The 72,089-nt window shown below is 42.2% G+C and overlaps 2 protein-coding genes across 6 annotated transcripts in view; one reads left to right on the top strand and one right to left on the bottom strand.

Annotated features, from left to right (window-relative positions):
- LOC108435368 (oxysterol-binding protein 2-like) overlaps window positions 1-27,273 on the bottom strand; it is a 128,313-nt gene extending 101,040 nt beyond the window's left edge. For 4 of the 5 annotated variants that reach the window (XM_017711178.2, XM_017711179.2, XM_017711181.2 and 1 more), the window contains exon 1: window positions 26,900-27,273. In XM_017711178.2, coding sequence (XP_017566667.1) covers window positions 26,900-27,072 — 173 coding nt within the window. In that variant the 5' untranslated portion in view covers window positions 27,073-27,273. The remainder of the gene's footprint in view (window positions 1-26,899) is intronic. The other variant, XM_017711183.2, reaches the window with a different exon arrangement.
- Window positions 27,274-59,702: 32,429 nt separating this feature from the next.
- xbp1 (X-box binding protein 1) lies at window positions 59,703-63,594 on the top strand. The gene is given in 6 exon segments (XM_017711184.2): window positions 59,703-60,047; window positions 61,117-61,213; window positions 61,315-61,431; window positions 61,816-61,893; window positions 61,896-61,979; window positions 62,556-63,594. Coding segments are annotated over 6 exon segments (1,182 nt in total). The 5' UTR covers window positions 59,703-59,835; the 3' UTR covers window positions 63,150-63,594.
- The last annotated feature ends 8,495 nt before the right edge of the window (window positions 63,595-72,089 follow it).

The following is a 72,089-nucleotide window of genomic DNA, read 5'->3' as shown; positions in this document are numbered from 1 at the left end:
TAAAAGAGCTTATCACACATGCTGCAGTGAAAGAGACTTGGCTTTTGCTGGGTCGAGTGAGAGATGTGTAACGTTAGCCACCTTCTTCCACCGCCGTGCTTGCTGCTAAACAGAAACTGCTACAGATCCCACCGCATAAACTCATCAAGGATGCCATCACACCACAGAACAGCTTGCTATCTTGAGCAGCAAGCAGCCGTGACGGCAGCTCTTGAGCGTACAGAGATGCGTCAAAATGCCTGTGAAATCAATGCTGTGAACGGCTCCAACACCAGTGACGCCGAGGATATCGTGAAACTTCTGAAATCTCTGAAAACAGCCACCACCGTACTGTCCGAACCCCACGCTGTCACTCAGTGTCACCGTTTACACTTTTTCTTCTAATTTCTTTTAATTGCAGGAAAAGTGCTCATTAATTTAATTGCTATTTTTCAGAAATAAAAAGGAATGTTTTCACTTGGATATTAAATACAGGGTGAAGCTAAAACAGGAGATTTGGTTTACAGTTTTAAAGCTCTGTTCCCAGTAATTTCCTTTAACTGCAGGGGACTAAAGTTTTGGTTAAAAACATAAAAGCAAATGCATTGTTTTGCATTGTTTACACTTCAGAAATAAGAAAGGATGTCATTCATAAATTTTGTTTTTTCTAATTTGGTTTAAAATATTGTTAGAAAATAATTTTTTTTAATTAAAAAAAAAGTTTTACATTTAACAATTCAGGAAAAAAGTAAAGCTTGCCCAGGCCTCATTTCATGTTTTATATGTTTTCTATATGGAAGAGAGAGAGAGAGAGAGAGAGAGAGAGAGAGAGAGAGAGGCAGTGAGTGAGAAAGAGAGGGGGGGCAGCAAGAGAGAAAGAGAAAGAGAGAGAGAGAGAGAGAGAGAGAGAGAGAGAGAGGGGGACAGCGAGAGAGAGACAGAGAGAGAGAGAAAGACAGTGAGAGAGTATAGAGAAAATATAGAGAAGAGAGACAGAGAGAGAGAGAGAGAGAGGGAGAAAGGCAGTGAGTGAGAAAGAGAGGGGGGGGCAGCAAGAGAGAAAGAGAGAGAGAGAGAGAGAGAGAGGGAGACAGCGAGAGAGAGAGAGACAGAGAGAGAGAGAAAGACAGTGAGAGAGAGAGAGACAGAGAGACAGCGAGAGACAGAGAGAAAGAAAGACAGTGAGAGAGTATAGAGAAAATATAGAGAAGAGAGAAAGGGAAAAGAGAAAGAGGGATTACAAGAGGAGAGAGAAGTCAGGATGACAGAGAGATGACAGGAAAGAGGGGAGAGGACATAACATTTAGGGAAAGAGAGAGAAGGAATAGAAAACAGAGGGAATAAAAAAGAAGGAATAGAAAAGAGAGGATATAGAAAAGAGAAAGGGGAGAGGACAGAAAAGAGAGGGGAAGAGAGAGAAGGAATAGAAAACAGAGGAAATAGAAAAAAGCAAAGGAATACAAAAGAGAGAGGGAATAGAAAGGAGAGGGAGGAGAGAGAGAGAGAGGGGACAGAAACAATGAGAGAAAACAGAGAGAATCAAAAGAAAGAGAGACTGAAGTGGCCCTCTGTGCCTAAATGAGCGTCCACAGACACAACCAAGAGAAAATATGACTGATAATAATAAAATATTAAAATGACTGTAAACAGAATTCGGGGGGTTTCTGTGCTAATAGAACTACAGATAAAGGAGGAGGAGTTTCAGTCATTTCAGAGCAGATCTGAGCTCAGCAGCGAACACGAGAAAACCAGGCCGACACAATAACAGCAAGACCTGGTTAATGTAAAATACAGCAGCACAGAGGAGACCAAAGAAAACGACGGAGCAAAACGACTCGGTTTCACTCTACTTTTCTCTCTCTGAGTCAACGGATATCTCCACAGGCCAAAAGGAAGGTGACCATCAAGACGAGGGGCAGCGAGAGCTCGACAGACGGGAAAGTGACCACTCATCAAAAATGTAAATATCTGAGAGGGAGGATCAGGACGGCTGAGATGATGATGGAGAAACAGAAAACAAGGCGAGAGCCAGCAGGATGGAAAACAACAAACAGGGATGGAAGTAAATGGTTTCAATACTGAAATCGCAATTTGAGCTGCAGTTTTAATTACAGCCTACACTTTCAACAACATCGCAGCACGTTTTGCATTTACTCAGATAACGCAAAGCTGGAACACACCCAGATCTGCTTGCAGTAGAGGGAAGCGTTTGATGGCTGTGTTCTGTGAGACGTGGTCAGCGTGTCTGTGTGAGACTGCAGGTCCTGCTGGTGCTGTTGACGTGACTTAAGTGTCAGACAGGCAGCTGCTTCAGACATGAATGGGTTCACACTCAGATAACCTAAGAGCAAAGGAGCATTCAGGGTCAAGAGAGACGACAGACTCAGTAGGACTGAGAGAGAGAGAGGGAGAGAGAGAGACAGAGGGAGAGAGGGAGGGAGGGAGAGAGAGAGAGAGAGAGAAAATAGAGAGAAGATAGAGTCAGAAAAGAGGAGGAAAGAGAGAGAGCCTCTCTCCGTAGAGTTGTGAAAAAAAGAAACAGAGAGAGAGAGAGAGAGAGAGAGAGAGGGAGGGAGAGAGAGAGAGAGAGAAAATAGAGAGAAGATAGAGTCAGAAAAGAGGAGGAAAGAGAGAGAGCCTCTCTCCTTAGAGTTGTGAAAAAAAGAAACAGAGAGAGAGAGAGAGAGAGAGAGAGAGAGAGAGAGAAAAAAAATAGAGAGAAGATAGAGTCAGAAAAGAGGGGGAAAGAGAGAGAGCCTCTCTCCATAGAGAGAGAAAAAAAGAAACACAGAGAGAGAGAGAGAGAGAGAGAGAGAGAGATATAAGATGGAGTCAGAAAAGGGGTGAGAGAAAGAGAAAGAAAATGGAGGGAAAATAGAGTCAGAAAAGAGGGGGAAAGAGAGAGCCTCTCCCTGTAGAGAGAGAGAAAAAAAGAGAAGATGGAGTTAAAAAAGGAGTGAGAGAGAGAGAGATAACAAGAGAGAGATATATGGGGAGAGATGAAGGGAGAGATAAAGTAGGAGAAAGCTAGAGAGAGATCGAGCAATGAGATTTCCAGGCTGGAGAATAGCCTGATGTTCAGATCACCGGGATTGGGCAGTTTCAGATTCGGGTGATCGGTGGCTGCCAGTGAGCGAACGAGGGAAACAGAAAGAGGGAATAAAAAAACACTAACAGATCTATGGCAAAAGAGCCAAACTCTTCTAAAGGACATGGCCTGAAAGTGACGCTCCGTCACACTCTCTCTCTGGGAAGAGTCTGGCAGCGTCCACACACACACACACACACACACACACACACACACACACACACACACACACACACACACAGCCTTAACACAGATCACTCTTACACGCTCTGCCTTGCCAAACCTACGCACAGAGCAGTGAGAGAGAGACAGACAGACAGACACAGAGGGATGGAGGGGGTTTGAGAAAGAGAGATATAAAGAGAAAGGAGGTAAAAATAAGTGAGGTAAAATATGTAAAAAGAACAGCAGGTGAACGAGGGAAGAAGGAGAGAAGTAGGGGGTCAAACTCTTAAATTAGCCACATCCGTCCCGCAACATGCATGCACACTCACACACACACACACACATACACACACACACACACACACACACACACACTAAGCTCTTCAGTAAGTGGGTCAGAACTGAGAAAATGAAGAGCAAGGACAAAGAGGCAGAGAGAGAGGGTAGAGGAGTAAATGATTGAGGGATGAGCTTTACCTGTTGTTTCCCTGAGAACACATCCGCACAAAACACACATCCACCGATCTGAGGCATGCAGGAGACAAAACACAGCAACACACACTGAGGATGAGCGCTGAACACACAGACGCAAATGTTATCATGCAAACACACACACACACACACACACACACACACACACACACACACACACACACACACATACATTATATATCGCTGTTGTTGGATTAAAACCTCATATCTCCAAAAACTGAAACTTTTCAGGAAAAGGGAAAAACCTACCTTACTTTCAATGTAAGTCTATGGAACCAGAATTTGTTATAAGTCATTTTGGGCTGTTTCTTTTGGTCCATTCATCCTGAAACTTGCACACAATATAAAGAGCAATAGGCATTTTCAAATTTTGTCAAAAACTGAAAATCGACAAAAATGGAGATACAAGGTTTTGTTCCAACAACAGTGATATATATATGAGTCAGAAAAGATTCATATATATATATATATATATATATATATATATATATATATATATATATATATGAATGAATTATGAATGAGGTTTGGAGAGTAACAGAACATTAAGTAACATTAATGTTAGCAAAACTTTTATATAACATTTACATACACTGTAACATCATCAAACATACAATGAGGAAATAAAGACAGTCGTGCTCTTTTTTATGGACATACTTATAAAATCATGAAAAATGTGTTTGCTGCTAATTAGATAATTATATTTTTCCCTTGAGGTCTGCTTAGAATTAAACGGGCTGTGTTTGGTACTGTGCCTTTAAGACTGATATATGTAAATGAGCTTGTGTTCTGATTGATTGTGCTGTATTGTGCCTCATTCACAAAGCACCGAAACACTCCTTATAACTTGGGCATGAATGGGTGGGGCTAAGCAGCTGTAGGCTGAATACATGTATATATGAAGGTCAGTTGGTTCTTGTGACATTGCACAATTCAGAAAAGGCTGTTTTTGCTGCTTACTTTTCATATATGGACTGTATAGACTGGGGAGTGAGTGGTTCACTTCGTAACTTTAATAATGTTCACGTATTACTTCATCACTCAGTCATTTTAAACTTTTAATATCAAACCACCTACAGACAGCCTGTACCTGTTTTACTTAATTATATTTATTCGTAACTTTTATTTTTGTATTAGTTCTCCTTAGTTTTTTTTTTTAATCTCTTTTTATTTATTTCCTCTCATTTTATTTTAAGTTTTTTATGATTACTTTTTAAATTTGTGATATTGTACTATTACTTTACTAATTTCTTATCTATTTTTGATCTTAATTTCTTACCATTTAAAATCTCAAGTTCTATTTTTTATCTACTTTTATCTCTTATTCACTGTTATTTTAAATTTTCTTTTAATTTAAAATGATTAAATGTAGTTATTATTTTCCTTGTCATGTCAATCCCTGTTTTTGTAAATGCTCGGCTACATTGAAAATGAGGGTTGCCCTCAATGTACTTCCGAGTCAAAATAAAGGTTGATTGATTGATTGATTGATTGATTGATTGATTGATTGATTGATTGATTGATTGATTTAAAAAAGCGAGGGTAATTCAGTTTAACTGAAGTCAATTTAAACAGAAAAAAAGTTTTTGGCACCCCTGAAAATCATCATGAACAAAATTGAATGAAGTACCTCGCTACTGTAATGACACTTTCACTGCACACTTTAGACTGTAAATACTGCTGCTAGTCCGAGTTACGCTTACACTGATCAGGCATAACATCATGACCACCTCCTCATTTCTACACTCACTGTCCACTTTATCAGCTCCACTTACTGTATAGCTGCACTCTGTAGTTCTACAGTTACAGACTGTAGTCCATCTGTTTCTCTGATACTCTGTCACCCTGTTCTTCAGTGGTCAGGACCCCCATGGACCCTCACAGAGCAGATACTATTTGGGTGGTGGATCATTCTCAGCACTGCAGTAACACTCACGTGGTGGTGGTGCATTAGTGTGTGTTGTGCTGGTCTGAGTGGATCAGACACAACAATGCTGCTGCAGTTTTTAAACACCATGTCCACTCACTGTCCACTCTATTAGACACTCCTACCTTGTCAGTCCACCTTGTAGATGTAAAGTCAGAGACGACACCTCATCTGCTGCTGCACAGTTTGTGTTGGTCATCCTCTAGTCCTTCATCAGTGGTCACAGGACGCTGTTGGATGGACATTTTTGGTTGGTGGACTATTCTCAGTCCAGCGGTGACACTGAGGCGTTTAAAAACTCCAGCAGCACTGCTGTCTCTGATCCACTCAGACCAGCACAACACACACTAACGCACCACCACCACATCAGTGTTACTGCAGTGCTGAGAATGATCCACCCACATAGTACCTGCTCTGTGAGGGTCCATGGGGGTCCTGACCACTGAAGAACAGGGTAACAGAGTATCAGAGAAACAGATGGACTACAGTCTGTAACTGTAGAACTACAGAGTGCAGCTATACAGTAAGTGGAGCTGATAAGATGGACAATGAGCGTAGAAACGAGGAGGTGGTCAGAAAGTTATGCCTGATGTTTTGCTGCTGTAACACTGCAATTTCCCTTTGGGATCAATGAAGTTGTTTCTATCTGTGAGGACAAACTTCCATCAATCATTAATATGAGGAGTATAGAGAATACACACCTGAAAAAGACATGAGTATTATTCCAATTTCAGGGGGTAGCTTAAAACCGGAGTTGCAGTGAACCTGCCAGGAATACCTGTTTATTATACTCCCTCGTACAGTGAGCAGCATGGTTTAAAGATTTGGTCCATGTTTGGGTCAAGTTTGGATCCTCTAGCAGGACAATGATCCCAAACATACATCCAAATCCGCACAAAATTGGTTCAAAACTACACAATCTCCCAAAATAAATAATTATGTAATGATAATAATAATTATATCATAATTATATAATAATAACGAAACATTGTTTTATTTTTAAAAATATTTTTGGGGTGTTTTTGGACTAAAGGTTAGATTTTTTCAGTATGACACTAAAGTAATTAACCACAAACAACCCTCTTAATGACCTTTTAAATCCCTGTTTACAAGTAATTAAAGAGCTGACTGTACATACATGTCCACATATACATTTACACACATGCACAAAGTAAGGACAAAGACAGCACACATTAGAAAGACACGTTACACACACATTCACACGTGTGCTGGCAGAGCGCAGCGACAGATATCCGAGCTTAAAGCAACACAGCAAAATGTAACAGTGGGTAATCTAAGGCCCAAAGCCTTTTTAAGCTCATCTGCCAAAACGCTCTTCACACCACCAGCTCACATGCCATTATGCTCATATTGGAGCTTTCTGACCACTTCGTGTCTATTTTCTGACCACTTTCTGTCCACTTCCTGTCCTAATGCTATCTAATCTGTACCGGACAGATAAGGAGGATCAGCACGGAGAGGCACAGCGAGCAGCGCGGAGCCGTTTAAAACAAGGAGGAAAAGTCAATTAGGAATTGAAAGACACGGGGAGAGAGAAGGGAAAGGGGGCAATGAAGGAATAAGAAAAATGGAAGAAGGCGTCTTAGTGTTGGGAGAGATAGTGTTCACTCTGATGCTCGCTCTCTCAGTGGCTGTGAAACATAGCAAATAGTCTATAATACTGCCACAAGCACAAATAACAGCTGTGAATCGATTAGCCATAGACTGGACAAGTTTCTGGATGTAGGCGACGCCAATGTTCTGCCACTCTGCGCAGTTTGACCTCCTGCAGCTTGAACCACACCCTGCACCAAGTCCTCATTGAAGGATTCCTGAGGTCTATGATGTGTCACATACATTATTCACATACAGGACATACTATACGTTCATGGTATGCAGTGCTCTGCGGCTGTTCTTTCAGAAACTGGTTGTGAAGGACCTGCATTGGTTCTAGACGCAATTCTTGCCTGGAAGCGAAGCAATTTTTATTCACAAGCCGTGAAACGCGCCAGCGGTCCCTGTCAGTTCTGACCAGAATTTCCTGTAGACTGAGATTTTTGCCATTGCCGGTGCTGTGATACACCACCAGATGCAATCACTCCTTTTTATTATTCCACACATCGAACAAGACATTCACTGCGCTGTACCACCTCTTCTCAATCTATGAATCCCGTCACACACCCCACAGGTGTTTATAGCCCAATCATTCTCATGCAACGCCCTCTGCAGGAGCCTGAAATTACTACCACCTTAAACACACACAGTGACAGATTTTTTTCCAGGGACTTTATATTGTCATATCGCCCAGCCCTATACCTTATAAACTTTGCTGGTTTTTTTTGTAAATATCTGCCCATTTCATATTTCATACCAGCAAGTTTACCTCTGTGTTATGTCACCTTTTCTTTTAACAACACCTACTATTCATCTGGGAACTGAAAGTACTAACTGATCCAGATTTGAAAGCTGAATGTTTCCCCATTCTTCTCTATGGAACTGAGCAGCTGTACTACAATTGAAGATGCCACTGTGCATTTCAGATCAGCTTGACCCCAGAGAAAGAAGAAAGGAAAGAAGGAAGGCAGGAAAGAAGGAGGGAAGGGAGGAAACGGTTTGAGAAGATGAGGAGAATGAAAGGATAAAGCAGTCAGCTTGCAGAGTCAGGATGGAGGGGCAGAGTCAGTGCTATGAAAGAACAAGTGCAAGGAAAGCATTTACACGAGCCGTCATCCACCCACCCACACACACCCCCACACACACCCCCCCCCCCCCCGCACATACACACACAGACTCTAGTGCTGTAGTACTCAAGATCATAACCGAGCAGTCTTGTCTTGGTCTCAACCTTATTTGGATCAGGAATTGCTGTGGAGACTATCTGAGTCCGTCTGAGGTAACTTAATATCAACAAAACCAGAATAAACAGAAATAAACAGTGCTTGTTCTGCAACAGGGGTTCCCAAACTTTTGCACACATGATCCACTACTAAAAGCCCACACAAACGACCACAAAAGCTTCTGTGGTCCCAATTAAACCGACCAGATTGTTTTCTGATTCACCAAATGTGATGGCCGATGACTGGCAGGTGCTTAGTGCTGGATGTCAGGCTGAAGAGAGGAAAGCTGAGGAGCTCTGTCTTAAGGGGGCAGTCATGGGCTGCAGGTTAGGGAACCAGCCTTGTGACCAGAAGGTCGCCGGTTCGATCCCCAGAGCTGACGGCACATGACTGAGGTGTCCTTGAGCAAGACACCTAACCCCCAACTGCTCCCCGGGCGCTGCGGATTGGGCTGCTCACTGCCGCCTAGTGTGTGTGTGCTCACTAGAGTGCATGGTGCTTTACTTCACGGGTGGGTTAAATGCAGAGGTGAAATTTCCCAGCTGTGGGACTAATAAGGGTCTCTTAATCTTAATTTGATGAGTTTAAATACATAATTACTATGTTCAGTCTCCAAATGACTGTTTAAATTGTTGGACTTTAAAGCTTCATGTGAAAAGACTTCTCACTTCCACATACATGAAGCCCAGAGCTACGTATTCACTGCGGCATTACCTTCGTTTCGGTAAAATATAACCATTACAGCATTTTGCCAGAACAGTCAATGAGATCGTTAATCATCCGCATACGTTTTTTGCCAATAATAAACAAAAATTTGTCATATTTAAATTTACGTTTGATTAACTGCCTATATTTCAACGAATTGGCCAACAGCCCCTTAGCAGTCCCACAAAGGCCCACTTGGGGGGGCACGGCCCACAGACCACTGCTGTATATCGCTGCTGTCGGAAGAAAACCTTTGTTCTTTATGCTGTGTGTAAATTTCATGATGAACGGACCAAAAGAATTGGCTCAAAATGACTTGGAAAGATGTCTGGTTCCATTGACTTACATTAAAAGTAAAGTAGGTTTTTTTCCTTCTCCGGCAAAGTTACCATTTTGGAGGTACAAGGTTTTGTTCTGACAGCAGCATATATATATATATATATATATATATATATATATATATATATATATATATATATATATATATATATATATGTACATGTATATATATTGCAGCCCCTGCAATCTAGGAGGATAAGTGGCTTAGAAGATGTGTGTGATTCTGAAAAATCTTAATCTGGTTTCAATTTTGTCTCGGACTTGACTATTTAAAGAGTAACTGCACCGTAAGACTTTTTATTCATTAACAGCTGAAGTGCACTGCTCTGTAATGATAAAATCTAATAACCTTGCAGAAATTGTGAACACGTCTTTCCAAACTGTAAAAATATCATTTTTATTGCGGTCAGTTGCGCCTCTCCAGCTCCCCTCTGGTTCAACACTGCTATAGGAACGGATGACATACTTAGGTACGAAGACACATCACAATATGCAAATCAGTCAAACAACGTTACCAGACCTGAGGATGCCCTACTTGTGATGCCAGGGGTGGAGTCCTGTCTTTTGGTAAAGCTCAAGAGGTATTCAGCACCCATATTTTACACATCACATCAAAACTGTTTGTACTGATCAACATCCTTTAACACATAAATAAAGCAGCAAGATACATATTCACAAAAAAGAGGGAAATGGACAAATGAATAGAGGTCAGCAATGGAGAGCTGTGCATCAGCGAATTTCAAACTGAGCCATCCAAAGGGCCAAATACACAGACCAACAGGAAACAGTTCATTCTTCAGTTCATTTTCATAATATTAAATCAACAGACAGACAGATAGATAGATAGATAGATAGATAGATAGATAGATAGATAGAGTTAAACCGACAAGATAGCTTACCAGACAGACAGATGGACAGACACATAGATAGACAGACAGACAGATAGATAGACAGATAGATAGATAGACACATAGATAGACAGACAGACAGACAGACAGACAGATAGATAGATAGATAGATAGATAGATAGATAGATAGATAGATAGATAAATAGATAGAGTTAAACCGACAAGATAGCTTACCAGACAGACAGATGGACAGACACATAGATAGACAGACAGATAGATAGACAGATAGATAGATAGACACATAGATAGACAGACAGACAGACAGACAGACAGATAGATAGATAGATAGATAGATAGATAGATAGATAGACAGATAAATAGATAGATAGACGTTCAACATTACTGTTCTTCCAAGTCTGTAGTGTAAACACACAGATCCAAACAGATGCTCAGAAATAAACAATGAGTAATCAGATAGAGTGGGAGAGAGAGAGAGAGAGAGAGAGAAAGAGAGAGCGAGAGAGAAAGAAAGAGAGAAAGAGAGAGAGAGAGAGAGAGAGAGAGAGAGAGAGAGAGAGAGAAATCAGCCAGGCAGCCAGGTTCAACTTATAAAACCTAAAGTCTCATCATCAATCCATTCAGAGACACTTTGTCCCCTTTAATTGATTAAATCTTAGTTGGCAGTTGGTGTTCCAGTTAAATTAGAGCCGTCTGTGAGCTGTGAAGCTCCATGCTGCCTTTATTACTGAATGCATTAGGACAGTGTCTGAGCAAGTCAACAAAGGATATCCCAAGGTACACTGCATGCCGGCAAGGCTGAGGAGACACTTTTAAATAGGAGTACTGGGTTTAAACTGGGTTGAATAGCTAATAATACAAATGTTAAAAAAAGCCAATGTGGTCTGAAGCAAAAACATTTTGTTTTGTTTTATGGAGCAGACAGACAGATTTACAAGCCTGCGGGGGAACAAATGAAACAAATGAAAAACAAATGAAAAACAAAGTTCACCAAAGACTCCACCTTTAAAAAACTTTCAAAGAACTTGACAAAAGTGGCCTTTTATGACGCAACGTTAAGGGACGCAACGAAAAGCGGTGCTGTGACGCAACTAGGATATTCGCCATAGAGCAGACTCTCTCACTTCGGTGGGTCTATGCAGCCTTCGAAGGATGCAGCCCCCGAATTGGGACACACCTATAGTGCAGAAGATCCAGTGCACTCAAACAATCCCACAGCTGATGTACCCTAGAGGACGGGGGATACCCAAGATGCACTGCGTTGTTTGTAAGTAATGAGCAAGGCCGTATAATGTTAAGGTCCGAAATCGTTCACTACCATCACGAATTCTTTCACTCACAGCTGGGATCTCGGCTGAGTTTGAGCTGGTTTTGGAGATGCAGTTCTACACTAAATGAAGCACAACACAAATGTGCAGAATGTCTTCACTGTAAACAATGAGAGGTCAGCTCAACTCAAAATGATACAGTAACTGATTACATGGCTTTTCTTGAGATAGACAGATAGATGTTTGAGCTGCTTTCGGAGATTCTGATCCGAGCATTTGTGGAAAAGTGTTTAAAAGGCAGAAACAGCTACTTTTTGTGCAGAACACAGAATCAGAGTGAAGCAGCAATGGGAACAGACAGGAATGAGGCAGAGGACAGAAACTGCTGACATGACAGAAGACACTTGTGTGTGTAGTGAAGCTCACTGCTGTTCCGCCTGAGCATCAGAAAGAATAGACGTAGGTAGAAACACACTCCGAACGAATCTCCAGCACAGCCCTGAGGGACAAAATGTCCATTAGACAGCACTACGGACCATCCTAATCCTTACCATTCGCAGTTATTGCTGACGATAATAAAAGCATGATATCATTTTATATAAATCATTTCTCACCCGTCACTTATTGAAACAAGCAGAGATATTAATTTTAGAAAATTAAGATTTTCACATATCACGTTTGTGTTTGTAAGCAGAAGAGATGTTTTAATATGATTCAAATTTGAGAAGTTACCGTGTGCCCAGTTTTGTTTTGTGGAGCAAAAAAAACATTTATATATATATATATATGCACTATATTTCCAAAAGCATTCGCTCATCCGCCTTCACATGCATATGAAATTGAGTGATATCCCATTCTTAATCCATAGAGTTTAATATGATGTAAGCTACAACAGCTTCAACTCTTCTGGGAAGGCTTTCCACAAGGTTTAGTGTGTGTTTATAGGAATTTCTGACCGTTCTTCCAGAAGCGCATTTGTGAAGTCATGTTGGATGTTGGATGTTGATGTTGGATGAGAAGGCCTGGCTCACAGTCTCCACTCTAATTCATCCCAAACGTGTTCTATCGGGTTGAGGTCAGGACTCTGTGCAGGCCAGTCAAGTTCCTCTATACCAAACTCTTCTATACCACAAAGTTGGGAGCAGGAAATTGTCCAAAGTCTCTTGGTTCTGAAGCATTAAGAGTTCCTTTCACTGGAACTAAGGGGCCGAGCCCAACTCCTGAAAAACAACCCCACACCATAATCCCCCCTCCACCAAACTTTACACTCGGCACAATGCAGTCAGACAAGTACCGTCTCCTGGCAACCGCCAAACCCAGACTCGTCCATCGGATTGCCAGACGGAGAAGAGTGATTCATCACTCCAGAGAACACGTCTCCACTGCTCTCGAGTCCAGTGGCGGCGCTTTACACCACTGCATTCGAAGCTTTGCATTGCGCTTGGTGATGTAAGGCTTGGATGCAGCTGCTCGGCCATGAAAACCCATTCCATGAAGTTCTCTACGCTGTTCTTGAGCTGATCTGAAGGCCACATGAAGTTAGTTTGGAGGTCTGTAGTGATTGACTCTGCAGAAAGTTGGTGACCTCTGCGCTCTATGCCCCTCAGCATCCGCTGACCCCGCTCTGTCATTTTACGTGGCCGACCACTTCGTGGCTGAGTTGTTGTCGTTCCCAATCGCTTCCACTTTGTTATAATCCCACTGACAGCTGACTGTGGAATATTTAGTAGTGAGGAAATTTTACGACTGGACTTGCTGCACAGGTGGCGTCCGATCACGGTACCACGCTGGAATTCACTGAGCTCCTGAGAGCGACCCATTCTTTCACTAATGTCTGTAGAAGCAGTCTGCAGGCCTAGGGGCTCGGCTTTATACACCTGCGGTCATGGAAATGATTGGAACAGCAATTCAATTATTTGGACGGGTGAATGAATACTTTTGGAAATATAGTGTATATAACATGTACATATATAAATTATTATTATTATAATATTATATTATAATATTATATTATATAATAATATCAGAATCTTTTTTTGCTTGGTAATCAGCCTATTTATGATTTCGATTTTGGCTGGTTTGTGATTTCTCATTTCAATTGTCACATTTATTTTGATTTGTACATGGCATAATAAAGCCGAAAATTCCTATCATCGCTGTCCAAAAAAAATTTCTCTTCATTTTTTCCAGTTGTTATTTTTCTAAATCATTTGAGCATGGGAGCTGTCCTTTACATTGTGTGAAAATTCCATGATGAATGGACCAATAGAAATGCTCCAGAAACACTTGGAATACAACCTTTTCACCTTAACTTCAATTGTATGTAAAGAACGATTTTGCCCCCTCCTGTAAACCTAATACTTGTTTTTCTTTGGGCAGTGATGATATATGTTTCATTAACTAGAGTTTTGAGAAGCGAAACACATGAATAGGATTATATTTCAGACTTTAGAGGCCTTTTACTGTTACTCTGATGTAATAAACCAATAAAAAGCAACCACACTTGCTCTGAAACTATCACAGTGTATCCAACAACAAAGGCAGCATGGAGCTTCTTTTATACAGTGCTAGAAAACACAACACACACAATTTTAATGACCAATGTAGATATGCACGCTCAACAACGACTCTGGGGGCAGATTTTAATCAGTTAAAGAGGACAAACACAAACACTCTTAATGTCTCACTGACAATACATTATGTAGGACAGGGTTAACATGGCACTGAAAGTGGTGTGTATTTACACACAGTGTGCTTAGGTCTGCAGCACTGAACTGGTTTTACACACATACGGAGCACACAGCACATCCGGTGGAGCAATTCTGACACAGAGAGAGAGAGGAAGACAGACATGGAGAGAGAGAGAGGAGGAGAGAGAGTGACATGAAGAGAGAGAGGAAAAGAGAGATATAGAGAGAGAGAGGAAAAGAGAGAGACATAGAGAGAGAGAGAAAGAGAGAGAGAGAGAGAGAGAGAGAGAGAGAGGAAGAGAGAGACATGGAGAGAGAGGGAGAAAGAAAGACACAGAGAGAGGGAGCGACATGGAGAGAGATGGAGAGAGACAGGGAGAAAGAGAGACATGGAGAGAGGGAGAGCCATGGAGAGAGAGAGGGAGAGAGAGAGATATGGAGAGAGGGAGTGACATTCAGAGAGAGAGGGAGAAACATGGAGACAGAGAGGGGAAGAGAGACATGGAGAGAGAGAGAGGGAGAGAGAGAGATATGGAGAGAGGGAGAGACATGGAGAGAGAGAGGGAGAGAGAGAGATATGGAGAGAGGGAGAGACATGGAGAGAGAGAGAGGGAGAGAGACATGGAGAGAGAGAGACATGGAGAGAGAAAGAGGAAGAAAGAGAGACGTGGAGAGAGAGAGGGAGAGAGAGACATGGAGAGAGAGAGACATGGAGAGAGAAAGAGGAAGAAAGAGAGACGTGGAGAGAGAGAGGGAGAGAGAGACATGGAGAGAGAGAGGCAGAGAGAGAGACATAAAGAGAGGGAGTGACATGGAGGGAGAGAGGGAGAGAGGGCAACATGGAAAGAGGGAGAAAGAGAGACATGGAGAGCGAGAGGGATAGAGAGCGACATGGAGAGAAAGAGAGAGAGAGCGACATGGAGAGAGAGAGCGACATGGAGAGAGAGCGACATGGAGAGAGAGAGGGACAGAGTGACATGTAGAGAGAGAGGGAGAAAGACAGACATGGAGAGAGATAGAGATGTGGAGAGAGAGAATGAGAAAGAGAGACATGGAGAGAGAGCAACGTGGATAGAGGGAGTAACATGGAGATAGAGCGACATGGAGAGAGAAAGAGGGAGAAAGAGAGATGTGGAGAGATGGAAAGAGAAAGAGAGAGAGAGAGAGAGAGAGAGAGGGAGAGAGAGAGAGAGACATGGAGAGAGGGAGTGACATGGAGAGAGAGAGGGCGAGAGGGCAACATGGAAAGAGGGAGAGAGAGAGACATGGAGAGATGGAGTAACATGAAGAGATAGAGAGAGAGAGAGAGAGAGAGAGAGAGAGAGAGAGAGGGAGAGAGAGAGAGAGACATGGAGAGAGGGAGTGACATGGAGAGAGAGAGGGCGAGAGGGCAACATGGAAAGAGGGAGAGAGAGAGACATGGAGAGATGGAGTAACATGAAGAGATAGAGAGAGAGAGAGAGAGAGAGAGAGAGAGAGAGAGAGAGAGGGAGAGAGAGAGAGAGACATGGAGAGAGGGAGTGACATGGAGAGAGAGAGGGCGAGAGGGCAACATGGAAAGAGGGAGAGAGAGAGACATGGAGAGATGGAGTAACATGAAGAGATAGAGAGAGAGAGAGAGAGAGAGAGAGAGAGAGAGAGAGACAGAGAGAGAGAGAGAGAGACAACAACAATTACATTATTATTATTATTATTATTATTATTATTATTATGTTCACATATAATATTCATGATTGCATCTATGTTCTCTAAAGGTATATATATATATATATATATAAAATAGGTTCTGCTATTGTTACAATTTTGCTTTTATCAATATTTATTGCATCAGCATGATTATTCATTTGGGTGTTATGTAATGAAGTCAGATCATAACTGTTTGTTGTGTACAGTACAGTCTACGTGATGCTCCTGCCTAGATGACTTCACCCCATTTGCTCTTAACATTCTCCCTGCAGTATCCATTTACCCCCGGCTCAGAGTATCCGCTTACACTGTCCAGTAGACCAGAACATCATCTCCGCTCACTGAATCTAAAAGAGTAGGTTATCCCAGATCTGGAGATCCCTCCACCCCTCACATCTCATACTGTGTGTTTTAATGCTTTCCCTGCTCTTACAACCCAGTTCAGTTCATCAGGTCAATCTACCGGCCCTGAAGGTCACTATATAGGTGAATGTATAGGGTCACACACGGTTACAGCTTTTATAGTGCACAGTTCATCCAAAATTTCTCTCTTGATGATCAATAAAATATATAAATCTGTATTATTACAGCCCCAATTTCTTCTATTTTTGCATATTTGTCACATTTCAATATTTTAGATCACTAATCTACTTATAATATTACACACAGAGCCCAAATAAATACAAAATGCAGTTTTTAAATGATGATTTTATTTACTGAAGAAATAAAATGCTGTTCAGCCCTATCTGGCCCTGTGTGAAAAAGTAATCGCCCCCTTTGCTAAATCAACCAGTCAACCCAATTCAATTGAGTACTGGGTTCAATTTCACTGGCCACACCCAGGCATGAGTGTTGAATCTGAACATCACTTAAATAGAACCCGTCTGGCAAATACAAATTCAAATACAGATGTGAAACAAAGTCACTGTAAATCTACCAGTTTGGAAAGGATTACAAGGCCATTAGTAAGGCTCTGGGACTCAAACCACAATGACAGCCATTATCCACAAATGGAGAAAACTTGGAACAGTGGAAAACCATGGCAGGTGTGGACGACCTACCAAAATTTCACCAAGAGTGCACTGACGACTCATCCAGGAGGTCACAAAAAAACCCGGATGAACATCTAAAGAGCTGCAGGCCTCGCTTGCCTCAGTTAAGGTCAGTGTAAGGATTCCACAATAAGAAAGGTACTGGCAAAAATGGCATCTATGTGAGAGTTGCAAGGCACTAGTGCTGGCCAACAAGATCACAAAGGCTTGTCTCACATCTGCCCAAAAACATCTAGATAACCTACAAGACTTTTGGGATAATATTCTATGGACTGATGAGTCAAAAGTGGGACTTTCTGGAAGCCATGGGCTCCGTTACATCTAGCGTAAAGCTCACTGCATTCTACCACAAGAACATAATACCAACAGTCAAACATGGTGGTGGTAATGTGATGTCTGGGGCTGCTTTGATGACATGGTGCATTATCATGCTGGAAGTAGCCATTAGAAGATGGTAAATTGTGGTCATGAAGAGATGGACAGTGATTGATTGGTATTAACAGGCTCAAAATGTGCAAAGAAAACAACACCACCATTACACCACCTCCACCAGCCTGGACTGTTGACACAACGCAAGCTGAGTCCATAGATTCATGCTGGTACCAAATTCTGAATCTACCATCTGTGTCCCTCAGCAGAAATCAAGAATCATCAGACCAGGCTATGTTTTTCCAGTCTGTTTGTGTCCACTGCTGCCTCAGCTTTCTGTTCTTGGCTGGCAGAAGTGGAACCTGATATAGTATTCTGTTGCTGTAGCCCATCCACCTTAAGGTTTTGATGTGTTGTGTATTCTCAGATGCTTTTCTGCTCACCACAGTTATACCGAGTGGTTATCTGAGGTATTGTAGCATTTCGGTCAGCACAAACCAGTCTGGCCATTCTCTGCTGACCTCTCTCATCAACAAGGCATCTGCAGAACTTCAACTTCAGACACTGTTGCATGTGAAAATCCTAGAAGATCAGGAATCATAGCAATAATCAAACCAGCCCATCTGGCACCAATAATCATGCCATGGTCAATATCACTGATATCATGTTTTTCCCCATTTTAATGGTTGGGTGAATATCACCTGATGTTGCTGACCAATATATGCCTAATTTTACTCACTGCACTGCTGACACATATTTGTCTGAATTAGATAACTGCATTAATGAGTAGAGACAGGTGTACAGGTGTTCCTAATAAAGTGCTGATTGACTGATGCTGAAAACAAAATAACTTGTACTTAACGCCTGTTTTGCCTGCTAAATAAATTGAAGGGTGGTCTCTGATTTTTGCACAGTGTTTGGAGATGGAATTAGACATATGAGGAGACATCATATTTTATACCTATTGTTAATTTTGCCTGTTATTAATATTAACTAATATAACTACACACTTAGCAAAAAAGGCGTTTGTTGAAGTATTAGAAAGGGTTCTATGACTTAGGCCCCATGACCCCACATTTTTTAGCCCCATGTAGAACAACTTTTACAGGAACCACATACAAGTTCTCCATGATGAAGAAGTTGTATGACATCGTTACAACACTATAATAATAATAATAATAATAATAATAATAATAATAATAATAATAATAGCATATTAGAATGGCACACATGAAGTAACCTTATTCTGAACTACAAAGAACCATTTAAGCCTTCAGATGTTGTCGTCATGGTTCTATTCAGAGCTGAAGTGCATAGAGTGCCCAGGACTGGCACTGACATTGACTGCTGGCTGTGTTTGTAACAGCATTGGGCGAAATGGTGGACTGAATGCTCAAACATGAGCCCTTGCCCTTTTTCTTAGCCTTTTGGTCATGGATCTCCCATAGTGCCAGTATCACGATGAACCTGCTGACCATCTGATAAGACAGGGTATGTCTTAACTAGACCTGGTCACTGTTGTCTGTTGACAAGGATCACGCTTCATTTACACCAAATCAGTACAGGCAGAGTTGCACCACAGACTGAATCATAAGAGAACTTGTTTACCAGTTAAAGTAAGCACAAAGTGGTTTTTTCAGAGCTGTATTTCAGACCAAGACCAAGATGAATTACTGTACTGGAAGGTCAGAGGAGTCAATCAACAAATACAACCTCACAATAAATCACAAAGAAGATGCAGACAGGAAATATACGCTCACCAGCCCCTTTATTAGGTACCTGTTCAATCGCTTGTTAACACAAATAGCTAATCAGCCAATCACACGGCCGCAACTCAGTGCATTTAGGCGTGTAGAGGTGGTCAAGACAACTTGCTGAAGTGCAGACCGAGCATCAGAACGGGGAAGAAAGGCGATTTAAGGGACTTTGAACGTGGCGTGGTTGTTGGTGCCAGACGGGCTGGTCTGAGTATTTCAGAAACTGCTGATCTGCTGGGATTTTCACGCACAACCATCTCTAGGGTTTACAGAGAACGGTCCGAAAAAGAGGAAATATCCAGTAAGCGGTCAGTTGTGTGGACAAAAATGCCTTGTTGATGTGAGAGGTCAGAGGAGAATGGGCAGACTGGCTCCAGATGATAGAAAGACAACAGGAACTCAAATAACCAACCAGAATCTCTGAGGAACGTTTCCAACACCTTGTTGAAAGTGTGCCACGAAGAATTAAGGCAGTTCTGAAGGCAAAAGGGGGTCCAACCTTCTACTAGCAATAACCTAATAAAGTGGCCGCCGAGTGTAAACTACAAATAGGACAATAAATGCTACCGAAAACTCGGCCATTTGTTTCGACTAAGATTTGGATAATATTCAACCTAGCATTCAATTTCTCCCCGCATGAATTTAAGCCATGATACGAGGTCTATCCAGCAGAATGCCATGTCTGTTATTACTGATAAGCTTGCATTATCTCTGTGGAAAGAACCAGGCATGGCTGAACGGCTATATTTCAAAGCACATGGTCACTAAACGTATGGAAATAACACGTTTTACATTATTTTCACCCTTGATTTTATTCCTTCAACCTTTCTAAACCCCAGAAAACATTTTCACAGCAGGTGTTCAAATGTGCTAGCACTTGCGTCTTCTCTGCCACGGCTACAGAATTTGTGCTATTTACTTCAAACTCCTTTTGCTTTGACTCTGAATGACCCAGGAGGTGAAGGACAGAACTGCTTCATTCACCAACAAAAATGAACACTTTAAAGGCTGTCCAGGAGCCACTCCAACAGACAGGTCAGTTCATGCTTCACAGTAATGGAGGCTTTGGAATAAAAGAGGCAAAAATACTGCACAAACAAGAACGAATGGGTCTAAAATGTATGTTTAGCCCCTCACCAACCCATGAGCTCGATGGTGGGATCCAAAGTTTTATTGCACACTTCTAAAGCCTAAGAAAAACTCAATTATTTTGGATTAAAGTCGCTGTAGTTAATGAATAATAAGGCTTAGTATTTAATAAGCCTGGAATGTTAAGGGGTGAGCATGTCCCTCCTGCTGTCAACATGGGACGTTTTTAAGAGTTTCACTAAAACAGACATAGAAGCTTTCAAATCCATTCACTTGATGTCTGCAGTCTTGAAAGACATGCCGTACGTTACAGTGATGTGAAGCTTCCAACACATTAAACATTCGGGTTTGTAATGTCCTAAGGCAGTGGTCGGCTGCTCGTTTACTGCTGTGCTACGGCTCCATGGTAGAATTAGCTGTTTAGGTGAAAACAAAATAATCCTTCTTTGCAGTAAAACAAAGCTCTGCTGATCGTTCAAGACAGTTTTAGGAATAAATGGTCTTAAATGGTCCCTGGAGTTAATGTAGAACATTTAACCCTGAAGATCAGCATGCAGACTACTGGTCACCTTAGCAGCGACAAGAATCTCGCCTCTCTAGTAGCTAACGAAAAGGGAGAGAGAGATTTAAGACGGACATCGATAATTTTGAGACGAATGGACTTATTTGCATTCATAAACACTCCAGCTGGTTTCCTGATACGTTTAATCCGCAACGAAAAACTGTCGAACACTAAAGAGTCGCAAAGCTGAAGTCACCTTCTCGTTTGCCAGCTTCTTGTTTGAACTTTCGCATTCCACCTTAAGTAGTGCAGCTGTTCTGGCACCTCAGGCACCATTTAAGCTGGAACGGGAAAATTCAAACAAGAAGCTGGTGAATGTGAAGTGACTTCAGCCTGTCACGGTTTCCCCCTGACCTGTGTCCGCTTCCTGCCCTGTGCTGTAGCCATGTGTTTGTGTTTTTATTTTGGTTCTTGTGCTCCACCCTTTCCCCGCCTTCCCCATTAGTATCTTCACCTGTCTGTAGTCTCTGTCTCCTCCCTCTCCCAGGTGTTCCCATTTGTGGTAACCCAGCCCTTTGTTTTAGTCAGTGTTGGTCTGGTCAACTGGTCACTTTGTCTGATGTAGTTGTGTTTCTTTATTTAAGCCCTGTGTTTAGTTACTTTGTATTTCGCTAGCCATGTTTTGGTTATTAAAGTCTGCTCACACTAGCCACGTTTACACGCAGCCTGATAATCCGTTAATAATCCGACTAATAGCTCAATCGGAATAGAATACGTCCATGTAAACACCTCAATCGGAATAGACTAGTCCAATTTAGGCCATTCGGAATACAATTTCTATCCGAATAAACGAGGTTGGCTAAACCTCTAAATAATCTGTTAAATAGAAGAATAATAGCCGTGTAAACGCCTGAATCTGATTACACTCCAATCGGAACGTGCAAGTATGTTCTATGGTCTGCAGAGGAGACGAGGTTCATACTCTGAGCTTTACGTCCAGCTGCTGTGTCTCAGAGCACGACGTCTTCCTTTATAAGTACATGTGAAGGACGTTTTTCTGAGTCTGACGTCAGTTTAAAGCCATTAAAACCACAAGCGCATCAACTGGAAACTCATCTCATGCTGACTGGACCTCATGTGATGTTCACTGTCATGGTAACGTTCACTCTAAGCGCTACTCTACACATGCGCATCACTTTGCATCGGATTACTTATAGTGAGCATGTAAATGAAGATTTTCATCAGACTGTTGAGCAGAGTGAGCATAAAAACCTCAGTCTGAATCTGTAATCCGATTGTATGTAAACACAGCCACTTTTATCCAGCCTCCCTGCACATTCCATACATGACCATCCACTTTTGCAAAAGTTTCCTGCCAGAGATGCGAGAAAAGCAGCTTTACCTGAGCGAAAGCTTAAAGCAGAGCAATCTGCATTTTCAATTATATTGTATTTGCAGCCTATACTAGTACTACTGAGAGATATTTACAGCCAAGATGGCAAAATGTTGTAGCTCCTAAGGTGGTTTAATTTTTGTTGAAAGGACAAAATGGTTCTTCTTAACATGTGGGTTGCCGACCCCTGTCCTAAGGCCTAATCACCCATAATTACATGGAAAATGGTGCAAACAGGCATTTTTTTATTACAGAACTGAGAGATTAAAGCCTGGTAAACAACTTCACAGCACATAACTGCCATTTTACAAAAAGCCCATTTAGTTGTACTTGCCGTCCACAAATTCAGCCTTAAACGTCCCTCCGTTTGCGCATCCGAATGCAAACGCTACTCCACATCCGAAGTTGTCTGAGGAATCTCAAAGGGACAGACCTACATGCAGTAATGAACCAATTACAAGAGTACACTGTAATTGGGTTTGGTGACAGGCGCCATATGTGACCCAGTAGCCCTCCCTCACAGAGCAAGGCGAAACATGATTACTGCTGCTGGTTCAGGCGCGTCCCCGACAACAGGTGCAGCTGCTGCCCAGGGCCCACAGGTGACACCTGTAGAACACCCTTGCAATTTTAAAGAGGCACATAATCCTGCACACAGATCCCTCCACATCATCAGATATCTTGGCCCTCTACTGACCTGTGTAAAGATCCCAGAGTCAGTGACTCTAAGCAGGCCAGGGATACACTATATGTCCAAAAGGATCCAGACACGCCTTCTAATTAGTGCATTCGGCTACACAGCATTGCCAGTAGAGTAGCCACACATGAGCCTAAGGTGACCGTGCCTTGTGGTACACTGGAACTGCGCTCTCTGGAGTAATGGAGCTCCATCTAATACCTCTGGGATGAGTTGGAGTGATCCAGAACTAATCATCCAACATTAGTACCTGACCTCACTAATGCTCTTGTGGCTGAATGCAATCAAATCCTCAAATTGATTTGCAAACATCTAGCGTAAAGCTTTCCCAGAAGAGCAAAATCTGTTGTTGCAGCAAAGGGGAGGGCAAGTGTCTGATGAGCAGGTGTCTACAGACCTGTGAGCGGTATAACCTGTTTGAAGGACAGACATCTTCTGTTGGTCAGTTTGATGCCACACTTTGGTTCACTTTCCCCATTGGGTTGTTTACGCTGTCCGGTAGGGCTTCCAACAGTTATGAAAACAAGGTAATTGAGACAAAACGATTATTGTGCCTCATTCCATTGTGCAATGATGCTCTTATTTATCGGTGCACCTTCGCGCCTCCCTAAAACCCCAAACTCATCTCATTTATTTTGGTCTAATTTGTCTTTATTTATTATTTTTTTAAATGTTTAGCGGCTTTCTGTAGGTTGTGGAAGGGCACTGCTACACAGTCGATCTTGTTTATTTTTATTTATCATTTTTCATATTATTTATGTAAATGTATACAGATTTATACACTCTCAGAAATAAAGCTACAGAACTGTCACTGGGCCAGTACCCCTCTCGTCCCTGGGGTGGTATCATCAGGTGTACATCTCAGAACCTTTAGTCAGGGAACATAACTGAACCCTAATCCATTGAAATGATATTTTCTAAGCTGTACTGACTCTGAGAGTGTGTGTGTGTGATTGTGTGTGTCTGTTAGTCTGTTCTGCGACGGACTGATGACCTGACGAACTTTTCACCTGGGCAAAACGTATTTAAGATACACAATTGAACCTGAAAACCACTGTAGTACCTTTGAGGGTACATCTACATTGTTTGCACTTCGAGGAATGAACAATGTACCTGCACAGAACCTTTATTTCTAACGGTGTATATTAGATATTATTTATTTATTTATCTTTTTGTACATTTTTATTTGTTTTTTCAGTTTAATTTTATTTAAAGTCTGCTGTTTAAAAGCACTTTAATACAACCCCAATTCCAATGAAGTTGGGACGTTGTGTAAAACATAAATAAAATCAGAATACGATGATTTGCAAATCCTTTTCAACCTATATTCAATTGAATACACTACAAAGACAAGATATTTAATGTTCAAATGGATCAATTTTATTGTTTTTTGCAAATATTCACTCATTTTGAATTTGATGCCTGCAACACGTTCCAAAGAAGTTGGGACAGGGGCACCGAAAGACCGGGAAAGTTGAGGAATGCTCAAAAACCACCTGTTTGGAACATTCCACAGGTGAACAGGTTAATTGGAAACAGGTGAGTGTCATGATTGGGTATAAAGGGAGCGTCCCTGAAAGGATCAGTCGTTCACAAGCAAGGACGGGGTGAGGTTCACCACCTTGTGAACAACTGCGTGAGCAAATAGTCCAACAGTTTAAGAACAACGTTTCTCAACGTGCAACTGCAAGGAATTTAGGGATTTCATCATCTACAGTCCATAATATCATCAAAAGATTCAGAGAATCTGGAGAAATCTCTGCAAGTAAGCAGCAAGGCAGAAAACCAACACTGAATGCCTGTGACTTTCGATCCCTCAGGCAGCACTGCATTAAAAACCGACATCATTCTGTAACGGATATTCCCACATGGGCTCAGGAACACTTCAGAAAACCACTGTCAGTGAACTCAGTTCGTCGCTCCATCTACAAGTGCAAGTTAAAAATCTGCCATGAAAAGCGAAGCCACATATCAACACCACCCAGAAACGCCGCCGGCTTCTCTGGGCCAGAGCTCATCTGAGATGGACTGATGCAAAGTGGAAAAGTGTCCTGTCGTCTGACGAGTCCACATTTCAAATTGGTTTTGGAAATCATGGACGTTGTGTCCTCCAGACACAAAGTTCAAAAGCCAGCATCTCTGATGGTGTGTTAGTGCCCATGGCAGGGGTAACTTGCACATCTGTGAAGGCACCATTAATGCTGAAAGGTACATACAGGTTTTGGAGCAACATCTGCTGCCATCCAAGAAACGTCTTTTTCAGGGACGTCCTGCTTATTTCAGCAAGACGATGCCAAGCCACATTCTGCACGTGTTACAACAGCGTGGCTTCATAGTAAAGAGTGCGGGTACTAGACTGGCCTGCCTGCAGTCCAGACCGTCTCCCATTGAAAATGTGTGGCGCATTATGAAGCGCAAAATACGACAGCGGAGACCCCGGACTGTTGAGCAACTGAAGTTGTACATCAAGCAAGAATGGGAAAGAATTCCACCTACAAAGCTTCAACAATTAGTGTCCTCCGTTCCCAAACACTTATTGAGTGTTGTTAAAAGGAAAGGTGATGTAACACAGTGGTAAACACGCCCCTGTCCCAACTTCTTTGGAACCTGTTACAGGCATCAAACTCAAAATGAGTGAATATTTGCAAAAAACAATAAAGTTTATCCGTTTGAACATTAAATATCTTGTCTTTGTAGTGAATTCAATTGAATGTAGGTTGAAAAGGATTTGCAAATCATCATATTCTGTTTTTATTTATGCTTCACACACCGTCCCAACTTCACTGGAATTGGGGTTGTAAATACATGATGCGTCCGAAGTCAAATCGAGTAATCGTGTTGAATAATCGTGACCTCAGCGTCGACCAAAATAATCGTGATTATGACTTCTGACGTAATCGAGCAGCCCTGCTGCCTGGCTCGGCTGATGTTAGCCAGCTAGCTGGCACATCTGTAAATGGTGGGCTGTCAGAAAGCCCATAAACTGTGGCAGCTGAACGCTAACAGCTTTTAAATTGGCAAGGTGATGGCCACACGTTTCCTTTTCAGTCCTGGAAAAAGAACATAAACGCCTGAACTTAGTAAACCAGGCTGCAGCATTAACACTAGCCGGTCAGGCTAAGCTAACTGCAAACACAGCAGCAAAAAACAGACATCTTTGCGATATCTTAAAAAAACTCTGTGAACCTGGTGCTCACTGGCAAGTCAGAATTTAATGTAGTTACTTGTCAAAACTGGGACATATTTATTTTGGACACAGTGAACGTTAGCAGACCTAGAAAGCCAGCCAGCCAGCCTGGTACGCAGCGTAGCAAATTAGCAGGATTCAAGCCTATTTATGTCCTCCTTGTACGCAAATGTATGAAATTACATATTTTTTCTTCTGCAATGTACATAAAAACATATACTAGCTGGCCAGGGACATCTGTAACCTAAGTTCGCCAGCTAGCTAGCGTCCAAAAAGTGGGAGGTGTGTTTGACAGTTCACGTTTCTCCCAGCGAACTAGCTACACAACACAACAAACCCCCGTTATAAGTGTGAATTTAAACCCACTGTGTTTAACTGGGACCTACAGGTCTGGAAGTAAAGCCTACAGTGGTGAATAAACACCATAAATCCAGCTGGACACGGTGCCTTGCTATACCGCCAGCTTCTCGTTCGATTTGTGCCGGTCCACCTTAAATGGTGCAGCGGTTCCATTCAGGCGCCAGAATGTAACCCAACCGCTGCACTATTTAAGGTGGAACGTGAAAATTCGAGCATGGAAGCTGGCGAGCTGGAAGCGGACTTAACGGACAGCTCCAGAAGATGACGCGCAGTGACAACACTAACTACTGACCCAGTGCTGCTGGTGGTGCAGATGTGGATTAGAGAGTCAAGGTTAAACCACAGAAATGAATGACCGCGTCTGAGAACAACGTTAACAGGGGAGAAAAAGGCTTGACATTGGGGTTCAGCGCGTTTCAGCACAGCAGCAGCGGCGGCAGCTGTTGTTTACCTGTAATAGGATAGCAGCCCGTTGCTAAGGACGAACCACCTGCGCTGGTAACCCTTCAGGTAGTTGGTCCATTTGAACAGCCAGCCTTTATAAGTGTCCGAGCCGGGGGCCGGCGTGGCCGTAGTGGTGGCGGCGGATGAAGCCGAAGCCGAGCTCTTGCCCGGGTCGCTCATCCTTCTCCTTCTCTCCCTGCGTCCCGCCGTGCTTGTCCTCCCGTTAGAGATGGTGCCTAGCCGGCAGGGGGAAGCGGGACCAAAGTGCCGGACCGAAGCCGCTGCAGGGAGCGGCCGCTGTCCCTCACTGCCCGTACACTGTACTGGTCAGAAGAAGAGGAGATAGACAGAGAGAGATCCAGCCGCCCCCTCCCCTCCTTCTGTCTCATCTCGCTGGAAAACACGTTATTTGTCCCCCACCTCTTTTCTTTTCCCACCCGTTTCCAGGAACGACCCGCCCTCCTGCGATACGATTGGCCATTAGGGACCCATCTCCTGCGCAGTGATTGGTTTGCCCCGCCCTCTACGCTGGAATTGGCCAGAGGGTTCCTCCCTCCTTCGCTGTGATTGGTTAGTGCCGAGCAGGACAGTCTCTGAACGTTTGGGGTCTTAATGGGGGTCCCAGTTATATTATTGTGTGAGCAAGAATCAAAGAGAATACATTTTTCAATCATTTTAAGAAAGGCTTAAGAAGAAGCTTATCCCTGTACCGCATGATGCTTTGAGTGACTTCCATGCGAAGCATAAACATACAATAACATTAACATGATAAAAATGTGGAAATTAATAGGAATATTAATAATCCTAATTGTCGGGATGCTCAACTAAATGAGCCGATGTTTGTAGCTTAATTGATACGTGAACAGAAACCTGAACCTGACTGTTTTAGTCCACCCACACCAAGGGTCAGCAACATGCGGCCCTTTCGCTGCCCTGTTGCGGCTCCGCGGCAGAATTAGATTTTTAGGTTAAATAAAATAATCCTCCTTTGCAGTAAAATAGCTGATCGTTCTAACACAGTTTTACGAATACATGGTCTTAAATGCCGGAGTTAATGTAGCCTATAACTGACTAACATTAACATGTAGTTTGTGCTGTAAAGTTGGTGCTGCAGCCGCTTTCAGAGGAACAGTTTTCATTTTAAAGCTGTCAGCATCTGAAAGCGAGTGCCCGGCGGAGAGATGATGTTCGTTTACTGGAGCCAGTGGTTGTGGAAGGCGTCTATAGATTGCCCCCTTCCATAATGTGTGTGTGCTTTTGCCATCTAGTTTATTGTTAGCAAGCTGTTTCAATATCTCCAGCTAACATGGCTAGTCTAGCGTTTTGGTTATGGTTATTTTCACCTGTCTACTGATTTGTCTTTCTGTTGACATTAGCTGGCATTACTATACTCTGATAGCAGTGAAGGAATTTTTCCATGAAGCATCCTTTATTTAATTTGGACTCCCACATTGGTGTGTCTTTGGTCATCCAGCTATTCTGGACACATCATTGGATTCCAATTTTGGCCACCATGACAAAGATAAAGTGACCCACCTTTCTGTGGTGAGCTGAAATGATACACTACTCACAAAAAGTTAGAGATGTTTGGTTTCGGGTGAAATTTATGGAAAACGAAAAAGTTCACACTACAGTGATATTATATCATGAAAGTAGGGCATTTAAGTAGAAGCATGCAGTGGTGATTTCCTCATCTCAAACAATTTACTGAAACAAAAGCCAACAGTGATGGGAGTAACGTTACACCAAGAAAAAATCTCAACGTCTCAATAACTGGTCATGTGCCCTTGAGCATCAATTACAGCTTAACAACGACGTCTCATGCTGTTCACAAGTCGACTCATTGTCTGCTGAGGCAGGGCGTCCCACTCTTCTTGAAGGGCGGCCCTCAGGTCATTGAGGTTCTGGGGTACAGAGTTACGAGCCTCTACACGGCGACTCAGCTGAGCTCGTAGGTTTTCTAAGGGATTCAGGTCTGGAGAAAGTGCAGGCTGCTCCATTTGAGGTACCCTGGTCTCCAGCAGCCGTTCCCTAATGATGCAGCCTCGATGAGCTGGAGCATCGTCCTCCATGAAGATGAAATGAGGCCTGTGTTGTTCATGCAGAGGCACAATGACTGGATTAGTGATGTTATTCAGTAGTTTGGGCCACTGGGTCACTGTACCACTCACAAAGTGTAGGGCAGTTCTGTATTGACTAGACACACCTACCCACACTGTAACACCACCACCACCACCACCACCACCACCTCGCCATTAAGCTCCTTGTTAGAGAACAGCAAGTTGTACAAAAAGTACTGAAACACTGAACAGCTGGACATGTGCATTCAAAAGTTTAGAGAAGGTCACATTAAGTTCAAAATTAAAGGTTAGAGTGCATTTTAGGTTCATCCTGGAATTTCACCCGAAAGCCAAATATCTCTAACTTTTTGTGAGTAGCGTGTGAGCACCTGTATTTCTAAAGTTAATAACTGTCTAAAAGTCCGTAGTGGAACTTTTCTTTTATCCAGCGCTTACTGTTTCTTGTGAAAAGGACCTGTTAATTAGCTTAATTGCTATAAAAAAGACTGAGTTGGCTGGTCACACCATTTGCGTAGAAAAATCTTAAATGTGTCTTAGGCACCTAGGTATACAGCTTAAAAGCAGGTGGAGGTTTTTCTGCCTGTGAAACGTGATTTAACATTATAATAACTACAGTACAGTCATTTAAAATGCATAGATATTGAAAAGGTTCTGTGACCTGACCTCTCCATGATGCCTCCAGCCATCACATGGAGTGATTAAATGTCATCACCAGCACATCTGAAGAATGACGCGCTCAGTAGCCAAACTAGTGATTCGATGAATGGGTCATAACTACCATTAATGCTAGACATCCACAGCTAGATGTATGAAAATTGTTAAACACACACATAACATACATATACATAAAGTCAGTTACTGGATTGTTGTTTTTTGTGAAGGAAGGATGGAGCGAGAGGTTGACAGGTGGATTGGTGCGGTGTCTGCAGTAATGTGGACCCTAAACCGGTCCATCATGGTGCAGAGAGAGCTGAGCCAGAAGGCGAAGCTGTCAATTTACCGGTCAATCTATGTTCCGACTCTCACCTATGGTCACGAGCTTTGGGTAGTGACCGAAAGAATGAGATCGCGGATACAAGCTGCTGAAATGAGCTTTCTCCACAGGGTCACCGGGCTCTCCCTTAGAGATAGGGTGAGAAGATCGGCGATTTGGGAGAGGCTCGGAGTAGAGCCGCTGCTCCTCCACGTTGAGGTGGTTCGGGCATCTGGTAAGAATGGCCTCTGGACGCCTCCCTAGGGAGGTGTTCCAGACATGTCCGACGGGGAGGAGACCCCGGGGAAGACCCAGGACACATTGGAGGGATTATATCTCTCGACTGTCTTGGGAACGCCTCGGTAATCCCTCCAGAAGAGCTGGAGGAGGCGGCGGGGGAGAGGGAGGACTTAGCTTAGGCTGCTGCCCCCGTGACCCGGACCCGGATAAGCGGTTGAGGATGGATAGATGGATGGATGTTTTTTTTTTTAGTTATTTTGCTATTCATGCATTTCTGACTTAACTTTAAGTGACCCTTATTAGTCCCACAACGGGGAAATTTCACCTCCGCATTTCACCCATCCGTGAAGTGTAACACCACATACACACTAGTGAGCACACACACTAGGGGGCAGTGAGCACACTTGCCCGGAGCGGTGGGCAGCCCTATCCACGGCGCCCGGGGAGCAGGTGTCTTGCTCAAGGACACCTCAGTGCTGTCGGCTCTGGGGATCGAACCGGCAACCTTCCGGTCACAAGGCTGGAACCCTAACCTCCAGCCCACGACTGCCCATAGCTGTTAATGAAAGAAAATGCTGCCTTTGAGAAGCTTGAGGGGTGTGGCCATGTGGGCAGCCGCACCCAGAGGCTCATTGTAGGAGCACGTCGTCCTAAAAAGGACTGTTTATTGTTGTTGTTTGTTTGTTTAAGTCGTGGGTATGTGTTGGTTATGTTTCATGGTGTCTGGACTGGGATGTTTGTGTATGGGGTGCAGGGGTAACCAGGAGGATGAGGGGTGTGACTGGTGCTGACCTCCTTCACCAGGTTGGCTGTATGCTATGTGCTACTCTGCCTGATGTTAAATAAAGAGCCCTTGTTGTGGTGGATTCATGGTCTTCCCATGTCTGACTCTACAATGACGTCAAGATAATAGCACTATTAATAACCCATCTTGTCCCTTATCTTCATAATGAAGTGGTGAGCCCTTAGGTCATCATTTGAATTGTCATGGGTTTCTCATCCTCATGTGGTCTTCAGTCCGTGAATATGTGTTGTCCTGAGGTCATCTTGGTCATTCTGTGTGTTAGTCCCTCATCTTCACAATCACATGATTAGTCCTTTGGTCATCATTTGTGTTGCTTTGAGTCCATCATCGTGATGAGTGATGTGTCCAACCTCATGGGTTTTCCTTTGTCTATGACCATCATAAAGATGTCCATAAAGATGTGCTGCTCTGAGTCCAGTATCCTCATCATTAATTTCCAAAATCATCTTCATCAGTATCATCATCTTCATCTCTGTCATTATCATCTTCAGGTGTGTCTTTAGTCTAACATCATGTGTGATGAGTTCATCATCAGATTTCTTGACCTAAGTCTATGATTTATAATCAGACTCCATCATTTTTAATATTAATGTTGTTCTGAGGTTGTTATCATCATTATCATCCTCATCCTCATCATAATCATCACCATCTTCATCATCCTTATCATCCTCATCATTATCATCCTCATCCTCATCATAATCATCACCATCTTCATCATCCTTATCATCCTCATCATTACCATCCTCATCCTCATCATAATCATTACCATCTTCATCATCCTTATCCTCATCATTATCGTCCTCATCCTCATCATAATCATCACCATCTTCATCATTCTCATTATCATTATCCTCTTCCTCCTCCTCCTTCTCCTCCTCCTCCTCCTCCTCCTCCTCATCACCATCATTATCATCATGCATGTGGTGGAACAAACTTCCAGGATAAATTCTCTGAGTGGACTGCAAAGCATTTTTGTAAGTTGCTCTGTATAAGAGCATCTGGCCTTAAATGTAATTGTATTCTGCTGCCATGCGTAGAGTCGGACACACATTTCGTTGATTTTCTAACTGCAAATTAATCCACACGCATCCTCCATCCTCCCTACATCCTCGGAATGTACTTAAAATGTCATTTTCTGCTAATTTTTGTGCTTTTTTTCTGAATAAAAAATTTTCTACAGGCCACATTTTATCTCATTTTATTATTTTAACTTGAGTAAATAAACAGTTAATTGTGCATTAAAGTGTGTTCTCTGTAATGGATGTGGTAACCTTTTTTTTTTCCACTTAAAATCAACAAAATGTGTGTATTGACCTGGGTGCCAAAACTTTTGCATCCAACTGTAATAATATTAAAAACAAGAATTCTTTAAAATAACTAACTAACTAAATAAATATTTTTAGAATCTATCATTTTTTCCAAAAGTTTTGTGGTTCATGAAGACCTTCATACATTCTTAAAATATACATACCCTGTCTTTTATTCACCACAAGGGGGCAGTGTGAGATTATGTTTAGTGGAGGTGTAACGCAGGTGCTGTGTAGAGGGCCACTCTGGACCAACGCTAACATCTAATTCTGCTCTACATATTTAGGTGAAAATCTAAAAATAGGATCTGTCAACATAATAAAATGATTCATATTAAGATAACAGAAGGATAAATATTGCCTTTGAAGGCTACTGAGTGTCCAGAAATGGTGGATTGTTAAAGAAAATGACGTAAACAATATATTGCTATCTGACACTGAAATTTCCCACGACTGGTCATGATGTAGACCAGGTTCGACTCTCAGTCTCCTGGGGGTTCAGAGATCAGATGCCAAAGCTGAATTCTGATGAAGGAACACTGGACTATTCCCTTTAGGCGGAGCTCAGACAAGATTTTCTTTCCCTTAAGGATCTGCAGTGCCGTATCCGGTCGTGGTGCTACATGGGTGGCCATGCATCGCAGCTTTTCTGGGACATCCAGTTCCAGTTCCCCTTCAGTCGCAGTGGAAAAGCGGCCAACACCAAGTTCCATGCTCTGAAACTCTACTGACTCCCCAGTGGAATAAAGCCTGGGCATGCCTCTGCATCATTCTGGAGGGCCCTCCACCTCTGGGACGCTGAAGTCCCATAGATCAGTGATAAAATTTGGTCAGAGTATTTCTGTCCTTTCAAAACGAGCCCATCAGGGCATTTACTTCATCTAAAATAATGTTTTTATCCAATGTTTTTCCACCAGGTTTTAATAAAGAATGTGCAAAAATAATCTGCTGCAAATGTAAATGCAAAGAATGAGGCATTACAGACAAAAGACTTTTATAGACTGGTTTAGATCTAGTTGGTTCAGACCAGTCAATCAACCAATCAATCAACCAATCAACCTTTATTTAAACTGGGAAAACTTTGAGGGAGACCCTCATCTGCAATGTAGTCGCGTAATACAGGAATCAAGGATTGAGAAGTTGTACAGTGAAAAAAATAAGTCAAATGCTATAATAATAAAAATCATAACAGTGACATTTAATAATTAGAAGGTACCAATAAACTGTTAAATCAATAAACAATCGATATTACAATATAAGAAATGATCAAGTAACAGAGCAGATAAGAATAAAATAAATACACAAGTTAATGAAATATAAGAAATACATGTAAGACAGCTGTCACGATTGGCCCTTCCCAGTCCTGTCCATGTGTTGTGTTTTGGTTTTATAGTCCAGCCCCCTTGTTTAGTGACTCTGCCCCTGATTGTTTCCACCTGTGTTCCCGCCTATCCCTCATTTACCCTGTGATTATTTAAGCTCTGTGTTTGCCACTAGTTGTCGCTGGTCTTTGTTGTTTTTAATGTTTGGATGTTTGATCTTGCTTGTTTGATCCTGGTTTGTCTGTCATGTCTGACTTTAGACCTCTCCGTGTTGGTCATCTGACTTGTTTGGATTTGTCCACAATAAAAGTCGCTTATCTCCGCACATGCGTCAGCAACCTTGCTCCCCGTTACAACAGATTGACGATAATAAAATAAATGAAAAGAATAAAAAGAAAGATAAAATGTAAAGAGATGAAAACAGAAAAGTAAAAGTAAAAAGTAAAAACAATAGCTGAAACAAACCAAAATCATATTAAAAATGAAGTGAAATCAAATAAAGCAGTTGCAGGCTGTACGGAGGTGTTTTAAAACGTTCACGTGACACAAGAGAGCGAAGTTTTAGAGTTTCCTGTAATGAAGTCCAGTTCACTGGTGCTTTTTTCCCAGTTCTATAAAAGCTTCCAGTCACTGGAACGAGTCTGATAAACTGCATTATTTACACTGAGCTTCTCTGTGATCAGTGGTGGACAAAGTACACAAATGTACTTGAGTTAAAGTCGAGACCCCCAAGGTAAAATATTGCTCCAGTAAAAGTAGAAGTCCTTACTCTAGACCTCAACTTGAGTAAAAGTACTAAAGTATTTGCCTTCAAATGTACTTAAGTATAAAGTAAAAGTACTAAAAGAGTAATTCTGGCTCTGATGTCCTGTTATCATTTTTATAACCAGACTGGCTTCATGAACTCATTTCAGGTGAAAGTCCTCCAGCGTCTCTCTTGGTAAACCAGTCTTTTAATAGAACGTCATTAATTAGTGACGCTGACGTCTATTAAAATGATCAGAAGCACAAAACACTGAAGGTAAACAGTTTCCATCAGGGAGAACCGAGTGGCTCTGAAATCACTTTTTACACACAAGCAAAGTTTCAGTTTCAGATTTATTTACAACTTAGTTCCAAGTTTAAGTTGAATAAAAACTGGCTTTAAACTCAGGATCACAGATGAGCTCCTTTACTATGTTGATCTGTAGGCGTCTGTTCATAAACATAAACCAGCCCAAACTCATTTACTATAAAATGAAATGGTGTTTGTAGAAATTCAGAAAAAAGCCGCGTCAGTCTCGACTGCATATGTGGACATATTTCTATATTGAGCTCTATTTACACAAAGTTAGGTTAGTTCATCATTTATGTTGAACAGACTCTCCCAAAGTTTTACGCTGCTGCGCTGACGTTGAACCGCGTGCTGCACTGGGTCGGTATGACCAACAGGTCAAAACCAGCTCTAAACAAAGTGACCGCTGGGCCCTGATTGGTGCTCTGGCTTTGCGCTTCTTTCGTTTTGACATGTTACGTTTTTATACACACAGAAACCAAAAGGAACGACAGATTTCTCAGAATGTAGGAGGAAAAAGTCGGATATTAGACTCTGAAATGTAGTGGAGTGAAAGGAAAAAGTCGCCCAGAATGGAAAAACTTCAGTACAGATACAGGAAATAATACTTAAGTACAGAAACCAATTACATTTAATTAGTTACTGTCCACCACTGTCTGTGATGCATTATGGGATATGGCCTTTAAGTGCTTTATAGATGAAAAGAAGCCAATGTGTCTCCCAACACCCAGACAGAGATGACCGGCCACCCTTTTCATATAGTTTACAATGATGGGTGTTGTAGGGGTCACTAGTAATGAATCTTAAGGCAGCGTGATACAGACAGTCTAGAGAGTCTAGAGTAGTTACAGGTGCATATCTGTATAACACGTCACCATCATCCAGAACAGGCAATAATGTTGCTTCAATGATCTTTTTCATTGTGTGCTTTGGGAAACACTTTTTTACAATACGGGGAGCCACGTTTTTGTCTCAGTTCACAGGCATGATTGTTAACGTGTTGTTTAAAAGTGCATTTGTCATCTAGCCATATGCCAAGGTATTTGATCTCATTGACTCTTTCACTGTCAGATCCCTTCAGGGCTGTGATTCTAAACATGTTAAAATCAATGTTAGAGGCTCTGGAAAACAGCATGAAATAAAACTAATTTATCGTTGTAAAAAGCCAATAAAAGAATACTGTAGTTTATTAGTTTATCTATTGCAGTACCAATGTAGTCAATCGAGTGGATTGGATTAGCAATGCGAATAACGTAAAGCAACCAAAACGAAAGGCAGGCAGGCCGTCCCTGATTACTGACCTATGTCTACGGGTTATTTAGGAAATTATATAACTTTATGTATTGGTGGAATCAATCAATTTCACGTGTAACAACAAATGTTGTATTGACAATTCTATACATGTATAAGATGATGTAATTAAGGGCATTAGGAAGGAAAATATAAAGCATTATATTCATTACACTTCAACTTTTCACCAGTGTTGAACTGTGGTCTCCTGGCACCAACAACACTGTCTGTTAACCACCTCAAGGGGGCGGTATGTGGTGACTTTCATGCAGTTGTAATGCCAGTGCAGTGCAGAGGACAGCCTGTATGCTTAATTCTGTCCTATATAGTTGGACAAATAGCTACAATTGTGATCTCATAGCTTTATAAAACAATCCATAGTAAGGTAATAGAAGGCTAAAGATACCTTGAAGGCCACTGAGTGTCCAGAGACGTTGCACTGTTCAAACAAAAATTTACATAGGTGATCTTTTGCTATCTGATGCTGTGAATGTTCGTTCACCAACTGTCAGTGCGAGTGATGGTGCAATAATGCATTGCCACAGCGAAGGAGGTTAACATGTCGTTATCTTAACACCTTTGCGCAAGAAGAGTATTTTGCAAATGAATGTTGCATATAAGATTATATCCAGCCCTCAGGCACCGAGTTGGTACAAGTGCAGACTTAGCGGACTTCTGAAAGCTGTTCTACGCCTAAATTTATAGAAACAAAACACAGAAATATGGACCTCAATATTTTTGGACATTTATTTCTCCACTGACCACAGATCAGCTATGGTTTTCCTATAGACTCCATGTACTTGAGATGTATACTGTGGTGTCAATGACTAATAAGCCATGGGAAACATTGCGCTCTAAAGGCAAATGCTCTTTTATTGAACAGGCTCCGATGAAATGACCAGGATAGCGCGCAGGTCGCTCCTGGTCATACGCTTTCACCTGGCGGTCGGCACTAACACTGCACCAACTACCCAACATCCCAGGACAGAACAGCATAGGAAACATGTGCCCATTATTACCCTGGCAACAAAAATCTATTTACAAGGAAAGGACAAAGTCACCCTCCAGAGCCTCCACGCGTGGCCGGGAGAGGTGGGCAGCCCTATCCACAGCGCCCGGGAGCAGTTGGGGGTTAGGTGTCTTGCTCAAGGGCACCTCAGTCACGTTCTGACGGCTCAGGGGATCAAACCAGTGACCTTCAAGGCTGGTCTTCAGACCACCAGCCCACGGCTGCCCCTAGCTAAACCAGCATGTTAGCTCCACTAGCTGATCAGTTTATGTTACAAGCTCCAAACTTAGTGCTTGGTCAATTTTATGTTGTTATATTGTGTTTCCTACACTTAAAATGCTACGGCAAGAGCAGGACAGATCTCTGCTGAAAGGTAGATTAGGCTGTATTGTAGCCCAGGGGTCAACAACACACTGCATGCAGCTCTTTTACTGCCCTGTTGCAGCTCCACAGCAGTTTTAGGTAAAAAATAAATAATAAAAAACAGCTCTGCTGGTCATCCTAACACAGTTTTAACAATAAATGGTCTTAAACGCTGGAGTTACTGGAGCCTATATCTGCTAATTCACCTTTGAAGGTTGATGTGCAGTCACACAGCAACACAGACAACAATCTCGCCTAGCTAGAAGCGAATAAAAAAATCCCAAGACAAAAGGTTTAAGATGAACGTCAAATATTTGGAGACAAACAGACTTATTTGTGTTTATAAGCACTCTGGTTTCCTGATATTTTTAATCTGCAACAAAACTGTCCAACAGTGAAAAGTCAGCTCATCACACATTCATCATGTGTGCATTAAAATATGCAAAAGGTGCCTTCATTATGTTAACAAGACTTGAAGATAATTATGGCTTAACCTACTAAGATTTCCTCAGATACTTAAAACTTTGAATTTTGCTGGAAAAACATGATTCGATTTTTTATCGGGTCTAAAGTCAGGCAACTTGTAACGAGGAGCGAGGAGGTGGACGCACGTGCTGAGACAAGCAAGATTTATTAAGGGCAAATCCAAAATCATAGTCGTAACAGTCCAGGTTCAGAGATCGAACACGGATTGATGGGGGGACAGACATGACAGACACCAGAATCCAAGAAGCAGAACAGTACAAAGACTACAACTACAACACAACCAACACAGCAGGTAACAAAGACCAGTCAACACAAGGGGCAAACACAGGGCTTAAATACACAGGGAAAACGAGGGACAGGTGGAAAACAGGTGTAGACAATCAGGGGCAGAGTCATAAAACAAGGGGGCTAAACCAAAACAAACGCACATGGACCGGACTGGGAGGGGCCAGTCGTGACACTACTGGAGACACTGTGGTTCTTCGGGGCTGTACCAAAATTCAAAATGATTGGGAACAGGTTCGGTCTCAAATTTACAATGTTTGGCATTTTGATACCCCCAAAACAGTTCAGTTTTATACCTGGGGAACATACCGGATGGTCTAGAAGGAGGGGATAGATGTTTTCTGCAGGTGTTTTGAGCAGCCATCAAGAAAGCAATCACTTGTATACGGTTCCAACCAGAGCCCACGACAGCTGAAGAGTGGGAAAAGATTGTTTATGAAATGGAAAACAAAAAAAAACAACTGTTACAAAGAACCAGGGAAATGGCTTATGCCACTAATCAGCCTCGGGAATTACAACGCTTGCACACCACCACGTAATCTCCGGAATAAACCGTTGCCAGAACAGGACACTTAATAGTCCTTCTATTAGTAGACTCTCTTCCTTTGGAATAATGAAACACCATCAAACACTTTCTGATGGTGTTTTATTACTAAAAAGAAGTGAATGAGTTGAAAAGCCTTTTGTGAGTCTTACCTAATTGGCCCCTAATCTCACTAGTGTTTTTATGACTGAATGCTATCAAATTCCAGGTATGCAAATATACCCTTCCAAAATAATTCTTGAGTTGGACATGCGGACATTCTTTAACCCCGTTAAATCTCAGGCTTATTACATGGTCATTAATCAGTAACCTCATGGACTATAATGCAAACTGGCTGAGATATTCTTAGGTTATAAAAGGCGTAGTAACTCTGGACCTGCTGATGGGTCCTGACCCTGTAAGGGTTTCCTATTAACACACCTCATTTATAGAAATGGTTATTTAAAGAGCCAGAAGTGGTTCTTTTTTGGCAACTTTATATTTACTGGCAATTAAATAGTAGTTTGAAACATGTTAATCATATGAACAAACTAAGCTCTAAACACAGACACACATCTGAACAGAATGAAGCTTCCCTTTTTTATACATTTCTGAATAATAGTTATCACAGCAAAATAGTGAACTAATACTTTTGGAACTATGCAGAGAAATTAGTCCCTATGGTCTATTTGAGATCCTTTGCCTTACACACTCTTGGCATTCTGTCAAGCAGCTTCACAAGAAAACTCTTCTAGCAGGAAAAAAGAAGATCCACACATCACTGCTGTCAGACCAAAACCTTTACAGGTAACTTTGCAGGAAAAGGAAAAGGAAAAAAAAATATTCTTAACTTAGAATGGAAGCAAGTGGAAACAGATGCTTTAAGTCATTTTGGACGATTTCTGTTGGTCCATTTATAATGAAATTTTGACACAGTTTAAAGTGCAACTGGAATTTTCGAAAGGTTTGTTCCAACAACCATGATATGCTGAGAAGCACAGCTGCTGGAGAAATGCAATTCAAAAATTCCATTCTGGGAATAAATTTAGGAGGTATGGTGTCACATTGGGCAGCACTGTCACTGTCGCCTCACAGCAAGGAGGGCCTGGGTTCTATTCCCCAGCCGGGTACCTGGGGAGTTTTTGTGTGCAGTTGGTATGTTCTCCCTGTGTCTATACGGGTTTCCCTCCCCCTGGGTCGTGGAGTGCTGCTGGAGCCTAAACCAGCAGTTATAGGCTAGAAGGCAGGATACACCCCAGACAGGTCGCCAGTGCGTCGCAGGGCCAAAGACGCGCAGTCAAGGGAATTGGAGATGCTAAATTGGCCCTAGGTGTGCGTGTGAGAGACAGAGAGTGTGAGAATATGTATGTGTGTCTGCCCTGTGATGGACTGGTGGCCTGTCCAAGGTGTTTCCTGCCTTCCGCCCAAGACTCCCACGTGACCCAGGAGGATAAATAGCTTAGAAAATGTTAGTGTGTTAGTAAAAAAAAAAAAAAAGTGAGTGAACTTTGCAGGTGTGGAAAAAAAATCCCTGCAGATGTCTTTGAAAAACTGAAATCAGTCTTTGTTTACTATGTCAAACTTTTCTATTCCAAAATTGATTATAAAATGAGGTTTCCATGATGTGGGCCCTTTAAACATGTATGATTATATTATAAATGTGTTATAGAGATAACCATTATTTTGCTTACCAAAATGAGGATCACATCTGTTTAGATGTGTAACAAGCTTCTAGATCATGAAACACAAGCACTCAGTGGGGTCCAGACTGTCCAAATGGCCTCCTCAGGCACAGGGGGGTTCCTGCATTACTGTAAAGTGACTTGTTTGTGTTGTTGTTGATGATGTTTTAGGAGTTTGACCGAGCAGAGGGACGAGAGGGTGTGTGTATGTCCATGTGCAATTGATGCCTGACAAAAAGACTGCGGCATCAGCTCTTCTACAAACAAAGCCGAGTTTATCCAGGCCATAGACACAGCCGCAATTACGGAGCGTTGGCAACGAGCGATATCCCACCGGTGGTATTTTGGTCAGTATACACAGCACAGCGCTCCTCCCCATGAATCCTTCCCATAATCTGCTGGAATGTCGCTCAACCTCATGTCAAGTTAGGCTTACGGAAATGTAGTGATGGCTTTTTAGTCTCTCATTCAGCTGTGCATATTTCTGTGGTCCTGTGTCAACATACAGTGCAACTGGGAGGCAATTTTCACAGGCTGCACATTGACTGGCCACTTCATTAAGTACACTTAACTTGTGTCCACAGTCTTTGGTCATTTTATCAGCTCAGGTGCACTTTGTAGTTCTACAGTTACAGACTGTAGTCCATCTGTTTCTCTGATACTCTGTTACCCTGTTCTTCAGTGGTCAGGACCCGTCAGGACCTGTCAGGACCACCATCATTCTCAGCACTGTGGTGACACTGACTCGGTGGTGTGCTGGTGTTCTGCGCTGGTACGAGTGGATCAGACGTATTAGTAACCCCACTGGATTGCCAAACTATCGCTTTAAGGGAATGAGGGTTTGTCACATATGCACAAAGTTAATCATGACATTTTTTCTAGATGTCGACTGAAAATTGACTGAAAAAGAGGCCCTTACTAAGCGCTGACTGATAAACGACCTTCATGTCCGCATATGATGTTTGTACTTTGTGTGTTTTAATAAATCCAAACAACTGAAATGTCTAATTAAATCCTAAAAAAAATCCCACATCTGCAAAAAAGAAAAAAAAAAAGTAAATAAATAAATAAATACATTTCAAATTTCACTTCAGATTTCTTTGAAAAACTGAAACCAGCTGCCAAAGTTGCCAAAGAAAGTCAAGCAGTGTGTACTACTGGCCACTTTACCACATTTCCTAGCCACTTCTTCCCACCAAAATTCTGAGCAATGTGTCTGCATTCTACAGAGATCTGTGCCAAAGAATGTTTTCAGGGCATGCAAGTCATTTTTTCAACACACGTTTTTCTGTTTACTGAGCTGTTTGTGCAAATCACAAAATCCAGCCTTATATTACTTTATTTACGATCTGGTTGCCGACAACGTAGCGGCATTTTAAAACATGTGACGAGCTCATAGCAAGCGCTGGTTAGGCTTAAGCACAGCTGGCTTACTGCAGGGTTAGTCGTTACGCAGCGTGACAACTAACCCACCTTTAGTAAACAAAGACACATAAAGTGCACTCTGTCTTTTTGTTGCATATGTTTACACAGATTTTATAGATTTTATAGATTAAATAGAGAAAACAGGGATTTTCTTATACATAATTAGGATCTTTCAGATGTGAGTATTTTGGTTTTAATGAGTATATTAAACACAGTTCTTTAGAAACAATGTTTGATATTTTACTGATGTGGGATGTTTTTATTTGCTATGCTTCACTGGACAAAAATAAATCTGTCACAAATAAACACAGTCTCAGCCTTTAGATATATAATATGATGTATGTATCTATCGATTGAGCTGTCTGTCTGTCTTAGATAATGATGTAGATGATATATAATGCAGTATGGCTGGAAAGTGTGTTTCTTACAACATAGAATTAAATGAACTTTGTTTGCACTAATTCATCAGACTTTACTTGCAAGTGTTACAAGTGAACCCACCAACATTGCGCTTCTCATTTTCAGTGGAATTGTACATGAATAGTTCATTTTTAGCAGAGATGTATATGTTGCTTCTATGAAAACGTGGTTATTCCAACTTATTCCAAAATATTTTTAAAGTTATTCAACAAAAAACTAAACGTCTTAGGTTGTGCTCTCCACCACTACATCAAACTGTTTTACTCCAAAGTGAATTAGAAAATAAGTTTCCACAATGGGCCCTTTCAACATTTACATAAAATATATTTTTAGTATAAAAGTCAAAATAAAGTTATTAAATTGGCATTAAAAAAGCAGCAGATACACCAATCAGGCATAACATTATGACATTTCTATGCTAATTGTCCATTTTATCAGCTCCACTGACTGTAGAGCTGCACTTTGTAGTTCTACAGTTACAGACTGTAGTCCATCTGTTTCTCTGATACTCTGTTACCATGTTCTTCAGTGGTCAGGACCCCCATGGACCCTCATAGAGCAGGTACTATTTGGGTGGTGGATCATTCTCAGCACTGCAGTGACACTGATATGGTGGTGGTGTGTTAGTGTGTGTTGCGCTGGTCTGAGTGGATCAGACACAGCAGTGCTGCTGGAGTTTTTAAACGCCTCAGTGTCACTGCTGGACTGAGAATAGTCCACCAACCAAAAATATCCAGCCAACAGCGTCCTGTGACCACTGATGAAGGACTAGAGGATGACCAACACAGCAACAGATGAGCTGTCGTCTCTGACTTTACATCGACAAGGTGGACCGACAAGGTAGGAGTGTCTAATAGAGTGGACAGTGAGTGGACATGGTGTTTAAAAACTGCAGCAGCACTGCTGTGTCTGATCCACTTACACCAGCACAACATCAGTGTTATCGCAGTGCTAAGAATGATCCACCCAAACAGTACCTGCTCTGTGAGGGTCCATGGGGGCCCTGACCACTGAAGAACAGGGTAACAGAGTATCAGAGAAACAGATGGACTACAGTCTGTAACTGTAGAACTACAAAGTGCAGTACAGTACAGTACAGCTACAGAGTAGCACCAACAACGATAATAAAATTGAATTGAACTGAATTAGACCAGCTTCTGAACCAGTTCCAACTGCCCTAGCACTAGCAGATTTATCTGTTGTCTCAATTTTAAATACATGCAAAAATTCAACCTGATAAGAAAGAAGATACACATAATAAAAAAAACAGAGATGGCACCCAGTTCCCTGTCAGCCTGTTAGATTTTGAAGCATGTTGCACAATTACTGCATCAGCAGCACCGTGGTATGACTCAAAAGTACAAAAACACTATTCTGTGTCACAATTCCTATAAAATATGGGCAAGGGAGGCAGGAAGGTCTGCCCAGAACATTTCTACACATTCCTAATTCCACCTTGCACAAGACATCATTTCTGGATGACACTGATGTGTCGACACATGCACGTCAATAGGCCGCATGAACCTGGAACGAACACATAGCTCATTAAACTGCCTCAGGCTGGGTTTATAGAACTATGTAAACAGTTATAAGACAAAGTTTGGGTGCTCTGGTCAAATGACGTTTCAATGATTTTCTAAGTTAAAACAAGTTAACATATCCTCTACAAGCAATTTGTCAAACATAAGGTCCATGGGCCAAGTCAGGCCTGTGGCCAAATCCTATCCCGTCTGCAAAATTACTTTCTTTTTAATAATAATATTAGTCCATTTGAGCATAAGCTGCACTGCAATCTCCAGCATGCACTTCAACCCTCCTCACCCAATAATAATCTATCGGGCAGCAGTTACACCACTAAAAGGAAAGATGCCAGGTGACTAGTTCAGGCAAATTGGCAGGTTTAGTAACTAAATGTAATTGGTTTCTGTACTTAAGTATTTTTGGTGTGTCTGTACTGAAGTTTCTCCGTTCTGGGCGACTTTTTCCTTTCACTCCACTACATTTCAGAATCTAATATCCGACTTTTTCCTCCTACATTTTGAGAAATCTGTCGTTCCTTTTGGTTTCTGTGTGTATAAAAACGTAACATGTCAAAACGAAAGAAGCGCAAAGCCAGAGCACCAATCAGGGCCCAGCGGTCACTTTGTTTAGAGCTGGTTTTGACCTGTTGGTCATACCGACCCAGTGCAGCACGCGGTTCAACGTCAGCGCAGCAGCGTAAAACTTTGGGAGAGTCTGTTCAACATAAATGATGAACTAACCTAACTTTGTGTAAATAGAGCTCAATATAGAAATATGTCCACATATGCAGTCGAGACTGACGCGGCTTTTTTCTGAATTTCTACAAACACCATTTCATTTTATAGTAAATGAGTTTGGGCTGGTTTATGTTTATGAACAGACGCCTACAGATCAACATAGTAAAGGAGCTCATCTGTGATCCTGAGTTTAAAGCCAGTTTTTATTCAACTTTTTTTTTCTTTCACATTCCCAGGCCAACATTCCTTGGCCACCCCCCCCCCCCTTTTCCAATTAATAATTAAAAAAGTTTTATTAAATTTAAACTTCAAATAAATTTTAAACTGGAACTTTGCTCGTTTGCGGCACGGTGGTGTGGTGGGTAGCGCTGTCGCCTCACAGCAAAGAGGGCCTGGGTTCGATTCCCCGACCGGGTGACTGGGTTCCTCTCTGTGTGGAGTTTGCATGTTCTCCCCGTGTCTGCGTGGGTTTCCTCCGGGTTCTCCGGTTTCCTCCCACAGTCCAAAGACATGCAGTCAGGCCAATTGGACATGCTAAATTACCCCTGGGTGTGAGTGTCTGTCTGCCCTGCGATGGACTGGCGACCTGGCCAGGGTGTATCCTGCCTTCTGCCCGAAGACTGCTGGGATAGGCTCCAGCACCCCCCACGACCCTGACGGAGAAACGGCTTAGAAAATGGGTGGATGGAACTTTGCTTGTTTGCAAAAATTGATTTCAGAGCCACTCGGTTCTCCCTACTAAAAGACTTGTTTACCAAGAGAGACACTGGAAGATTTACACCTGAAATGAGTAAATAAAGCAAGAGTCTTGTTACAAAAATGATAAAAGGACATTAAAGTCATAATTAATCTTTCAGTGCTTTTACCTTCCATACTTAAGTACATTTGAAGGCAAGTACTTCTGTACTTTTACTCAAGTGGAGGTCTAAGTATTTTACCTTGGGGATCTTTAATTTATTTGTGTACTTTGTCCACCACTGATTAAAATGAAATAAAAACAAAGCTGGAACACGTTTTTGTTTTAATATGGCTCTTTAATAAAGAATTATAAAGAATAATAAAGAATTAATAATGTTACATCAGGGGGGAGAGCTTTCTCATACAAAGCCCCCCAGCTCTGGAATAATCTTCCTGTTAATGTTCGGGAATCAGACACAGCCCCAATCTTTAAGTCTAGGCTAAAAACTTACTTGTACAGTCAAGCATGTGGTGATTAGTCTTCCCTGTCGGGTCTAGACCTGCTGGAGTCTCTGCTGCTCTGTTTTACTGTAATCTGTGGTCAGCCACTCTTTACAGAACTGACTCTGTGTTTTTCTTCTCCTTTCTCTGCCGAGCTGATCAGCTGCCCATCCTGTTCGTCTGATGCTTTTGCCTCTTCTGCCTTGATTGGTGCCGCTGCTCTCCAGCCTTCTGGACCGGTTTGACCACCACTGAGCTTCTTGCTTTACAGCGCTGTGCAGTCCTCACCCTCAGATCTTCTCTTTCCCACTTTACTATAAAACTTCATACTAATAATGTTTGCTATCCGATGTCTGAGTCTTGGTTCCTCTCAAGGTTTCTTCCTCTTTTAGGGAGTTTTTCCTTGCCACCGTCGCCGCTGGCGACGCTCAGGGGGGCTCAGACCTGGATTTTCTTTCTTCTTTTCTCTTCTCTCTGTAATACTGATTGTTCTGTAAAGCTGCTTTGTGACAACACCTGTTGTAAAAAGCGATATATAAATAAATTTTGCTTGCTTGCTTGCTTGCTTTTATTGGTTGAGATTGACAGCCATGCTCTACAAGTAACACAATTAAATCTAGCATTCTTCTGAAAAATGTACAAAATTTGGGTTTAACATTTTGGAAAAATTTTAAATAAACTAATACTTGCCATAACTTTGCACAGGCTACTTATTCACAGTAATTATGCATTAAAATGTGCAGAAATGTGTTTTCTATGAAGGATGCGGTAACAATACAAGCATTTTGACCAGAGGTATTCAAAGCTTTGCATACCACTGTATACTTCACATCTGGTAAACCCGTGTATTATCTAGAATCCCAAGTTTCCCAGTTGTAAACTGTTCCAAGTTGTAGTCTGAGTGCAAGTCGGCGGTGTTTCTGAGTTTCTGGCACCACTTGAAGGCGGCATTAGTTAGAGAGGAAAGCTGAGTGTAGAGCACACACATACACCCCTAGAACAACACATGCTGTCTCTAACTAGACACATCAGCACGGTCTGTTGCAGACGGCACATTCTGAAAGACTGTTAACACAAAATGTGTAGAAATATTTCCCTCATGAAAACACATTCTGTGCTATGTTTAGTACGAAATGTGTTAAATCTAACGCTGTGGTTGGTGCAGTGTAGTGGGTAACACCTCCGCCTTCCAAGTGTAGGCTGGGGTTCAATCCTCTCCTGGGCGAACACCCTACACTATACCGATAAGAGTCCTTGGGCAAGACTCCTAACACTACCTTCACCTACCTGTGTAAAATGGTGAAACTGTAAGTGCCGTAAATGTAAATCCGAACATGATATGACACAAAAAGTGTTAAAGCACGTGTTGTTATTCACCACATCACTTTTTGGAGTACATGCATTCTAGCAATCTCTCAAAGAGTGTGAAAAGAGAAGGCTGTGCAAACACACACACACACACACACACACACACACACACACACACACACACACACACATATCCTCACACAGATTCCACCTTTGCTTCAACTGGAAATGGGTGGGAACCCAGCCAGCGCAAACACAGACACATACAGAGCGGGTGGAGTGTAATGAAGGATTGGGTAAACATGGCCTCAGGCCAAAGACTCCCCCCCAGCTGGATTCCACCCCTAACTATGTGTGTGAGAATGGGTGTGACCCTTCAACAACCCATGAAGACAGTGTTGTCTCCAAGCTGGATGAAATGCCATCGTACCCACCCGGCTCCTTACACACACACACACACACACACACACACACACACACACACACACACACACACACAAACACAGGATGTCAATGTTGACTGTTGCACTGCCCTGCTAACTGTTAATCACGCCTGAAAGTGGCACAGTGTGTAAGCAGCCTGCGCCTTCTACCCACACTAAAATAAGCCCACACCTCCTCCAGCCCAGTTAACTGACAGGACCTTGTCTGCAACAGCCGTCTTTGCATTAAGCTTAGGTATGCAGCTGTCTAGGACTTCCATGGGGTGGGGGCCCCATGAAAATGCAAAATACATATGTGTTCACATTAAATGATGCTGATACTTGCTGATGCTACTGTAGTGATTATTTTCATTAATAATGCTGATTTAAGCCCCCATTCTGCAAGTCAAGGACAGCTCAGGCTACCAGGCATTGCTAGTATCTGTGCTAACAGACTAAAAAGTTATAAGAAAGATTTTCATACAACATAAACTGGCTTTACAGGATGTTCAGGACAGAAATACATGTTTGACTTGATGCAATGTGGACAAAGACCTATTTAAAGAAACAGAAATGACAGCGGATGTAGTCTGTCAATGCTTCAGGGTGCCTACGACAGCAGGGTGATGAAGCACGCTGGCAAAATTACAGCTGATCCACCTCATCCTGGACAACACCTCCTCCAGGCACTCTGGGAGATCTTCTGGTAGTGTTTTCTGGACTATCAAAGCCAGCACAGCTGGACGTGCTAACACGTGTTTTCCCAGAGCTGAAGCTCTCATCAACCACTGTGGACACCTCACAATTCAATTATTTCATTCTACAGAAACTCCTACTTTTTTATCTATCCATAGGAGTCACTGGTAACACCAGAGACGATGACACCAGTGGCATTTTTAATGAAAAATGCATTTCACAAAAACGGCTGCTGCAGAGCGTCAAACCACATGTTGTCAATCATGGAATCGCCACTAAAATATGGAATTTAATCCTTTTGTATTCTATTTTTTCACAATGAAGTCGGTCACACCAGTGACATCAGCTAAAAGCTTCATATGACATCATGACCTAAATGAGAAAATTTCTGATAACTGAAAAGACACAGAGGACTCACCGTGTGCTTTTCTTCATAGATCCTCAGAAAACAGGTAAAAGGAAGTCAAGTGATGTCATCAGTGTGATTTTTATTTCAAAATAAGAGATTTTTGTTATGCAGTAACACCAGTGACACGATTCCTGGGGACCCTCAACTTATTTAGCCTTTTTATTGTCATTTAAGCATAGAGAGCTTCATGGAATGGGTTTCCATGGCCGAGCAGCTGCACCCAAGCCTTACATCATGAAGCGCAATGCAAAGCTTCGAATGCAGTGGTGTAAAGCGCCGCCACTGGACTCTAGAGCAGTGGAGACGCGTTCTCTGGAGTGACCAATCACGCTTCTCCATCTGGAAATCCGATGGACGAGTCTGGGTTTGGCGGTTGCCAGGTGAACGGTACTTGCCTGACTGCATTGTGCCAAATGTAAAGTTTGGTGGAGGGGGGATCATGGTGTGGGGTTGTTTTTCAGGAGTTGGGCTCGGCCCCTTAGTTCCAGTGAAAGGAACTCTTAAAGCTTCAGCACCAAGAGACTTTGGACAATTTCATGCTCCCAACTTTGAGGGAACAGTTTGGGGACGGCCCCTTCCTGTTCCAACATGACTGCGCACCAGAGCACAAAGCAGGTCCATAAAGACATGGATGAGCAAGTTTGGTGTTGAAGAACTCGACTGACCTGCACAGAGTCCTGACCTCAACCCGATAGAACACCTTTGGGATAAATTAGAGCGGAGACTGAGAGCCAGGCCTTCTCGTCCAACATCAGTGTCTGACCTCACAAATGCGCTTCTGGAAGAACGGTCAAAAATTCCCATAAACACACTCCTAACCCTTGTGGAAAGGCTTCCCAGAAGAGCTGAAGCTGTTATAGCTGCAAAGGGTGGGCCGACATCATATTAAACCCTATGGATTAAGAATGGGATGTCACTCAAGTTCATATGCGTGTAAAGGCAGACGAGCGATTACTTTTGGAAATATAGTGTATTTAGATATAGTGTTTTAAACTGAATCTATCAAAACCACTCTGATTACTTTTTACTCCTTTATAACATGATGCTTATTTGCACGACTGTGATCAAGTGATCATTTTTACACATGGTCCTGTCAATTTGCACACTTAGAAAAGATGGTCCTTCTAGGGTTCTTTAGTAAAAATAATGGTTCTATATGGAGCCACGAACACTCAAAGTGTTCTTTGCATTGTGAAAATGTTCTTCAGGTTGATGAAGAATGTGTTGTAGATGGTTCTATAGCTTGACACTGTAACAATAGAACAATCCCTTTTGGTGCCAAATAGAACCCTTTTCAAAAAGGTTCAATATAGAACCATCATTTAATCACGTTTAATCATGCACAAGGTTCTTTCAGTGTTCATGGCTCCATATAGAACCATTACCTTTACTAAAGGACCCTTGAAGAACCATCTTTTTTAAGAGTGTCTAATATTCTGTATATAATAGTTATAGATACTATATTATATGCCTCCTCAGACTGTGAACAGTTCTGAGTCCGAGAGTGTCTCAGAATATTTCCGCTATGAAGACGTTCTGAGGAACTGATGGAATTTCCCTTTAACATTAAAAACATATTCAATCATAAAATAAATATGCATGTTGGGGGCTGATTTCTTTGCAGTCCTGCATAATGAACATTCAGCTTTTGAGCACGGTCTAATCAGTTCTGTTGTCCTTCATCAGCTGAAGTCACACTGCTATCACATGATACCACCCAGCATGAGTGCGTGGGAGGGGGGAGGGGATCCTGAATCGGAATGGGCTTTGGCAGCGACTCAATATGACAATATATCACTTACAAGGAATTTCTCTTAGCTGTACATTCATATGCAAAATCTGGGCACCCCTGGTCAAAAAATATGTATAAATTCTTAATCTGAACACAATTTAATACTGAATTTACAATAAAAACATAAAACATGGCCTGGTGATCTGTGATACAAAGGAGTGATGCGATTTATATTACTATTATTGTCATATTTTCTAAGTATGTATACAACTAATATAACTAGAGGGGTATAAAGCCCCCAGCATTGGGCTGTGGAGCAGTGGAACTGCTGAGGGAGGGACGGAGCTCCATCCAGTACCTTTGGGATGAGCTGAACTGCTCCAAAACTGACCATCCGACATCAGTACCTGACCTCACTAATGGTCTTATGGCTGAATGCAATCAAATCCTCACTGCAATGTTCCAACATCTAGTGTAAAGCTTTCCCAGGAGTGCAGAGGCTGTTACTGCAGCAAAGGAAGGAAAACTCCCCATTAATACCCTTCATTTCAGAAGAAACACTGGATAAGCAACGAACTTTCAGACTTACAGAGTCATACTTTCAGTATGAGGAGACGGGCTGGGAAAACAAAAGCAATGCATCAATACTAAAGCTTGGAGAAACTGACAGAGCAGCAGGCTGGAATTCTTTGCGTGATGCTCCCACTTGTATCTAGAAAGGAACACTGAACGTATGGCGAGAATACACCCTCAGACATCTCAGATCAACAGAAGGAGCCGGCTTTAATCCCGTTACCACATTTTATCCATTTTACGCCAGCGGTGTCCAATTTTATCCGCAAAGTTGCTTCTCCAGTGTGGCTGCCAGTTTTCATTCCAGTAGCAGGAGCACACCTGATCAACTGCTTGAAGGCTGAGAATGAAGTAATTAAGAGGTGCAATCCAGCTTGTTCAGAATGAAAAAAACCCGCAGCCACACCGGCCCTCTGCGGATGCCGTATTACTTTCATTTTCCATCATTATATTCTTTACATTTTCTCTATTATATTATTCAGTTAGACATTATTCAATGGCTTTAACTTTGAAAGAGTCGGGTAGTAAGTACACTCTCTGAAATACAGGTACAAAACTGTCACTGTGGCGGTATCCTTCTTATCGCTGGGGTGGTAGCCTCAAGGGTACGTCTCAGTACCTTTAGTCAGGGAACATAACTGAACCAGAATCCACTGAAATTATATTTTCTAAGCTGTACTGACCCCACACACCACTGCTGGATCTTTGAGGGTACATTTGCATTGTTTGTACCTTGATGAACGAAAAATTGTGTCTGCACAGAACCTTCATTTGTAACAGCTGCATTTACTGGTCCTATTTAGATGGAATTGGAGTAGGACATGGGTTTGATTTAATTTCATGATAATTTTTCTTCTACTTAAGTACATGTGTGAGGAAAGAAATACAATTTTAACTCAGTTACATTTAATTACTGCCTATTGTGTTTCATTATGTGATGTTTTTACTGCTTTGTGAATTGATCACACCACTGACTTTAGTTTATTTCATCTAACAAGATAAGAACTGAGCCCAATAGACCTCGAGGGAGACTAATGTATATGTGTATATATATATACGCTATTCAATCAGGGATCAGGGGTATTGATCTTTCAGGGATAATCAGGGATATTGGCTTTCGGGTGAAAGCCTCAGCAGACAATGAGTCGACTTGTGAACAGCATGAGACATATTGAGACACTGAGATTGTTAGATTGTTTGTTGGGGTTTACCCTCCACTGTTGTTGGCTTTTGTTTCAATCAATTGTTTGAGATGAGGAAATCACCATCGCATGCCTCTACTTAAATTGTCACGATTGGCTCCTCCCTCTCCTCATGTGCTTTTTGTTTACTTTTTATCGTCCATGTGTTTCTTTGTTTTGAGTCTAAGTCCTGCCCCCTTGTTGTCTGACACCACCCCTGATCATTGCCACCTGTTTTCCCACCTGTCCCTTGTTATCCTTGCTTTGTATTTAAGCCCTGTGTTTGCCCCTTGTGTTTGTTGGTCTTTGTTTGCTTGATGTGTGACTTTCTAGTCTTTGATTGTATTCTGTGTTCTGTTCGCCACGTCTGTCCCGCGATCTCTCCGTGTTGTTCCGACTACGACCCTGGATTTGCCCGAAATAAAACTCTCTTATCTCTGCATATGCGTCTGCCTCATCGCTCCACGTTACATAAATGCCCTACTTTCATGATATAATATCACTGTAGTGTGAACTTTTTACGTTTTCCATAAATTTCACCTGAAAGCCAAATATATATATGCATGTATATATATATATATATATATATATATATATATATATATATATATATATATATATGTATGTATATATATATATATATATATATATATATATATATATATATATATATATATATATATATATATATATATATATATATATATATGTATGTATATATATATACATGCATTCTTGGCATCAGTTTACTACCTCCTCACACTTTTTGAGCTGAAAGAGACTAAGGTAGTAATGTTAGCTGAGGTAACTTACCCTTCGCATTTGTCTGCTTATCTGAAAAACTGGCTGCCTTTCTCTGTCCATTTCAAGCCACATGTATTCTACCATGGCTTTCTGTGGTCTCAGTATGGGGCTCAATATGCTGCTGTGACATGCTGAGGAATTGAACAGTGTACAGAGTTATGGCATATTAGTCCATTACAAACCATTTTAATTTGTGACCATTTTACGTTCTAAGTTAAACATGTAAAGGGGAACTCCACGTTTTTTCAAAATTCTAATGGTTAAGATGTCAACAAAGTCATTCAGAGTGGTTTGGAGTGAAATGCAACACTCCAGAGAAACTCACTGAGTCAGAAGTGTCACAGCGGTGGTGATAGGAATCAGACGTCCACCTCTAAAAGCTCCCTCACTGAAAGTCATCACATGAAGTGCTCAGATATACACGGCTGATGTCAGAGGCATTGTTTCAGGGGAGTTCTGTGATCTCAGATCTCATGTGGCTTATAATATAATACCGTAAGCAGCACTCCATATAAAACATCGAACACACCGGTCGTTCTGGACAGTACATAAAATCATGGTGACCACTGGTTCCTATCACCACCACTGTAAAGAGATCTGAGTCTCAACAATCAATCTTTTCAGATTAAACCATTCTGAATGACTTTGTTTACATCTCAACCACTGAAATATTCAGGGTATCTATAACATACACTGTCACAGCAATTATTTTGAATTTGAGGTCCGGCATTTTGCTGTTCAGACATCTGACATATAGAATCACTAACTAAAAGAGTGTCACAACTTTCCTGTGAGTCATTTCTTCAGAGGAATATTTGAGATGAGTTTCATCATCTCCACAAAGATATTCTGCTGTCCCTGCCAAAAGTACCATGAGACAGGACTCTGTTTAGGAGTGGTCCTGAAAAATGGAAGTAGTCCAGAGGTAAAAACCCCTGCTTCTGGTTTTCAGACTCCTCACCAGCAGGGGCTCCCCCGACTATAACAGCAGCAAAAGGGAATGGAGAAGTATGATGAAACAAAGCTCTTTTCTTGCTGCATGTGTGGGACGACCGAGAGTCACATTCATATTTGTGAAAGCAAAAGTGACTCAAAACATGCTCAGATATTTCTAGATCTACAAATAATGAATGCCATGGATGTAATGTGCACGTACATGTAATGTAACACAGTATACCCATTACAGCACTCATTCATATATGGCGTTGCCATCTAGTACTAGTGAATAAACATACATTTTAATGTGAAATTTGAACATATACCACATTTCACATGAACTCACCTAAGCTTCCATCAGAAATGAGGAACGTTGAGGCAGACTGCAACACCATATGACGAGGATGACTTCTCTATATTGCTGCTGTCAGGATAAAACGTTGCATCTCCATTTTTGTCATTTTACAGTTTTTGACATAATTGGAAAATTGCTGTAGCCCTTTACATTGTGTGTGAGTTCCATGATGAATGGACTGAAAGAAACGGCCCAAAATGACTTGGAAAAAATTCTAATTCCATTGACTTACATTAAAAGTAAAGTAGGTTTTTTCCTTCTCCTGTAAAGTTACCATTGTGAAGATATGAGGATTTGTTATGACAACAGCGATATGCTTGTGGGGCTAAAATGGAACAGGAATAATAATAATAATAATAATAATAATAATAATAATAATAATAATAAGGGAAGAACCAAGAAAATGCATATTTTAAGACCTAAAGAACATAGTGAAGGGAATAAAATAATGGATCCACAAGATAAAAAAACAAAAATGACAAAGTTGTCCAGTTGTATGAAAACACCCCTGTTTAAGCATTTTTTATTTTTTGAACAAATGGCTTAAGAAAGCAACAATTTGCTAAAACATCCACCACAGAGAACTTACAGTGGGTTGCAAAAGTATTCAGCCCCCTTGAACTTTTCAACCTTTTGCCACATTTCAGGCTTCAAACATAAAGATATGAAATTGTAATTTTTTGTGAAGAATCAACAACAAGTGGGACACAATTGTGAAGTGGAATGAAATTTATTGGATATTTTAAACTTTTTTTAGAAATAAAAAACTGAAAAGTGGGGCGTGCAATATTATTCGGCCCCTTTACTTTCAGTGCAGCAAACTCACTCCAGAAGTTCAGTGAGGATCTCTGAATGATCCAATGTTGACCTAAATGACTGATGATGATAAATAGAATCCACCTGTGTGTAATCAAGTCTCCGTATAAATGCACCTGCTCTGTGATAGTCTCAGAGTTCTGTTTAAAGCGCAGACAGCATCATGAAGACCAAGGAACACACCAGGCAGGTCCGAGATACTGTTGTGGAGAGGTTTAAAGCCGGATTTGGATAGAAAAAGATTTCCCAAGCTTTAAACATCTCAAGGAGCACTGTGCAAGCGATCATATTGAAATGGAAGGAGCATCAGACCACTGCAAATCTACCAAGACCCGGCCGTCCCTCTAAACTTTCAGCTCAAACAAGGAGAAGACTGATCATAGATGCAGCCAAGAGGCCCATGATCACTCTGGATGAACTGCAGAGATCTACAGCTGAGGTGGGAGACTTTGTCCATAGGACAACGATCAGTGGTACACTGCACAAATCTGGGCTTTATGGAAGAGTGGCAAGAAAAAGCCATTTCTCAAAGATATCCATAAAAAGTCTCATTTAATGTTTGCCACAAGCCACCTGGGAGACACACCAAACATGTGGAAGAAGGTGCTCTGGTCAGATGAAACCAAAATCGAACTTATGTTTGGCGTAAAAGCAATACAGCTCATCACCCTGAACACACCATCCCCACTGTCAAACATGGTGGTGGCAGCATCATGGTTTGGGCCTGCTTTTCTTCAGCAGGGACAGGGAAGATGGTTAATATTGATGGGAAGATGGATGGAGCCAAATACAGGACCATTCTGGAAGAAAACCTGTTGGAGTCTGCAAAAGACCTGAGACTGGGACGGAGATTTATCTTCCAACAAGACAATGATCCAAAACATAAAGCAACATCTACAATGGAATGGTTCACAAATAAACGTATCCAGGTGTTAGAATGGCCAAGTCAAAGTCCAGACCTGAATCCAATTGAGAATCTGTGGAAAGAGCTGAAAACTGCTGTTCACAAACGCTCTCCATCCAACTTCACTGAGCTCGAGCTGTTTTGCAAGGAAGAATGGGCAAAAATTTCAGTCTCTCGATGTGCAAGACTGACAGAGACGTACCCCAAGCCACTTGCAGCTGTAATCACAGCAAAAGGTGGCGCTACAAAGTATTAAAGCAAGGGGGCTGAATAATATTGCACGCCCCACTTTTCAGTTTTTTATTTCTAAAAAAAGTTTAAAATATCCAACAAATTTCGTTCCACTTCACGATTGTGTCCCACTTGTTGTTGACTCTTCACAAAAAATGTCAATTTCATATCTTTATGTTTGAAGCCTGAAATGTGGCAAAAGGTTGAAAAGTTCAAGGGGGCTGAATACTTTTGCAACCCACTGTAAAATGTTGTTTTCCTGCTATTTTTAGAGCAAGGATCCCTTTTTGGCATCTTTCCTCTTAAGAGAGAAAACCATCATTTGACCTGATTCAATAAGCCTGCCCAAAAGAGAAGAACCCAGCTGCAGTAATGTTCATTCACATTTTACGATGTTGATTGCGGGGCTGAAGGACGGTCGGGTAAACAGGCTTCTGCTTATCGCAGGCTGACTCAGACGAGTCCAGGTGACAGACGACTCGTCAGCCAGCCTGTGAAACCTATTCACCACCTTTCACATGCTAATTACACTCTGCTGGGCTACACTGTCATTCCATTGACACCCTTAACAGCTATTATTATGGTTTTGGGCCATAACTGAATTTATATAACACTTAAAATGTGTATGAAGCTTAAGGCAGGATACACCCTGGACAGGTCGCCAGTCCATCGCAGGGCATGGACCATCGTATATATTATAGAATTCATTATATTTATTGATATCTGGGCTGGCCTTAATGTCAAATACAGTGTTTGGGCCATAAAGTAACATGAGTATTAACACAGGAAAAATAGAAATAATTAACAATGAATTAATGATGTGTCATTAAAATGCTTTACTAGTCAACTAAAGTAAAAAATAATGCACTCAGCACTTCTAAGAATGGATGCTTTAACAAAAAAAGCTTCCCAGACGCTGTTGATCGTCTTTTTAACTGTCACAGGATCATGACTAAGTGCTTAACAATAGCAGGCTATTCATGTCAATGACCACATCAGTCCTGATTAAGTATCACTATTACAGATGATCACCATTAAACACCAGGAGATATGGGTTGATGGTTCACTTCAGTTCAAAGGCTGTCACTTAGTAAGGGTTCTTCTGTAATCAAGACCGAAAATTTTAAAGGCTTAATAAACACATCTATGGTGCTAGGTAGCATTCTAGACTCATTCGGACAGCCAGCGAAAAAACGTTTTAAACAGCCACCATAAATTATTCACCGTAGTCCTTCAAATTTTACTTCCACCTTCAAGATACATCATCTGGGGGTGGGGTAAGGGGGATTTCTCGTCTTTAAACTAGTAAATCTTGCTTTCTAATTGATGATTTTGTTAGACTAATACAATTGACTGAAATGGCTGATACCCAGAGAGCAGACAGCTTTGGGCCGATTCTGTTTTTCCTATGCAACTGTTGGTGGTCTACTCTGCAGATGTTAGGCATGTGGGCCAGAACAGGGCCAGACGCTGGACAGCTTCATACAGTTGGTTCTGGCGTGAAGGTTGTGGACCAACAGTGTAGTTGGGCCGGATTTAAGCCACATCAATTAGTTCTGCTCATGAAATACTCACCCCGAAGCACTTGTAGTCTTTCAACCTTCACTTCCATCTTTAAGACACATCATCAGACTAGTAAATCTTGCTTTTACGGATTACTGCATCACCAGTGTAAGAGATAAACAGGCATAGCTAAAGTCGTCGTTTTGGCTGGAGTGTCTCTAACACAGAATTTAAAACCAGTGAACCAACCAAGCAATGTGTAGAATTCTCCAGGGCTTGGTTTTCTGAAAGCATCTTTGCACAAACACAGTTCTTAAATGGTAACGTGAACATAACACTGAACACTCTGTCAGTTAAGATTTTAATACTAAGATGAATTGGGGTAAATGGGCCCAGCTTAGCTCGATGCGGTTCATCATTCTGACACAGAGAACGGTGTCTGATACTAACAGTGTAGTTTTCATTAGAACCATTTTGCACTTAACTCTACCCACATGCTAACAAGATTCTACCTTGTGGGTTGACTGATGCAATGCTGTGAAATGGGTGACCACTAGGCCTACATGCGCTTACAGACACTGTCTGCTACAAAACAGGACACTCCAATTCATGTTTCATCCATTCGAACATCCGTCTACCTCCTCCTGATACTAATTTGAGGGTTCCATTTGTCATGGAAACGTTGTTTGATTGATGCAATTCTGCGAAATAAGTGACCACTTCGTCCACTTCAGCACTTCATCACAGAAAATGCCGCCTGGTACCAAAAAGATAAAGTCTACTCCACATGTAAAACATTTAAACCCATTTACCCTCATCCTTCCCCTTTCATATGCTGTACAGAAACTAGATTCCATTTCTAGATGATGATTTTGTTAGACTGATACACTTCACTGAAATAGTTGACCACTGTACCCAGACAGCAAATAGTTTTGGGCCGATTCTGGCTGTCCTGTGAGATAGTTGGTTGACTACTGGGCACATCTTGTGCATGTGCGCCAGAACAGGGCCAGATGCTGCACAGCTTCATACAGTTATGCACTGTGTATATATATATTTGTTGGCCAAATCTGGCATGAATGTTGCGGAGCAGCAGTGTAGTCGGGCCAGATTTGGGCTACATCAATTAGTTCTACTCACTTTATAGTGTGTGGGCCAGATTTGGGCTGAGGATCCGGCCACATACTGGGCCAGAACAAAGCCAAGGATGTAACACTGAACACAAATTATGCTATCTGACAAATTATGCTAACTGGGCACCCACTTCAGCACACAACGTATAACACTCAAAACACTGTCTGGTATTAAGCAGTGTGCTCCAATCAATTTACTCCATTTTAACATCCATCTACCTCCTCCTAATGCTGATTAGAGGTTTCCATTTGTAATGGACATGTCGTTGGACTGCAGTTCTGTGAAATAAGTGAGTGCTTCGTCCACTTCAGCACTTTATCACAGAAAAAGTGTCTGGAGCAAAAAAAAACTACAGTCTACTCCACTCTACTAACTCACTTGCCCTCATTCTTCCCTCTCCAAATACTGTATAGATGCTAGTTTCCATCTGAAATCTGCTAAGTGGTGTTTTTTGTTGTTGGACTGATGCAATTCACTGAAATGAGTGACCACTTTGTCCACCTCAGCACACGACATTAACACAGAAAACCATGCCTGGTGCAGTTCATTCCATAATTAATGCATTTTGCCATTCATTAACCTCACACAAACCGTACAGCCAAAACTTGCATATACACTCACCAGCCACTTTATTAGGTTCTTTTATGTTCAATTGCTTGTTAACCCAAATAGCTGATCAGCCAATCACACGCAACTCAATGCAACTCACTGCATTCAGGCATGTAGAGGTGGTCAAGACAACTTGCTGAAGAGCAGACCGAGCATCAGAACGGGGAAGAAAGGGGATTTAAGGGACTTTGAACGTGGCGTGGTTATTGGAAGGTTATTGGTGGTTATTGTTGAAAGTGTGCCACGAAGAATTAAGGCAGTTCTGAAGGCAAAAGGGGGTCCAACCTCGTACTAGCAAGGTACCTAATAAAGTGGCCGGTGAGCTTGGGGCTTGTTGTTTTGGTTCAGGGACCGTTTGAGAGGAAAGCAAATGGAGGTGTGTAAATTGCATCAGCCTCCAAACCCATTCGGCACCACCCACCCATGACGCACACGCCCCACGGGCCAATCAGACCGCACCACGATAGTAGAAATAGAAAGCAGCTCTTCCGCCCGCTCAGAGTTTCTGTGGAGCGGGGAGGGGAGAAATAATCTCGGGATAAAATCGTTATTTCATTATTTTTTTACTTTTCTTTACCCCCAATTAATTCAAAGGGATCTCCACGAAGCCCTCTGAAGTGAATACAATATGGTTGTAGTTACAGCAGGGGCCGGGGGCGCCCATAAAGTCCTCCTCATCTCTGGGAAGCAGAGCTCCGGGGGCTTGGGGCGGTCGGTGTCCGTCGTCCTGCCGTCCTCGGCTCACCAATCCTCGGATTCGGACTCCAGCGCCACCGCCCCTCCTTTGCGGAAAAGACAGAGGCTCACACATCTGAGTCCTGAGGAAAAGGCACTTCGAAGGTGAGCGTCCTAATACCAGATGTAGTCGTTTTACGTTGCCGGCTTTGCCTGTTCACTCGAAGGATTTTCGTGGCGGAGTTTCTAAGAGGAACCTGTCATTTTTTTTATTTTTCGAATTTCCGGTCCACCTTAAATGGCGCGGCAGTTCTATTCTGGCGAGACGCCAGAGCCGGAACGTTACAGTGGCATCGTTCGTTTTTAAGGTGGAACGGAGAAACTTCCCAAGTCGCTGCCTAATAGGAAAGCCAACTTAAGCTTCTTGCGTTTAGGCTGTAGGGCGGAGTCCCCGGTGACTCCCCTGGAAATGCAGTGCCCTGTTTGCGTATAAAAGCGCTTATTTTACATGTAAAGGGTACTAGATGGGACTCGGGCGTCCGTTTGAGGTCCTGCTTGAAGCTGTAGGCTTTAATCTCTTTGGCGTCGGTGTAAATGCTGATTTTTGACCTTCAGCCAGATTCAGCCGAGCTCCTCCCTCCCGTTCACTCAGTCGCTCAGGTCAGGTTCTGCCTTCGTGGCAGTAACATGGCTGCAGGATTGTGCAATTGCAAATAATCAAGAGAGACTTTCACTGAGCAAAGGCCCATTTAAGCATGAAATGGTCCAGTATAGAACTCCTGGTTCTGAATAGAGCCATTGCATTTACTAAACCTTGGAAAACCATCTTTTTTTAATAGTATGTAGAAAGCTGTGCACCCAGTTGGTCAGTTATTCCCACCTTATTTGCATATAGTAAATTAGGGGTGGCAGAAATGGTATCTTAATACTTGGAAGGCATTTTTGCTGTATGCATTTCACTTTACCTGCTGGTAAACTCAGTACAGGGTTTTTATTTGGTCAGTTTAACACTGTACTACAGTAAATCCAGTTACAAGGGAGTTATGCATTAGTTTAGTTGTCCACAATACGGCAAACACCCTTTTATAATAACCTGCCATCATATTGCCTCACTCTGCAATAAACTATGCCTGATCAAATACGCTGTGGATTGAGTTTCTGAGAGAACCTGATTAATGATATTGATGCACATACTTTGAATAGGTGGTGTGATGAATGTTTTCTCTTTTTGTAGGAAACTAAAGAACAGAGTTGCTGCACAGACAGCAAGAGACAGAAAAAAGGCCAGAATGGGAGAGTTGGAGCAGCAAGTGATTGAGCTGGAGCAAGAGGTAAATGAGAACGGGTCTCAGATGGGTGGACGTCAGTGTTTTTCTTCTCGTTTTCCATGGATTTCCTCGAGCTTTTGACCAATGTGATCGTTCCCCCACAGAACCAGAAACTTCACATGGAGAACAAGATGCTGAGGGAGAGGACGAGCAATTTGCTCGGGGAGAACGAGGAGCTCAGGCAGAGACTGGGGTTGGACACCCTTAATACGAAAGAGAAGGTAAAGAGGATTTAGAGTTGAGGTGGGATGGGGAGTTGGCTGGGTGGATGAAATGAGACTAATCTGGCTTATATATAAGCAAATGTTGACGCATGCAAGAAACCAGGGCAACGTGAATGCCGTTCAGTTGTATGAATCACTAGAGTGACGGTAATTAATAAGGGATAAGGGATGCTACTTTTTTGGCTTGGAGTCAGTGACGAATCTAATAGAATGCAACACTCAAATGAGATGGGAAGATAAGGATAACATTAAATGATTAACTGGTCTCAAATCATACACCACCATCCAAAACTGATCAGCAGCTTGTGCCAAATGTAGTTTTGCTTTGTGTGCAACCAGTCGTTAAATGTGAATGTTGTTTTCATCCATTTACCCCTCTAGGTCCAGGTTGAGTCCGGGGTGAGCGATTTGGTTTTGGTGGCCGGGTCTTCTGAGTCTGCAGAACTCAGGCTATGTGTGCCTCCGCAGCAGGTGCAGGCCCAGCTGTCATCAAGTCCGAAGAATTCACCACTGATACTCACGCTCCTGGCCATGCAGACAATGAGGTAAAGGGGTTCACGGTGCTTAAGGCACGCTCTTTAAGATGAAGGTTCCTAATTGGTTCTTGGTTTGGATGACCCTGGGGAAAGCATCGTTATTGGTGTAAAACCTGAACATTGTCAAAGTTCTGGCTTTTTAATAAGCGATAATTAAACTTACTGAAGTCTTCCCAAAGGGACCAAATATGCATCAAGCACACTTATTCTTCTCAATAAAGAACCATGAAGGTGTTGGCTCAGATGAGACCATATTGTAATTGGATGGGAAAATCTCCCCCCACCTTCTGGGACTAAACATAGAATACCAGTCTGAGGAGTTTTTAACGTTACTGGCAATTAACTGTCAGATACCAATCTTTTCTCATTGAGCTGGTTTGGTAACTTTCTGGGAAGTGTCTCATACAGAGTCATCAAAGAACATGGCTAATGCGTCAGTCATGTCAAATGTCCAAACGTGGCTCATCACTTGTGACCTAAATTTTCCTTGTTTTTCCTGCCGTTTCCTATGAAGTTACCAACTGAGAGAAGCTTTTCTAACAATATCTTTGACACCAAGTTTTCTTTCATTTCTTTATCCAACAGTCTGATCTCTTGCTTGGCATTCTGGACATCCTTGACCCAGAGCTTTTCTTCAAGGGTGGTCTCCCAGAAGTATCAGAGCCAGAGCAACAGCATCTTCTGGTGGGTGCAGCCGGAGAGCCGCTACCTGCCTCCACACCTGGAGCTCTGGGGACCCCACCAGTTAAGCTGGAGGCCCTTAATGAACTGATTCAGTTTGACCACATCTACACCAAGCCTGTTGAGGTGGAGCATGAGGAGAGCGTTGAGGAAATGAAGATGGAAGAGATCCCGGAAGAAAGCGTGGCCTTCTCGACATCCGACGAAGAGGAGATCGAAGTGGAGGTGGAGACGATGTCCGTCAAGGACGAGCCAGAGGAGGTGGTCATCCCTGTGACCGATAGCCACACGATTGGGGTTGACGACTTCCTGTCAACATCTCCTTCCTTCGACGGCTACGAGAAGGCCACGTATTTGACAGCCGATGCATACAGTGACTCTGGATATGAAAGGTCCCCCTCCCCTTTCAGTGACATGTCATCGTCCCCGTTGTGCTCCGATGGGTCCTGGGACGACATGTTCGCCAATGAACTCTTTCCACAGCTTATTAGTGTCTAAAACCAGTTATATCGGTTGTAAATGACTTAAAATCTGCAATTTTCATTATAGTGTAATACATGACTACCCTATGCTTCAAGCTCATGTACAAACAGCACAGTATGCATTTTTTTTTTCTTTTTTTCATATTCAGACCAAAGTGATTGCTGTTTTTGAGTCAGATGTGGTGGTCCTGTTGGGATTTAGTCCCTGAAAGACGATGGACGTTGGATGGAAGTGAACCCAATTCACCTGATTCACATTCAGTATTTATGTTGGGGGAGGGAATGGGGAGAATTGTTTTTAAAAAGGAAAAAAAAAACAGATCTATTTATTTGTGTACCTTCAGTCCAGAGTCTCCTGTATTGTTATCTGTCTGCTTAAGACGATGCTATTGTAAAATGTGTAATTTTATTAGCGCTCTCCTCCTAGAATCATCTACTGCATTAAAAAATTGTGCATCACAGCTTCTTTTGGCTCTTTTTATGACTCCAAGCTCAGGAACTTTAACTGTATTCTGATCCTTTTTTTTCATGTGTCCACCAACCCCCCTGTCCACCCCAAAGTACACATTCTAGGTAACGATAAATACAAATATCCTGAACAGTATATAGGCCAGTGTTCATGGCTGTGGGCAGTAGGACAGAGTGGCCACCACAGAAGCTGACAAAAGCGAGGAGTTGCTGAATCATTCAACTTGGTTGCCTACATTTGCTGAAACATGGGCATGGATTCTTAATTGAAGATGGTTTTAAGATGGACGAGGAACCTTTTGTAAAGTCAAGTGTAACTAAAATTGTTTAACATTTATAACATGTTAGCATTACTTACCAAGCCGTATGTGATAGTGTTTGATATTATGACTTGCTAGAATGCACATCCAATGTGACCATCAGATCAACTCAAGAACAGCATAGAGAGCTTCATGGAATGGGTTTCCATGGCCGAGCAGCTGCATCCAAGACTTACATCAAGTGCATTCGAATGGCGCCGCCACTGGACTCTAGAGCAGTGGAGACGTGTGACAATTTCATGCTCCCAACTTTGTGGGAACAGTTCGGGGACGGCCTATTCCTGTTCCAACATGACTACAAACCAGTGCACAAAGCAGGTCCATAAAGACATGATCAAGTTTGGTGTTGAAGAACTTGACTGGCCTGCACAGAGTCCTGACCTCAACCTGATAGAACACCTTTGGGATGAATTAGAGCGGAGACTGAGAGCCAGGCCGTCTCGTCCAACATCAGTGTCTGACCTTACAGATGTGCTTCTGGACAAATGCCTTCCCAGAAGAGTCGAAGCTGTTATAGCTGCAAAGGGTGGCCATCATATTATCATCATATTAAACCCTATGGATTAAGAATAGGACATCACTCAAGTTCATATGCGTGTGAAGGCAGACGAGCGAACACTTTTGGACATCTGCCATGAGATGTTTATGGTATGGCAACATTATGTAGCAGAGTCCAAGTAAAGCGTTGCCATAAATTTTAGGCAAGATTATTAATGTAGCACCTTTCGTACAGTAATAGTATCTTAAAGTCTACTCTGTACATGGTATATAGATGAAACTGTGTTGTTAAACACAGCCTGAAGCTTTGGACCATAGTTCTTGGGAATGTGTCAAAATAGCAGGTCAAATAAAGCCTTTGAGACTTTGCCACATGCCTTTAGGAGTCGAATAAGAAGAGATAAGATAAAAGCTCGAACCCTCTGTAACATTCACAGCACATGACCAGGCTGCGATGATGAAACGTACCGTCGTGCAGTGTTATGAATCTCTGAAAGTGTGTTATATAACAGCTCAGGAGCACTGGGGCCTTGCTGAACAGAGGATTTCTGCTCCAGCCTGAAGTGGGTCAGCCCCTGTGGTTTCTTTCAGGAATTGGGAGGACAGTATAGCGTTACACCCATTTAACCTCAGGGAGATTTAATCAGCATGTGTTGCAGATGAGGGTGGAGAACCGTGGGTCAAAAGCGCTGAACAGAATAAACATCAGGTTCACTCTCTAATTAAACTTGAAACGCTGTCTATATGAAGCTACTGTCTGGTTAATGTTTCCATTCAAATCAGTGTGGTGCACTAAAATGGGTTAAAGGGTTTTATTTGGAGTGACGCCATAGAACGGGGTGGGGAACTCCTGTCCTGTTGGACTGGATTCCTGCATAGTTTGTTGAGCTTTCTGGTTAAGTACATCTGATTCAGCTCAATTACCAGCTGCTCATTTCAATACCATTTTTAATATGCCCTCGTCTACTTGACCACACCTTGTCCCCACCATCTTAAAGACTTTGTCGTCTCAAGTAAAGCCGTTGAAGGACCAGCAGAACGAGTGAGCTTGCACCAACTCCCGCAGCTGCGTTCGCCTAGACATCATTGCGGCCCAACACATGTCCGAACCTGGAAATAATGGCGGCCAGAGCTATTTAAGTCATAGCAGTGTAAAATCCGTAATACTTCAAAACTATGGGCTCCGTTTTAACATGCCCTCGTCCACTTTGACTCGGATATGCGACAGTTGTGGCCACTTGCGGTAGAAGCTGGGGAAGGGGACCACCATGAGGAGCGTATTATTCATACACAACACAGGCTGCAGGTTAGCCTCAGTGACCATACAAGCTTTACAATGCAATGTTTTTATTTGAATGTAACACACAATTACAATTACAAATGAACAATTTGGCAATAATTGCTTGCTGCCTGGCTGTGAACTTTGTAGAGCCATTGCGCAACGCCTTCTTATTATTGCTGGCTGTGTAGATAAGTTAACTGGCAGAGCGATAAAGTCGTATCAGCAGTCATGTGTAGTGTAGTTTGGTAGTTTGCAGCCAAAAGCGCAGCAAATCAGATATTATGGTTTTGAAATATTGAGCATTTTAAATGGCTTATAAACCAATTTGCCTGCTATTAATATTCGGTTTTCTGGGCAAGTTCTGCTGCTGAACCCGACCCTTCACTTGTTCCCTCGGCCCTCTGAAGACTCTACCTATCAGCCGTTAAGATGCCGTCAGGGATTCCACCGAGGGGAACTGTCGAGGCATAGCGGATTATGGCTTGTTAAACTGGGTATTGAAACAGGCAGGCAGACATTTCATTTGCTGTATTCACCCTAATTTTAAGGCAGCAAACATCATCTGTTTTACATGACTGCTGATATGACTTTCAAATCAATTCAAGTTTATTTGTATGGCGCTTTTTACAATGATGTTGTCACAAAGCAGCTTTACAGAAGTTTGAAAACATAGTTACTACATCTATCCCCCAGTGAGCAGGCCAGAGGCGACGGTGGCAAGGAAAAACTCCATCAGACTGGAGGAAGAAACCAAGACTCACAAGGGGAGACCCGTCCTCCTCTGGTCAACCAGTGTTTACAATTTAATAAGCTAAACACCAAATAGAAGGATCTCTGTTTGAAGACTGGATGTGTAAAACTTTAGAAACTGCACTGGTAGAGGCCGTCTGTGACTGAGGCAGCCTGTGACTGAGGCGGTCTGTGACTGAGGCAGCCTGTGACTGAGGCGGTCTGTGACTGAGGCAGCCTGTGACTTGAGTCTTTATGAAAAGTGGGAGTGAGCTGAAACAGTCCCGTCCTCTCAATGCTGGTACATCTGGATGGCACAGTGATGTAATTGAATTGTTGCAGTTGGCACAAATGAACAGGAGAGCTGGTTGGTGATGATGAGGAGGAGGACACTTACACAAATGGTTTAACGGCCCTCCACACGAGGTAGAGGTTCTATAAGTTACAGCTTCCCCTAGAACTACAACCGTTTCAGAGCCTTTGTTTATAACAGTCTGGGAGGTCATACAGCCTCATTTCCACCACTCTTTCTCTGTAACTCGACATTGCGGTATATTTAGTCATGCTGAGAACTTCCTGTGAGAGGAGCTGAGGTTTGGAGTTTTATACGCATGTTTCATGCTGATGGCGCTCAGGAAGACAAACGACTGATGTGGTTTCTTTCATCAGCAGATAATACAGCTTAAGAATCGTTCTTCCACAATGTCAAAACATGCACGATATCATAATTGTGTTACTTTTCATGAAATAAAAACAAACAAAAAATAAAAATTCATGAGTTTAAAAAAAGGGCAAAGAGTTTGTTAGCATGAAACAACTATTTGCTAAACCTTTGGATATATTCATCTTCATCACAGTTAAAATTACTCTTAAAAGCACGTTTTAAAAGTTTTCTGGCCCAAAATCTGATGAGAGAATTTTTTACTGTTTTTTTTGGACAACATTGATAATTAGGGGATAATTATGAAAATAATGGAATTGCATTCCATATCGCCTTTCGCCCCATGACAGCTGGGATAGGCTCCGGCACCCCCTGCGACCCAGAAGGAGAAGCAGCTTAGGAGGAGGAGGAGGAGGAGAATGCTGTATATCAGTTTGTTACAATTTTGGATATAAAAAATCTTTAAAAGTAATATCAGCCAATGTATGATCAGGTATAACACCAGCTGGCCTATTATGAGTTTAGAAACGAAACCCTTTATATGAAGATTAAGTGGTTCCCCTTCTGTTATTTCATCTGAGGCCTGACTCGAAAGGAAACAAAACTTCAGCAGGATGCATAAACATCGCTGAAATCCCAGCCGCACTTTCGGCTGAGGGACTTTCTGTTTGCGCTCCGGCTCCCTGCTGATGCAGGACTGTTCCGGGTGGTGAAGTCCAGGCTTAAATTAGAGCGCAATCCTTGCTGTTAATACTGACCTATCATCGCATCCAGTGTGAGTGGTATACAGCCTGCAGTAAAGGCTGCTATAGCTGATGCACAGCTAACAGTGGGTGTCAGGTTTCTGATCTCAGCTGAGCTATAAACCCAGCAGCTGACAGATGGGGGGAAAACCCTCAAACCGACAGGACAGACTGACAACCCTAAAGTGAACAGAGATGCACTGCATTGCTGAAAATGACAGTAACCATGCTGAAGTGTGTATTAAGTCTGTGCTTTTGTCCGTTTTATATAGACAACAGTGTGTTGTACACTGCCAAAAACCATATAAGCAAGATAAGATAAGATAATCCTTTATTAGTCCCACAGAAATTCACAGATTTTTTTTTCTTTTTATTAAAATTGAGACAATCTTTGCTTCAAAAGTGCTGACTAATAGAATGGGATGCTCTGGGGCAGCTGCACATGAACATAAGGTCTCCGTGTTCAGTGCCAAGTGTTAGAGGGGTATAAAGCCCCCCAGCACTGGGCTGTGGAGTAGTGGAACTGTGTTTTCTGGAGTGATGGAGCTCCACCCAGTACCTTTGGTATGCGCTGATCCAGAACTAATCATCCAACATCAATACCTGATCATACTAATCTTCTTGTAGATGAATGCAATCAAATCCTGACTGCAATGTTCCAACATCTAGTGTAAAAAAAGTCTTCCCAGAACAGTAGAGGCATAAACTCACTATCTATATGCTTTGAATTGAGAAGAAATCCTGGGTGAGTAAGTGTCTGCATGAATAAGACTTAATAAGACCCAATTAGAATCTGTCTAGGTCTAATTAGAAGCAAAGAGATCAGGAGGCAGGAAGCTGGAATTTTCTCTTAACTAGCTAAAACTTGGCTTGTTCAGGATTTTGGATCTCTCTTGGACCAATCAGAGTGAGCTTCTGGCCAGTCAGGGACTGACAAGAGGTTTTCTTCCATGGCTTTTCAAACACATGAAGAATATTGTTACTGTCGGAATGAATCCTCTCCATTTTTATCGTTTTTAAAAATTATTTTAGGTGATATTTATGTTGTGTCAAAATGTCATGACAACAGGGGCAGTCGTGGGCTGGAGGTTAGGGAACTGACCCTGTGACGGGAAGGTTGCCGGTTCAATCCCCAGCGCTGACAGTACATGACTGAGGTGTCCTTGAGCAAGACACCTAACCCCCAACTGCTCCCCGGGCGCCGTGGATAGGGCTGCCCACCGCTCCAGGCAAGTGTGCTCACTGCCCCCTAGTGTGTGTGCTCACTAGTGTGTATGTGGTGTTTCACTTCACAGATGGGTTAAATGCGGAGGTGAAATTTCCCCGTTGTGCGACTAATAAGAATCACTTACTTAAAAAAAATAGAAATGTTCCAGAATGACTTTGAAACAAGATTTTATTCTTTTACTTACGTTGGAAATAAAAAGCCTTCAAGGTTTTATTTCGACAGCATTAATATGGCTTCTTCAGCTGGGGAAGCAAATGATGCTGCAAGAACAGAAAACATTTATTACCGCAATAAGCACTAATACAGCAGCAGTAAAGACATGTTATTAACCATTATGACTTTATCTTTCTACATATTTACATAGATTTCTTCTTTCTTTTTGTCAAAAGACGTTTCTTGTTCGTCATTAAGGTCACGCTGTGAGAGGACCAGCCCCAGAGTGTGAATTCCAAAACCAACTTAACAGAGAAAGTTCTTAACTGCCGTTTGTGAAGACTAAACTTAGTCAGGAACTCTGTCTATGCAGACTTTTGTGGGACAGACTCATTTGCCAAAGCACTGGGCAGGGGCGGATGCATATGAGTAAGTAGTTTGCGGTGTACTTTTGTGGTGTTTTCTGTGTTGGGCTGTGAGCCAACAAGTTGTTTCCCTTGTACATTTCAGACGAGTCCTGTGCAGTTTTAAATAAACAAATGAGGCACGCACTCCACCCCCTCCACACTCATGACTCTCTTCCTTACGTCCTCGCCGAGGTTCGTCGCCGCTGGGTGTCCGGGCATCGCCTTCCTGCCGGCTCTCACGGCCGTCATCGTCGGGGCCTGGGAGGCCGGGCGCATGCCCCAACAAACAAACAAATAAATAAAATACCAGATATTTGTATCTGTTTAGACTCCGATTTTTTCAGACAGCTGTACTGCTTGATCCAATTGAATTAACATTTACAATTAACATGCTGCCAGACTCTCAGACGAATGAAATGCTGAGCAGGCCCAGCTGCCCTCAATTTTAGGTCAGGACTAAAAGGTCTGGGTGACTTTGGAAGAGGTTTCATTTTTGCGATACAGATCGCAGGTGCTTCAGTCACAAAGACTGCCCAGTGTTTAAATAGGAGCAGTATTTAAAGTGACATCTGCATTCCTGTCAATGGGAAACTGTGGCTGAAAGCACACATTCAGTGACCGTCCTACTCGCACATTAGTGCGAAACAAAAAAACAGAAGAGCAGCTGTTCCTCAGGTGACTGAGCATGTCAAGGCAGTGCAGTGTTTTAGGGAGAGTGGTCCATCCCCACCTACATAGAGAGGAATATTCTAGCACATAAACCCCTCATTACACAGACGAATGACCATGTCAGAGGTCAGTGGTATAAAAACCGTGAACACAGCTCGACTAAGACGTGGAAAACAGTGATATGGACAGGTGAGTCATATTGTCCACAAGTGGAGGAGTGCATCTGCAGCACGCACCAAATGAACACTTGACCCCTACAGCAAGGAAGCCTGGTGTCTCTTATGCTGTTTGTAGGGGTGGGGTGGGGTGGGGGTGGGGGGGGGGGGCATTTTGCTTGCATGGTTTTTAGGTCCACCTGTCTCCTTATGAGTAAAGATCAACACTGACTGCTTATCTTTATACTACAATTCATTATTTCTGTCTAGATGTGTGTCCCCTCATTATCGGGGGGTCACTGAATAGTTTGATGTGTCTGAAAATTATGTCAATCATACGTATGTCAGAAGAAAACTTTGTATCTCCATTTTTGACCTTTTCAGTTTTTGACATAATTTGGAAATGCCGGTTGTCCTTTACATGGCCTGTAAATTTCATGATGAATGGATCAAACAAGACGGCCCAAAATGACTTGGAAAAAAGTCTGGTTCCATTGACTTACATTAATAGTAGAGAATGTTTTTTCTTTCTCCTGTAAAGTTACCATTTTGGCGATGCGAGGAAGATCACCATGTGTCAACCTAATTGAACATCTAATGGGAGATTTTGGACCAGCTTGTTAAACTGTGCTTCCAGTACCATCATCAACACGCCAACGTTTGATGATGGCAATGGAACACCAAAGGCATATTTCTGGTAGGAAGGTGTTCCATCCCTCCAGCTCAGTCACAGAAATGTGTGGAGTCTGTCAAGTAGCACTGAAGCATTAACGGCTCTACTAAGACACGTCCTCTGGTTGCAGTAAGATTTGGTTTTGTTCTGCATTCTGGTATGTAGATTGAAGAGTATTCATATTATACGATTATTGCCGTTAGCTTTCCATACTTTATATCCTCCTTGCTCCAGTGCAAAACTAACTAAGCAAACTTTGTACACTACTTCTCGTTTGTCAACTAGGATGAGGGGGACATCGTGGCAGACTTTAGCTATGAGGACCCACCCATATCCTTCCCCGTGAGGTGAAATATCAGTTTAGTGTGGCAGCAAAAACAAGACCAAATCTTACTGCAATCAGAGGAAGTCAAACCTCAGAATTCAGCATAATCTCACAATCTTCACCTTTCCTGTTAGCGTCAGAAAGTTTGTGCTGAGAATATGTTTCTAAGGGTCAATACTTGAGGCCAGCATTATGAGGGGAACTTTACACAAACCGCACACTGAATAAAAAACACACTTTTTAGTTTAAAGTCTAAAAGTTTGGAAGCAAAATTTACTTGGTAAAATAATGTTTTGTCAATAAATACATAGCAATAATGTATTTATTAACATAATTACAGGGTTTGATGGAAAGTCTGGAGCAACAGTGTACGACTAAGGAGCCAAAAATGGGTTTGCAGTGCAACGCCAGTAAATATTTGGATGGATGGATGGATGGATGGATGAATAGTTGGATGGATATATAATTCCACTGCACAGTGCAGTTAGGAAATAAAGGGAAATAAAACAGTTTATCATCTACTAGAAGTCCAAATGGTAGCAAAGTGCAAAGGTAATAAAAGTGAACATGTAAACACTGATATACGTACACTGAATACGCTATATGGCCAAAAGTATGCAGACACCCCTCCTAATTATTGAGCTC

This window comes from Pygocentrus nattereri, chromosome 20 (genome assembly GCF_015220715.1).
Source record: "Pygocentrus nattereri isolate fPygNat1 chromosome 20, fPygNat1.pri, whole genome shotgun sequence".
Lineage (NCBI taxonomy): Eukaryota > Metazoa > Chordata > Actinopteri > Characiformes > Serrasalmidae > Pygocentrus > Pygocentrus nattereri.
This window is presented reverse-complemented; position numbering and strand designations above follow the sequence as displayed.